Consider the following 72,089-nt stretch of genomic DNA (forward strand, 5'->3'; position numbering starts at 1 on the left):
TCACAACATATCTTTCTCCTTGCTTCCCTTAGAGGAGAATGAATATGGTAACATCCCAAGTGACGTTGTACTCCAGCATCCAGAGAAGAAAAGGAACCGCAGAGGCCATTATCTCACCAAGCCGGTCAGCGCCAAAGAGAAGAGCAATGTGTTGTTGGAAGAAGATCTTTCGGCTCCACATGACATGAACTAATATACATCTAGGGGTTTGAAGGGGCTGATTTGGCTGGATGGGTAAATTCCGGGGAAACATGGCACCTCCTTCATAGAAGCCTCTAGAAATGGCTCAAAATCATTCTACAAATTGCTAGAAAACACTGAGGTCTATAACTTCCACCAGAAAACTAATATCAAAAATTAAAGTATATACAGGGATGTGCCTTGAAGCAGCTTCGTACTGATATAAGTTTCATTAAAAACAGATAACCGGTTAAAGGGATATGGACAGTTTACTGAAAGGGGGTAAAACTGTCATGAAAACAGACTGTCAAACACAGAGACTGATAACTTTTTACAGTAGTATCTGATTCAAGATCTAATCACATAGAAACATGCATCTTGAAGAGAGCTTCGGGCTGATATAAGTTTTGTTGAAAATAGATAACCGGTTGAAGAGATATGGACAGTTTACTTAAAGATAGTTTGTCCAAACACAAAGACTCATAACTTTTCCCAGTAGTATCTGATTCAAGATTTAATCACATAGGAACATGTGCCTTAAAGACAACTTCGCGCTGATATAAGTTTCATCCAAATCAGATTACCGAGCAAAAAGTTATGAGCAAAACACTAATAGGGGTCAAACTGTCATAAAAACTGCCCTCCACCCATGCTAATTTCGCCTGAGCAAACTACTCCCTCAAGGCTCCACAATTATCAACGATCCAATACCCCTAGAATTTGCCTAGAAGAAGGAAGAAGCTTGCATGGTGGCTCAGGAAACGGATGGACCATGTGTGCACAGTGAGCGGCCGAACAAGAACTACTTTAGAGACTTGAATAGATAGAGAAAAAGACATAGGAATGGAGAAAAGAAATGGAGACTCAAGGAAAATGATAAGAAGTGACTTTCATTGCCATGAGAGTAAGACTCCACTCAAATACACTCAAAATACTACAAACACAAGGGAGAAGAAGAGGTTTCATACATACAAGAGGGAGCAAAAGCTCCAAGATTACTCATAGAGAGAGAGAATAAACTAGAGAGAGATGGACTCAAGTGTCTACATAAGAGAATATCTACAAGAGGGAGAAAAGGCTCATGGAAGAGGCTTGAGGAGACTGGGGCTACAGCAACATGTGGCCTAATGGTGGAAGACATGATGAACAAGGGAGAGGAGGGCTCCTTTTATAGAGATTTTGTCACCCTCCTTCACCCATTTACAATTGCTGTGCCTGTAGATTCCTTTCCCAATCAATCACATAAGCCCGTATGTCACCATCCATGTCCTTTTTGGCTACTCTTGCCATGTGTCCCATCAAAAGATTCTTAAAGTATTGAGAAAGTCAAGAGTCTCCCCACATGGAGCCCATAGGGACTCTCTCTTTTCCATATGTCCACATCCTCCTTATTCCACATGGGAATTGACTCTAGAGACATTTGGATGCACTACAGGTCTTTTGTGAGTCACATGATTTGAAGGTCAACCTTGGCAAGACCAAGGTTATGATCTTCAACACATCTCGAGCAGCCATGCACAGGGAGTAGTTCACATTTGACAGATCTCCCATATTTGAGCAGACCGAGATGGAGAGAGAGAAGCCACTATGATAGGTTGAACCATGAGAGGCTGGCAAAGTTTGCAAAGAATCACAAATTTTGGAGGGGAGGGGGGGGCAGTGGGATGGTTGTTTTCAGCATGGGGAATATATCAGCGCAAAAGGATACTATATTAGCTAGTGCTACAACACCATATTATACCTTCTTTCTAGACATCGCTGCATGAGGCTACCCTTCGCCTCCAATTCAAATTATTTCTATTAATATGAGATCGTCTCCTCATATACTTACTTGGCCCAATTTTCACGATGAGACTAGTGATGCAGGCCCGGCTAAGCAGGGATATGCTTCACTTGCTCGACTACTTTCACTCACACTTTCAGGATCCTCAGACCAAGGCTCTTCTCTTTGACTACTTGGTTCAACCAACTGGCATGTATGGTAGCCCTTGTTGGGGACCCGACCTCTCAGACATAGAGCGGGCACAAGTAGAGCGACTACATATTCTCTTGCTATCACGGATGATCCAAGGAAACCATCGGTGCCTTATCATATCATTCACACAGAGGTTGGCGCTTCTGCACTGCACCTAGATGTTGCATTACAAACCATTACCTATCTACACCGTGTCAGACGGTATGGAGATTGCACATCGGGGAGACGTAGGCTGCCATGGCTGGCAGGCTTCATCCATGAGTCTTGCAGATGGAGGGGATAGGAAAGGTTGGTATGCACAAACAAGTAGGTGGTTCCAGAGATTGGGGCTCCATGTGGATAGATTACCACCCTTCCAGTATAGCTTAGACGCTCCATATATCCCACTTGGGTACCATGAGAGCTAGGTCATTCGAGAGGATCTCTTACAGCTACACACGTTCATGAGCTGGTTGGAGCCGAGAGAGTTTCCAATGAAGCTCAGCTTCTATAGAGATCACTGCCTTTGCATCTCCGAGGAGGGCTTCATTGTCCTGCTAGAGTATACTCACATTCCCTTACTGCACTCATTGAGGATCTCCATTAGACAGTTTCGAGTATCATCACACCGACTCCATATCGAGAGCAGACGATCTAAGGGGATGCCCAGGGAGCATCCCGCCTATGTACGTTATGTGATCAGCAAGAGGTTGAGTCAAAAGAGCACTTCACACTCTAATGACCAGTGTACTACAAGATCCGTGGTCGCTATCATTGTCTCTTTAGAGATGGCTTTGGTCCCCTCTCCAAACTCCTTTCGTATCCAGACTAGGGATGCCTCGCTGCTTTCATTCATGAGGCAATTTGACATAGAGAGCACTTACTCAGGATACAAAGACAGGCCTCGGATACACCGTTCAACTCTTCTCAGAGCAGGATCATAGATTTCTCCCATTCTGATCATACGGGCCATACAGTCACTGATGGCAAACGTAGTAGGGATCCAGAGCCCGAGGCATGCCATACTTGACAGCGACAGACGGGCACACAGATCACATTGGGTGACGACCTATCCTTATTCTGACCTGGGACACAATCCACCAGTGTTACAGTAGCCTTGGTTCAGTTGAGAGCCACTACCAAGAGATTGAGACGAATAACACCCACAGACAACCGCCAGCGCTCTATGCATATGCACGACTTCAGCCCCTCACGAGCACCCCTTGAGATTTACACCTGTAAGGCCTCACTGTACTGGCTACTGCATGGATTGATTGACATGTGGATGAGGATTGTGATTATGATGATGATGCCATTACTGATGATATGACTATGTACTACTTAGGACTTAGCATTCAGCATGGGTGATGGTGCTCGTTTAGTAGCCCACCCTTTTTGCTTGTTGTATCGGCTCTTCTACCAGTCTCATAGACCCATTGCTCTGCCGTAGACTATATAACTCTCTCTCTCTCTCTCTCTCTCTCTCTCTCTCTCTCTCTCTCTCTCTCTCTCTCTTGCACTGAGGATTGCCGATGTGGGTTTCATCCCACCAGTTGAGGATCAAGGCGGGGAGAGTTGCAGGTATACCTAGAGAGCAAAGGATTTGCATGCTATGTATGCTTGGGGAGGTTGAGATAGAGGAGCATTTTCTTTCTACTTGCCCAACCTACTATGAGATCTGGGGACACTACCACTGTCTCTACTTGGAGGAGAGTGGCTTTGGTCCACTATCATGACTAATCCATTTCCATGACCAAGTTTGCATTGGGCTCTATCTAATGGACCAGAGGGATGCAGAGACCATGCGTGAGATAGAGAGCGCCCAAAGCACACTCTATCGAGGTCCGACCTATCACAACTTTCCTTAGGGGGGATCGACAGAGACGAGGGGTCACTCTATACATATCCTAGAGAGTCCAAAGATCGAGAAGACCGTGTCCACCGCCACAGGGCGAGAGCTCGATAGACGCTGATACGAGACATTTTCACAGCTCACTTGAGAGCCATCATTGTGCCGAACTTTGGTTTCTGAGCCCCAACTTCAAGATTGACTTGATTCAACTTGTACTTGGTTGATTGATTGATTATGATTTTGCTAGCATAAATTAGTACTCAGCAAGGGCCCTAGCACGCCCTTTGCTCTAGCCCACTGAGGCTTCTATGAGTCTACCTTTTTTGTGTGTACTTTGTCCCATAGGCCCACAAGGCCTCCAACGGACGTTAATCTCTCTCTCTCTCTCTCTCTCTCTCTCTCTCTCTCTCTCTCTCTCTCTCTCTCACACACACACTTAGGAGGGAAGGGATGGTGCAGGTAATGGCAGCAAGATAGGAAGGGAAATGGGAATCCTATAGAGATGCCAAAGTGCTCATCCGAGAGAGGGTAGATAGAGAAGAAAAGGAATAAGGGAAGTTGGACAGCACACGATAGTGTCTCATCCGCAAGATGAACACACAAAACAGGTTGAGTATGGCAGTGTGGAATTGTAATGGAGCCCCTTGGTCTGATGCAGGGGATTTCTCAGGGGATTTCTCAGGACTACACTACCAGAGACGTGATTTTCTACACTAAGACACATGAGAGCCTACAGAGGGGGCTGCCCACAGTGACAGGATACACCTGGGAGTCACCCCATAGGAGAGAGATGAGGAGAGCTAGCAGGATACAAGGGTCTGGAGGAATGGTAGTTCTCTTTAAATCACATCTGAGACCGCTTGTATCAGTGATGCATGAGGAGCATGCACACCACACCCCACTATTGGGTGGGGCCTTCTCACTAAGGGTAAGCCATCCATTCCCATCCCAAATCTAGGTGTCTGACACTCGTATGCGACCTCACTCTATGATGTCTCGATCCAAGCACCACCCGATGTGTCGTCTCTGCCTAGGCCCACCACATCCATCCTATTCATGGCACAGAATGTGTGAGCTGCACTACGTCGGCTCCACAACAAGAGATCCAGGACCACTAGGAATTGTACTTTGCACATGGGCATGAGATTTTGGCTCTGATCTTGGCAAATATGTTCAACCATGCATAATTCCATGGCTTCCCCCCTACTTGAAGTACCACTACCATTGTGCCAATACATAAAGTAGGGGACCCCATGGACATGGGAAACTACCACACCATTATGATTGCCACACACTAGCCAAGAACTATGGATCGATACTAGAGAGAGAGATCTGCCCCTACACAGAGGCACATGGACGGCGAGCCTTGGGACAGCAGGGTTGGGTTTCAGAGGCAACATTCCACTCTTGACCACATTTTTGCCCCACAAGCGGTCATCTTGAATAAAGTCCAATTATTCTGTTAGGGAATATACATTAGCAAGATCCATGTGAAGAAAGAAAGTTGTCAGTTCAAAGGGAAAAGTTCTCCCGCTCCTTTTACAAGGACATAAATACTTTGAGGGGGGGGGGGAGGTATGTTACATCCCTCGCTAACAATGGGTTGCAATGGCTAGCCCAAGGGTTAGGGGAGACCGTAGAGGGTGAGGTGATTAGCCTAGGCCAGGAGAGCCCTAAGGCTAAGTATAGGAAATTCCATCTCTAAAAGTCTAAAGTGGTAAAACCCATTCTTGATTTATTTAGCTATGACCTATATATTGGCATGAGTGCTTGGGCTATGCACATTATTTATCAATATCCGGATTGTTTATCTTGGCAATAGGCATGGCAAGTTGGCAAGCTAGTCTAATGCCTTATAGAGGACATCAGTGGCATGGGACACAAATGTCTACTGTAGTCTGTACTATGGCCAAGCCATAGACCTTAACCATGACCTTTACGTGCTCGGGGGATGGATGAGCTCTGTAGTTGGGTGGTGAGTTTCATATGGTAATTCATGTGGTTGGGTTCCTAGTATCTCCTTGGATGAAGACGTGTCACCATCATGTAAATATCCTAAGTCAAAGTATAGTTGACCATTTATTTGATCATAATTAAAGAGTTTTCATATGTATTAATTATGGTCAAAGAGTTCTTTTAATGGTCAGAGAATTGACTACGGTCAAAGATACTTGATTCTGGTCAAGTAAGCCTGACTTTCAGGAAGACTTGGTTTTTTACCAAGGGGGTTAACTACGGTTAACCAAAGAACTACACAGCTGACTACAGTCAGAGAGTGTTGGCTTTGGTCAACGAGACTTGGCATGCGCCAAGAGGGTTAACCACGGGTAACCAAGATGTGCCAACTTCAGTTGGAGAGTTGTGCCAACTTCGGTTGGAGAGACTTGGCTATAATTAAGGTGCCTCGACCCTTGGTCAAAGCCCCTTAATTATGATCAAGAGCATTGACTTCGATCAACGAGAGAATAAATATATATATGTTATGTGTGCACATGTATTCAGTGGACGCCCACCGTGACTAGAACTAGTCCACAATGTGTTGTTTGCATGCAAAGCACTAACAATTAATGGGTGCCATGGTAGTGCACTTTAATTAATTGTTGCAGGTACTAGGAAGACTTATTTTTCCTAAGCGCAATGGAGCCTAACAAGAGCCTAGGAGGCGGTTCGCGTGACCAAGTGCTTCGAAGACTCCAGAGTTGCCCTTAGTGGCATGTAATTAGGAAAGTAAAGTAGAAATTGACAAGTGGCTTGTTGCCAAGAAAGGGAGCCTTAGAGCTCATGTAATGATTCATTCACGTTGGAATTTGTGTGTGCAGCTTCTACGCTGAACTCTTGCACTTGATTTCTCTCAATGAATAAAAACCTTCGGGGGGTCCCAGCCCGACAATTGTCCTGGGCCCTAGTGTATCTGTTGAGAGAGGGAGAGAAATAAAAGTGTCTTTGTTGTATTTTACGTGGAAGGTTTTTTGGCTGTCCTCTTGGTATCAGAGCTAGACTCACGGCTTTCTCAAGCGGTGACGGTCCAAAGAACCACGCTCAAGCTTTGTCGCTATCTATCTCTGGACAAATACTCAGGGCGCCACGCCCGTGAGCCAAGGAGTTGTGATGGTGCTTGTCCCTGGGAATGCTCAAAGGAAGCCAGGCCATCGTGGAATTTGAAAGATAGAGAGTTTATGAGAATGTATTTGTTGTCTATTATGAACGAGGATACATTGCCCAGCGCAGACAACAGCACGAAGCCTTTGTCAAAGATTGACGACCTGATGAATGCAATCGATGACAAAATGGTGAAACACTGGGTAGCTCAGGTTTAGCGCAATCACTAAATATTTGTGTTGCATGATGATGTGTTTGATGAAGGCGAATCAATTGGAGTCCATGTGCGACAGAGATGCTTGAGCAGATAAATTGCTTGGCACCTTGGGCGGAGGGCTAGAAAGGATAACCAACGCCCTCACGCATTTTGACATGACACGCAAGCAGATCATGGCGTAGTTCCATTACTTGACGGTGGTCTGGCTGTGCTAACAGAAGCCCCGCGACAGAGGACTCTAGAAGGCGCAGGCGCGACGCGCGACGCTGCCTAGCCAACCAACCAGCTAGCCAACCTTAGGCATACTTGGCGTTTGGTGACGTGGCCAGGGTGCCAGCAAGGTAGATGACATGGCAATGACACGTAGGTGATGACATGGTAGGTCAACAGGTGATGTGGCATCCACACGTGCGATGATGATGTGGTAACGCATGTAGGTGGCTGACGTGGCCTTGACACGTGGTAGGTGCTAATGTGGCAGGGCTGACAAGAAGCTGATGTGGCACTGACACATGGTAGATAGGCCAACTGCTGATGTGGCAGCCAGTTGGACTACTAAGATGGCAAACCAATGGTTAAACTAACCCTCGTTAGCTGGACTCTGGTTAGACATTCAGTTAGTGGGCAAACCAAACCAAACTGGTTGGTGTAGTTTTGATCTACCTAACTGTATTTAGTTCATCTGGTTGGAGTTTAGTCACAGACTAACTAGTCTATTCATCTAACCAGACTAGAGCCAGTTAGTTTGGTTAGAGTAACTAGTTAGTTACTTCATCTGGTTACTTTTTTTTTTTAATAAACCAGTTGCAGAGACTATTTTTGCTAGTAGTTTTCACCTATCTGAGAAAGCATTTACTGTCAGAAAAAGCAGAAATCATAGATTTGCACTAGTAAAGGGATGCATGCCTTTGTGCTCAGGAAAAGGGAATCAAATGCATTTTGAGTGCTTTTTACAACAGCCAGAAAAGGGGCAATATAGTTGTTGATGCCTTGGCAACTTTGTGGGTATATGCCTTGAGTTGACAGCCCATTACTAGCATAGATTGTGAATGCAAGACACCTCTTGTTAAGGTAAATTTTCTCTTTGAAAAGCAAAGGCAGTGTGCATCAGTTGCATACATAGTGTGTGTGAGAAACTTGCAGATCTCAGACAAGTTGAAGGAAAATGGCTCAATCACCTATCCAGAGGGATTCACAAGATAGGGATGCACATCCAAGATAGAGAAGTGTGCAACAAACTCAGCAAGAGTTTGAGCAGATGGTACGCACACGTATGCATGAGATGGAAAATTTCAGAAGGGATCCAAGAGCTCAACATTTGTTTCAAGTAGAAAATATGCCTAATGCAACTTATGATGTGCCAATGCCAAAGGCACACTCTCATGTACAGCCAGAGAGAGAGAGATCTCATACGGTCTCATAGCAGGAAGAGATCGAGGCATCATCACCGATCTCCCAGTCCTTCACCGTCTCGAGCTCAACTTCTGTATCTTCTTCTTTATCAGATAAACCATCCAGGAAAAGAAGGAAACACAAGAAGTCTAGGAAGAGAAAGTCTTCTAGAGAGACCAAGGAATTCAAAGAGGGAGGTAAATCTGTCAAGTTTATGACCTATAATGGACAATATGGTCATATAGACAAAGCATTGCAGTTCATTAGGCAGTTTGATGCTACATTTCGTACAAAAAAGTTTTCAGAATCCTCCAAGTTAAGAATGGTTAGTTTACACTTGATAGCGACAGCTAGTCCATGGTGGAGTGCACACACCACAGATGGGTCAGCCCCAAAGAGGTGGAAGGACTTCAAGAAAGCCTTCTACCAACAGTTTATGCCTAAACAGTTTAGAGACCATGTTCTTCAAGATTGGGACAGTTTGCATATGGATGCAGGAGATACACTGGATGTGTACAACCAAAAGTTTTGGGATGCTTATTTGCAGGTTGCACCTTTCAAAAAGATCTTCAAAGGAACCCAAATGAGAAAGTATAGAGCAGGTTTCAGTCCAAGAATCCAGGCAGTAGTGAATGCTTTAGGGGCAAAGAACATTCAAGACCTTATGCATTCAGCTTCAGTAGCTAGTCTTGTGCTGTTACAAGATCCATCCACAGTACTATCCTTGCATGCACGACGTGCTGAAAGAAAGAAGGCTGATTTTTCAAAAAAGAGTATCCCAAGGTTGAAAAGAAAGGGGTTCAGCCTCAGAAGCCGAGGGGTACTCAATTTTCAACGACATATAAAGGCAAATCCCCATTCACTCCTGAACAGATAGCAGAATTCCGGAGACAGGAGGCCACCCTTAGCTGGCGAGAAAGAAACTGGAAACCATCGAGCATCTCAGAACCTCGACATGCTTCACAAATCGGCCCTTATATCTTGAGTGGTGGTCCAAAGATTTTTCTCGTGACTTTCCTAGATCAACTAAGATTCCTATATGGGTAGAGCTCCCAGACTTACCTCTGTACTTATGTAACCAACTTCCCTCCTTATGCTTTTTGTGTGGTCTGTCCACACATGTGGTCAAGAACTATCCTCTAAAGAGACCCAAAGCTAAGGAGCCAGAAGCCAATGCTACAAAGCAACATTCTCCTACTGAAAAGTGGGTCCCTAAAACTCAGAACCCTCCTTCTAAGGGCCAGTCTATTGGACAGGTTTCTAACAAGAGGAGTGAAAAAGACAACAAATAGACAGAAATAGTCAACAAAAATTTCTTTGATCCACTCAAGGAGCAAGAAGAAATTTTGGAGAAGGAAGTCGCTTTCAATCAAGAGGATAACATGGTCATAGAGGTTGGTTGGTCAAAAGAATTTAAAGACGATGTTAACAAGGAAGATGCCATGGAAGAGGCAGAAGCTAGTGAAGAAGACTCAGAGGATGATCTAGGAAAGGCCACTCGTGATACTAAACCTTCTTAGGAAGACACTACTCAAGGCAAAACCTTCATAGTAGTTCAACATAAGAGAAGACAATCCAAGGTAGCCTCAGTGCCAGTGAACAGCCCCAACCCCAGGGCTAAAAGGGGCAGAAGAAGAATGTTAGATAAATCATTAGCTTTTTTGACTCTCAATGTCAGAGGTTTAATGGATCTAGGTAGGAGTGAAGAATTAGCTTTTTGGCTAAGAGCTAACTCACTCTCACCTCTCTTTTTAGCATTGCAAGAAGTCAAAGCAAGTAGGTCTACTCTTGAAGATAGGTTACAAGTAATAGATAGTAGAAGGACTTGGTTTTTTACTTCTCATGAGGATGGCAAAGGATGGACAGCTCTAGGTTTTTGTCTCACTATAAGGATTGTATTTCTCAAGTCATTATAGATGCTCACAACAGATGGTTAATGCTCCAGTGTTGTGTGAAAGAAATTGACATTTTTGTCATTTTTGTCTATGCTCCCAATTCAGTTTCAGAGAGGAGGGAGTTATGGTAATCCCTGCAATACCCAGATGGCAATTGCATAATAATGGGGGATTTCAATATGGTAGAGAGCAAAGCAAACAGATGGAAGGGAATGGGCACATGCATCAGAGGATCTGAATTACTTGCTTGGGAAGATGTTCCTCCTTATTGCCCATCCCAACTCCTACTGCTGATGTGGAGGATCTATTTAGAACTCTAAACAGGAGATGGAAGTTGAATGATGATAGAACCAAATGGTACTACAGGTTCCACGGAATTTGGACTAAGAGTGTGCCTGAGAAAATGTCTTGTCTTGCATGGCTAATACTTCATAAATCTGTTTGGTCTAATTCAAGAGGACTCAGCATTGGCAAAGGGGATGGCAAGTGTATGAGATGCATAAACCTTGTTGAAGATGTCTTCCACCTATTTGTTGCCTATCCTCATGCCAGGAAAGTATGAAAATTTATCCAGATGGAATGTGGTGAACCTATTAATTGAAAAGCTATTCTATTAGGAGATGCTTGTAGGATAAGGCATGAGCCTTGGTTTATCATCAGGGCCTCTCTACTGCTCATGGTCATTCATCTAACACTACTTTTGCCCAGGGACACTCTTTAGTCACCTCGGCTGCTGGTACCTCAGATGCTTAGGTAGATACTTTCAACTTCTCATTTCATCCTTGAGATGTTTGCTATAGGAGTTTATACTTTTGTTGATCCTCAGGATGTAAGGGCTATGTTAGCCACAACAGACACTTCTGGTTCTATCTTTTTTGGATGTATGACATGATATAAATTAATAAATACACACTACTTTTTTCTGCCCAAAAAGAAAAAAGAAAAAAGAAAACAATAACATGTTTGCCCACTCATATATAACCCAAATAACCTTTTGTTTTAACAAAAATAAAGCAACAAATAGTATACATGTTTTCTACCCAAGGTAGCTCTCTAGCTCAAGCAGATCCAACAATAGTTGCGCGCTCTCCAGAGACCTCCACTCCGCAGGATCTGCATATTTCTAAAGTTAATGTTTCCAGAGACCTACGCTCTTGTTTCAGTGAGAAATGTAAACTGCCTAGACATCCTATCGCATTGCAAGAAAGAAATGTATGTGTCAATCTATATATACAGGAGGAAAAAATAGACTTTCTAAACCACAATTTCCAAAGAAAGTAGTCTATAGTATATTGCAAACCCATAAATGGAAAATAATTTTTCACAAAGTATACACAAAACTCCAAAAAGGCGGACATTGTTAAGGACAAAGTCATGAAATATTACATCTCACTCAATATTTGTATACATAGCTTGGATTCCCCAAGACATACAACAATTCTTGGAATGAATATTGAATGAACTAAACATAAGCTATACAAAGATTACATAAATGAAGATTTTCCACCCAAGAAATTCTTAGGAGGACTTGAAAGAACAATGGCATACTCCTAGGCTGTTGCTAGTGCCAGTTGCAAAATTTCCTTCAATACAATATTTGTGGTAGAAGTCTTTTTTGCATCCTCATCACCGACATCGGACACATTCTTTGGAATGAGCACCTTGACAACGTCATTTGATGCTTGGACACGCGAGAATGCCATGTATAGCTGCCCATGATTGAACACCAGCATTGCCAAGTACAATCCCAAAATAGACAATATTTCGCCCTATGCCTTGTTGATTGTCATGCCGAATGCTAATCGGTCTGGAAATTCCCTTCTCCTCATGTCGAATGGAAGTTTTAGGTTGGTCAGAAGGAACGTTATCCTTGGACCAGTAATGATCTCAACTTCCAACACTTTTGTGTGAAACTCTTTGCAAATCAACCACATCTGTGAAACTCTTTGCAAATCAACCACGTCCCATTGCGCAATCCCTGGCGAGCATTCCTTTTCAAAACCAATCGATGGGAGGGTATCCACCATCAATATCCAGACTGTTCAGGTACTCGACTGCATACAAAAAAGAGTCTCCTCCTAAGTTATCCCCACTGAGTATGCACTTAAATACTCCATTTCCTTCCTGGGCATTGCCTTCAATGAAGTAGCATTAATTGCATCAAACTCAAGGTTTCGAGGTGCAAGAATAGCGCACTCTCGAAAATATGGTGCAAAGTCTAGAATTGTTGCAAGCCCTCTATAAACTGATCCAATGAGGCCTTCCATGGACTTTTTCTCTAAAGGCATTTGCGATGGAATTACAACAGTATCTTCTTTTGTACATTTGTTTATCCCATTTCCAATGTCCAAAATCCATTGTGCGAACTCTTGCTCAATTGAGTTATCACCATTCCAGAGGACCCGCATATTTGCATTAGCAATACTGTAATGCAACCCCAAATCCTTGAGTGGCATAGTGTATCATTGACAATGTCCTCTCGTCTTGTCTTTGGAAGCATTGGCAAGATTTGCCTAAAATCCCCCCCCAACAACACCACCTTTCCATCCAAAAGCTGTTGATTTGACATAATATCTTGCATCATTCTATCTAGAGCTTCAAAAGCAAAACAATCATTAGGAAAAAAGGGAGCTCATTTTGGGGCCCTGTAAGAAATTCACTATTTTCTCTTTTCTCTCTCTACAAAAGCAAGAAAATATGGATACTTGCGTGAGAAATGTCAGTGTGAAAAGGAATAAATATATTCTTTCACATGCTTTACATTCAATGTTCATATAAGAGCAACACTTTTCTGTGCAGACTTTGGTGATTCTGACACCGCAGACGCGTCCGGAACGGCCCAAAACCCCAAGAACGGCACTGGAAACGCTGGAATCGGACATCCGGAGGCCCGGAAACGGCCAAAAAAGGCCGAAAAGTGGGATTTGCAGCAAAATGCGATCTGGCACCTTTTGAAATTTCAAAAGGTGCCAGATCGCATTTTGCTGCAAATCCCACTTTTCGGCCTTTTCAAAAGGTGCCAGATCGCATTTTGCTGCAAATCCCACTTTTCGGCCTTTTTTGGCCGTTTCCGGGCCTCCGGATGTCCGATTCCAGCGTTTCCAGTGCCGTTCTTGGGGTTTTGGGCCGTTCCGGACGCGTCTGTGCGGTGTCAGAATCACCAAATTCTGCACAGAAAATAAATTTTTTAAAGATTCAAATCAGATCACCTCATTAATGTGACATGCTTCTACGAACATATAGTACTATTTCTTTTTCTTATTTTCATCTTCTTTTGTTGAATTTTCAACGTTACGTTGGCCTACTCCTAATTGGTTGAGAGCCTATTTTCTCTCTCTTCTAAAAGGCCCCAAAATGAGCTCCCTTTTTTCCTAATGGGGTCATGGGGTGCCTCATCCCATATTATCAGCTTAGCCATCTTCAAAACATCTGCGAGGTGATTATTCACCTTAATATTGAAGCTTCTAGTACCATCCAGCTCTAATGGTATCTTGAATCGTGAGTGTGTTGTGCATCCATTGGCTAGTAGCAACGTTGCAATCCTAGAAGATGTGCATGCCAGAGCAATGTGCCCCTCCCCATGCAACCGAGAGAGTAAGCAATTGTAGAGGAAGGTCTTTCTAGATCCTCCTGGACCATCGAGAAAAAACACCTTACCACCATCTGCATAGACCCTTTCCAAAATTTGATTGAAGCAGCACGCTGACAAGGAGTCAAGGTCCTTTCCATCCGCTGGCCAGTTTGTGCTTCTTTTGCAGCATCAAACATTATTTCTTCCTGCAATAAGCCATTTGCAGCTTCTGACAAAGATGATCTGTCGACAAACATGCATTGCGTCAAACTCTGATAACCTTTGCCCATGCTATTGAAGAATGTGCTCCAAGTGCAGCACAACCTTCTTTCTTGTTGCCAAGGCACGATGACCAATTAAACTCCCCATACTTGACTCCAATGCATGGAAAAAATCATCTAAAAGCTCATCAAAAAATCTTTTCCACAAAGCACCAGGAGACATTGGCTCACAAAAAACCAAAATTGTGACGAACAGGTGTCTCAACTGGGCATTATTTTGATAGAACACGGCCTCTTGCATACACACAAACCATTTGTCATCACTTTCTAACAAACCCCTAGCAATGCATGCTACCTTGAAAGTAGGATAGACTTGCCTATCAAAAGTATGAAGATCATCAAAAGACTTGTAACCCCTGCACACATTAAGCAACATACGCATGAAGTAGAGCTCACCAACTGATGGAGAAATATTTTATATTCGTCCAATGGTATTGTCCCTCTTTCTTCTAGTCCACCGCTTATTGCTTTTGTTCCAGACCAACTCACATGGCAAGTCACTGTATAGCAAGCTACTTGCATGATGTTGCAATTGATTCTAAGTGAGCCATTTTGTGAGAGTAGACTTCCAACTTTGTTTCCAATCCACTACATTCTACAAGTCATCATCATCTCAAAATATGATGTTATTGCACATTGAAAGATGGACCTGCAACCTTTGCATGTCTGGCTTTTCGTCATGCATGGCATACTCATAAATCTGCCAACATGCTTCTGATGCTGACACGTAATGTGCATCCAAGTAACTACTGATCTCATCAATGCCAACATTGATTGGGTCATGCACCTACCCTTGCCCTTCCACATGATTTAGCTGCATCTTGATGATTGCCCTATCATGACCCTTGTATACATAGTTGTATAAATACTTAACTGTAGGAATAATGGAGAAAATTTCCACATTGATGTGTGCCTTGTACTTCATGGAGAGGAAAGGATTAAATGGCACAAACCAGTGATTATCTATTGCACCCCCTTTTACCTGTATCTTTCTACCATCATCCCGGCACATGTAAACAGGGTACCCATTATTGTAACCACAGTAGACTGAGAGAATGCACATGGATAGCGACGAATGCATTTACCTTCAACCATGCAAGCTGGAGAGACATTCATTGCACCACATGGACCATGGACATTGCATTGTCCAATAATCTCATGCAACTCTTGGAACAATGTTTTATCCCAGTAACTTTGTACATACCATTCAATCATAGTGACTAATCTCCATAGGTTTGAAGGCACCTTCTAAAATTAACAGTATATGTGAGTGCGGCAAACCTCTCTTTTGAAACTCAATTACACATACGTATCCAACTACCTTTCCAAACAAATTATCTTTTGTAATCGATTGCATCATATCCTTATGCTTTTCATAAAATACGTGGGTCGTCAAATCTGGTCGATCTTGTGCAATTTGTTCTGGCAACAACCCTTCAGATATTTTTGGCCATTTTGGATTGCAGGTGAATGTGATAAATAGATATAGTTTGCTCTTTTTCCTCACAATTGCCATTGCATCCTGGTAGAGTTGACACGTATATCGATGCCCTCCCGTAAAAGACGATGGTAGCACAACTCTACGCCCTGTAGCATTTTTCAGTGAACATACATGAGTGGCATGTATGATCGATGCAAATTAGATATTCTAGTTACGACCCCATCATGACTTGAAATTTGAATGTCTCGGTGCTTGACATCGAAGTCATCCCCCCATCTGGGCATGATAGTGGCAACCTCGCTGGCCATGGGAGCCAAGTATTTCCTTGAGGTTGAGCGGCTCTCATAGATAACCATCCTCAAGTTTGCATGTGGATTTGTTCTCAGCACTTGCCCCACAGCTATCGACACACCAGCATATGGATTGCACTTATGCATCATTCTTTGCAGCAACTCCAAAATTTTTGCATCCAAACCAAGCATCCCATTCAGATGGTATTGTAGTTCATGATCTACATCCTATACATACAATTGTGCAAAACGTGGCATCTCTTGCATTGCCTCATCAGGCAACAAATTCCCAACCCCATGGTACACACTACCATGGACACGAAAGTTTGGTATACCCCCATTCATAGAGAACATGTGATCAATCTATTCGTTAAAAGTTTCCTCTTCAACATTTGGAACATTGATAGAATTCATCTCTGCAACTGCATCCAAAACAAAATACAAATCCCCTTTCAGGTATGTATTGACCCAATTGTCTAATTGGATTAGACTCAAGGATTTAGAAATTGGGACAACTCAACTATGACATTGTTTGGAAACTCTAGAGAGAGAGGTTGGGTGGCCTCGTTCCCTTCAAAAAATAGAACTACTCTTGTTGTGTACTTTTGGTTCCATGACTTCATTCTAGAAACAGCGCGTAATTTTCCACTTTACTCCCCCAACATGCCCCTGCTTCCACGACTCCAAAACACACAATTGGCTAATACTATTGAAGCTATTCTCTTGTAGTCAAAGAACAAAGATCCAAAAAGATAGTTTATTACTCCAACTTCCATGAAGAGTTCTACCAAGAAAACTCGAGTGTTCTGAGGTGCAGAAGACTTTGGCGAGATTCAAAGACTTTAGATTTCAATACGGATGGTGATCAAGTAAGATTCATTACCAAAAAAGCCAATGCTTTGTCAGTACTTAATAAACATAATAAAAAAACAAAAAGGTTTATTGATATTTTGTTTGTCAATAAACTTTTTGATTTCATTATACCAGAAAAAGTTTTTTTGGAATTATTTGATAAATTCGAGATTAAGACAACCTTTTCCATGTTTAATATCAGCTTTGGTTGGAAATATCCCAAAAATATTATAGCAACTTTCTACAAACCCTTGGATACGTTTTGTAAATTTTCAACAGATTCCTTATCTTGCATTTGTGCTACTTCTAAAAGATTTAAACCTTTTTTACAAAACTTGGATGACTTTAGGGCTCATGTTTTAGTAATAGACCCACAGCTTTTTAGACGCTCTATTCTTCAAGACTTTTTGAAAAAGGGTCTTAAACATATTCCCTCTCTCCCAGTGAATCCTTATCCACTAATCAAGGAATTATGTTTGGCATGGTCCAAACTTAGTAATTGGATGTGCCTCAACGCCACTGTAAACCACGAGAATTTCATCAAGGAAATTGTCCTTAGAGACTTCAAATCACACTTTGGGTAGATGCCTATGAATATGTCAAAAGCTGTAGTGTATGCCAACGGACTACTAAACCACAATATAAGAACTTTAATTCCCTAACAACAGTTATTGCACAAAAACCATTTGAAAAATGAATGATTTTATCGGTCCCATCCATCCAACAGCAAAGAAAACACAAGCATCCTACCAAATGGGATGAAGCTAAAGCAATCAAAAAGACAGATACCACAAGCACAAGAAGGTCCTTATAGGAGAATGTGGTCACCTTATTCGGATGTCCCATTGAAATTGTATTAGATGGAGGCACATATTTTGTCAATGAGGTTATCCAAGAACTCTTATGTAGCTTTCTGATAATCCATAGAAAAAGCATACTCTATTATCCCCAAGGAAATGGACAGAGCGAATACCTTAGGGTGGACACCTTTCCTAATAAGTATTATGTGTACTGCCACTTATGGTGAAATTCCCTTCATTTCCTTGTATGACCATACTAGGCAATCTCGATATTCCGTTAGGAGTGCTTTGGGCTTTATTTCATCTTTCTCTGTAAGTTGTTTCCCAATGAATACCAATTACTCTTCCTTCCCTTCAAGGGCGAGGTTTATCGTGCGAGTTTTAGCCAGACGCTCATAAATTGGAGTCTCTCCAATGTTATCAGTTTCTTGCACATAAGATTCTCTTATCGACCTTGGCATTGCTATGGAGACACTACCATTAGTATAGTTCTCAAAGTAATCAAGCACTTCTCGAAGATCAACCTCTGATGGTGTTAAACTAGCCTTACATGAACTATGGACACTAGATGGCACCAATTTTTGAGACTCTTATGGACTTTCGTATTATCAAGCTTCATCCGCATATGTGGCTTAAACTTTCAAAACTTCTTACGTTAGAAACTGTGGGGTTTCTTTTCCACTGGCAAGATATTCCCTCGTAAGGATTCATTTGCTATGCATACTCCTTCAAGTCTCTCAAGGGACCATTCAAGAGGAGGTGGCTCAAATTTTGAGGGAGCTAGCTTGGTAAGATACAACTTGACGATCCTACTTTGGACTCGTTCAAACTCATTGAGAGAGTGAAAAAACATCCTAAAAATTAGTATCTTAAAAACATAATAAATCTCTCTTATATTAAATATATTAACTTTAAAAATATTAAAAATGCATTGAAAGATTGAATGTGGAGCGAGAGAGAGAGAATGTGGAGAGAGAGAGAGAATGAAACAATTCGAGCGATGGGGAGATCCATCACAGCTAGAGATCTGTCAATGGAGGGGACAAGATGTCGAGGCATGATGGAGTCATCATGAGCTGGCGGAGTCATCAGGAGTTGGAGTCGTCAAGTTATCGCGAAGCCTGATGGCGGGGAGCCAGCTAGCCAGAGGGAGTCGTCAGAGGGAGGTAGTGGGAGCCCGAGTCAACGGCGAGATGGACGGATACATCGAGGCAGGAAGTACCCGAATATCTACTAAAAAGAGAAGCTACTACAGAGCTCAAAGAAGGCTGGGTGAACATTGGTTTGGGGGTCTATCCTGTGCATCGGTGCAACAGCCTGGCTGCAGATCGCACAGCCAATTGAGCCATTTAAGCTCCTTCTCTATCAACTGTAGCAACCTGGGTGGGGAATCTCTGACCTTTGTTCATTGACAAATGTGCACAGTAGCCTGAACAACAAAAGTGCAACCACCCTCTCTCCCTTGCACACATATGGCAGTACAGTGCACAAGCTTGGGAACAGCCTGGGAAAGCTGAGAGCAGCAACACAAGCTCTTCCAACATCTATAGCCATGCAAATGCTCAAATTCCAAGTTTGCGCTTGGTGTATCACCTGCAATAAATATTGTTCACCAAGAGGAAAGAGAGAATGGACTGAGGGGAGAGAATAGATGAGGGAGAGAAGAACGTGAGGGGTTGCAGAGAGTCATGATAGTGATAGAAGCATTCATTTCGTGTAGTTATAGCCTGTTCACATGCTACAAATCAGACAATGATCACAAACAACATTCACATGCACTTGCAATGACATCACAACCATAGACAATATCACAATCGGAATAAATATGAGGGCATAATGCATGTGGCTTTCATATCAATGACCTTGTAGATGTCTGCCTTTTGGAAAGATCCTGCAGTTAGTAAACCACTCTCCCTGAGGCAAACTTACTGGCCAAGAAAGTACAAAGAATGTCTAACTCTTCCAGTTACCCATATGAGATTGATTGCTGTCTACTTGGCCTCCCAGTAAAATATAAAGCTTTCTCATGCCGGCAGTGGAGGAGTGTTAGCAAACTTGTATGTATTCTTGTAGTGGGAATCAGGATATCTCAGGCCTGCAATTTCATCTGCAGGTACTGCTGCAGCAACATCTTCGAGATCTTTCTTTGACAGCTTCACATTGAGAGAACCTAAATTCTCATCAAGATTCTTGACCTTTGATGTGCCTGCCAGAGCAACAGCATGTCAATGTCAATCTTCACAATAAGTAAAATTTAATATGGCATCTTCCTTCCCAGACTTCTGATTGATTCTACTTCTATCTTCTACTGCTGAAAGAGCTGTGGGCACCATTTTTACCTGGAATTGGTAGAACATCATCCCCCTGATGTAAAACCCATGCCAAGGCAAGCTGCCCAGGTGTACATCCATGATTCTCTGCCAGTTTTGCAATGCGCTCATAAAAAATTTTATTTTTCTGTAGATTTTCAGCCTGAAATCTAGGATGTCGCTCCTGAGTGGATAAAATAAGAGAGGAATATTAGACTAGTACAGAACCATGCATATAAATGGTCAAAATGAGAGCTCTGTATTGATGGTATTGTCAAGCCTACCCCCTCCCCCCCCCCCCTCCTTTCTTGCTGCCCCCTCTCTCACTTCCAAAGGAAAAAGAAAGATTCATGACAAGAACAAAAGCATATCTGCGATACCAGTCGACTGTCTGTTTTTGATAAACTCTCAGCTGTAGCTTTTCCAGAAAAAAAACCCCGGCCAAGAGGACTGTACACCACAATTCCTATACCCAGACTCCTGCAGGTAATCACAGGATCAAAACAGATTCGGTTACCTCTTTTCTCACCTTGGTATTGCCAGAATTGTTTTTCACAAGCCTTGCATTTATATCCCAAGTGTGTAATTAATAGTAGGAAAATAATCATGTCCCTAGAATTACATCACATCTCCACACACAACAATTTATTAATAAGAAGTATGAGTCTTGTGAAAAGCCTTAGGAAGGAGGAAGGTCAATTAAACTCTGTACTGTGGCTTCAAAAAAGAATGCGGAAACAACAAGAACTTTTGTATAAGTTTGCAATTATTATATGATGACTATAATGGGATCATCTGAACTCTGCAGATAAGAGAAAGAGAAACTTTTTAGGCGATGCATCTAGACACGAAGAGAAATATGGTCAATAGAAAATTAAATCTTTCTATCACCTGCATAATGGTATAACATCCTCCTCAACATCCCTTGTCCACAAAGACCATTCTAGCTGCACAGCACTGATTGGATGAACAGCATGCGCGCGCTGAATCGTGTCTGGACTGGCCTCAGACAAACCTATGTACTTTACTTTTCCTTCTTCCACAAGCTTTTTGAGCTCCCCCATCTGTTTACAATCCCAAATATCAAACTATGGGAAAGAGCCCTCCGTCTCAAACTCTATTGATGCCAATCAAGCATAGGACAATCCACAAAATTACAAACAGCAGGACATTTTGAGCAAAATAATATAAAGTGCAGACAACTACTATTCCTCGAAAACGTTTCACTCTTACTATTATTGCACAGAAGTTGATCAAATTCCTTCAAAATCCACAAGCTAAGATCCCAAGGAATCACGGATATTTACAATTAAGCGAGTAATATGTGCAGACAGAACTTGCAACGAGTTCACTTGATCAAATTTTCCAATATTAGGGGCATTAATTGAGAGCCTTCCTTCAAAATCCACAAGCTAAGATCCCAAGGAATCACGGATATTTACAATTAAGTGAGTAATATGTGCAGACAGAACTTGCAATGAGTTCACTCCAGCAGAATCAGCAAAGTTATCAAGAGATCTTCAAATACATGCGCCAACCGTGGGAACATCTATACATTACATCGAACCCCCAATAGATCTATTCACATATCTATTTTATGTGGATACGGCATATCAAACACATACATACATCCATACACACATATGTATTGTGTATACGTATACGTATGTATGTGCACATACATACATTCGTCCATACATACATACATACACCTGTACATACATAAAACATACAAATAAAGAGAGACTCAAGAGACACATATAGGTAGATAGATATGTGTATATGTGCAAATAGACATATGTGTGTGACGGTATAAACATAGATAAGTACAAACATACACACATACATGAGAAAGAAAGTCTATTAATGTCCACGGGGGACGAACAGGTCTATGGGACAGCAAAAAACCAGCTAATATATCTGTTAAGGGAGGTCATACGGCAGCCCCCAAGGAGTGCATAAAGCGACTCCAAGTTATTAAAAGGTATATATATCGTACTCTGAAAATAAGATAATAAATAGCCATACATCAGTTTAAGACTGAAGGTCTTTTGGTTTTGATTTAAACTCCTTAATGAGGGCCACGCCCTCACAATATACTCCCATTTTCCATCTTTCCTAGCCGCCTTGACCTTGACTAACTCTGTTGCCTTTTGGCTCAGCTGAGCTCATGTGAGTTCTTTGGCTATCCATACTATGACCCCTTTCAGCTTGTTAGGATTGGCGAAGAAGTTTGATTTGTCTATCCCATGTGCTGAGTGTAATTACGACATGCCCTCTAGAGTGGCAAATATTAGTTGTGGAATCTATTCCCTCTTTGTCTTCTTCTAGCCATTCAATGCTAGGGGGGCCCTGAATCGATCTATGCTGCCATCAGATTTCCTTTTTAATTTGTAGCCCCAACGCGTTCCAATGGCATGCTTGCCAGGTGGGAGATCTACTAATTCCCAAGTGTCATTTTTTGCAATAGATTGTAACTCAGCTTTCATTGCATCCATCCACTCTTTGCTGTCAAAAGCATCTGTATGGCACAAAGGCTCTTCATTGCAAGCTGTAGCAAGGAGTGCAAACTCAAGAAAGTGACCATGCTGTCTATTCCCTGATCTTGTCCGGGCAGCAAAAGGCTGATCTTGTTTGCTGTCCCTCAATGTGTCAAGAAGCCATCTGGGAACTTGCCTTTGCTGTCTATTGACAGCTCTTTCTTCAATGACTGCATCATGAGTAGTGGGATCATTTTGTGCCGGAAGAGAAACCTGCAAATCAGCATGAGGTGGTGGCTGATTATTGCTTAGTGGAGGGCCTGCATGAGGCTCATGTTGCTGCTCAAAATCCTCTTCTGATGATGGTAGAGGTAACCAAGATTCAAAGGCATCAAACATGTCAATATCTGGCTTTGCTTTGCAGTCCACAAGAGGAGAAGCTGAATGTTCAGCAAAGATCACATCTCTACTGACAATAATCTTCCTAGTATTTGGTTGATATAACCGATACCCTCTGCTCTCCTGGCTGTAACCAATGAATATACATTTGATTGCCTTGTCATCAAGCTTATGTCTCAGCTGAGATGGTACATGAACATATGCAAGAGACCCAAAAACTTTCATGTGTGAAAGTGAAGGCTTCCTGCCTTTCCATGCTTCATAAGGTGTAATAGTCTTTAATGCCCGTGTAGGTGATCTATTCAGCACATAGTTGGCACACATTACTGCATCAAGCCAAAATTTATTGAGCAAAGACTCGGCCTTAAGCATGCATCTGGCCATCTCCATTGTGGACCTGTTTTTCCTTTCAGAAACATGCCCCGTGAGGATAGAAATGCATCAAACTCCTTTGACATATACTCACCCCCCCTATCTGTGTTGAGGGTGACAAGCTTGCATCCTGATTCATTCTCAACCATATGCAACCATCTCTGAAAGCATAAGAAAACTTCAGATTTGGCCTTTAAAGGATATACCCAGCAATACCTTGTGAAATCATCAATGAGAGTCATGAAATACTTGTATCCTCCAATGGCATTTGTCCTCATTGGGCCACAGACATCACTGTGTACTAGCTGCGATTTCCTTTGAGAGAGTTTTGGACAATTCTTTTGAAAAGGAAATCGATGCATCTTACCCAAAAGACAACTCTCACACACATGTTTAGAAACTGTGTGAGTCTGAGGTACATCATTTGCCATCTGCTGTGAATGTAGCTTTGCAAGAGCTCTATAATTGAGATGGCCCATTCTCTCATGCCAAAGATGAGTTTCAGCAAGCTGTGAATCTGAAATAGCCAATGCTTCAATAGAAAGTGCAGCTAAATGATGATCAAGGTGATAAAGCCCTTTTTGCAAAGTGCCAGTGAGAACTATGGCATTGTCATCACGAAGATCATATACTAGGCATCTGTAGCCATCAAAAATTACACTGAAACCTGAAGTAGCAATTGCTGAAATTGAAATCAAGTTGACTTCAATTCCAGGCACAAAAAGAACATTTGTTAGAGTGACAAGATGGCTGGAAATGGATGTGAGCTGCACATATCCAACTCCTTTTACAGCATATGAAGCATTATTGGCACATGTAACAGTCCCCCCTCGAGGTGCATCAGCTAGAGAATGAAACAACTGTCTGCAAGATGTGACATGCTTGGAAGCACCACTATCAAAGTACCAGGACTGAGCATCATTAGCAGTAAAAAGTGCATCAGCTTTGGAGGGATCAAATGAGCAATGGACAGCCCATGCCCAATCATCCTGAAGAGCATGTGCATGTGAAGCATCTGCTGGCTCATGGGATTCAATGGCATGTGAGGCATTAACTGTCAATCATGCTTTCTTTTTCTCCGAAGCACTGCGCTTCCGGCATTCTGAAAAGTCATGTCCAAGCTTGCGACAATAGTTGCATCTTTTCTTCTTTCCCTTATCTGCTGTATTTTAAGATGCATGGGAGGAATTGCAGCTGCTATGCGTAGAGGAAATGCAGCTGCTGTGCGCAGATTTTGGCTTGCCCATAGGCTTGGAAGCCTTGCCTCTTCTTGTCTGCTCTGAAGCAAATGCATGATCAGGAATAATGGCTTGTCTGTTAGCTCTACTTTGCTCTTCCTGCAAAAGCAAAGTAACTAGCTGATCAAAAGAATAGTGGTCTCGCTTACCCATGGCCACTAATCGAAGGGTTGTAGCAAACCCTTGATATGTATCTGGTAGTCCATTCAATGTAGTACTGACAAGCTGTGAATTTGGCACCACCTCATCAATGTTGGCAAGCTGTTCCATGAGGTCCTTGACCTTTGTCAAATATGCATCCATTGACTCACCTTCATTCATATTCACTTCCTGTAATTGCCTTCTCAAATATGCAACCCAAGCTTCATTGCGAATCTGATATAGAGAAGCCAATTTATCCCAAGCATCCTTTGCTGTCTTGCAAGACCGGATGTGTGGAATAATGATTCTCTTGCATGATAAAGCAATGCATGAATGTGCATTTGCATCTCTTGCATCCCATCTAGACTGTTCTTGAGTTGGAAGAGCAGTAGCAGGAGTGCTAGAGGAAGAGGCATCAGGAGGAGTACCACCTGCAGAAGGTGCAGCAATAGAACCAACCACTGTAGCATTGGCTGGCCTCAGATCAGCCCCAGAAACAATATTCCACAAATGCTTTGCAACAAGAATATGTTTCATGAGATAAGACCACATCGGATAGTTGGTGCCATCCAACTTATCATCTTCACGAAGAACTCCAAATAAATCTTGATTGTTCCCAGCCATAGCAATTGTGATAACCTGTAAAAGACCTTAAAACCCAAAAGCCTCAAGGCTATCACTGCAAAAAGCTGGCTGTCCCAAAAATGACAGCAAATATCTGCAAATTTCTGACCCAAATCAAAGGGCAAATGCAGATCTGACCCAAATGTGACTATGACAGGCAATGTTCACTGCAAAAACAGCAAATTTGGCAAAAGCCCCAAATTTATTGAGGGCAAATAGGCCAAAAAGAGGGCAAATTCAGAAAAGCCCCAAATTTTTGCTGAAATTTTGCAAATGTGACCCAATGTATGCAAATCTGACTCAATGTCCTGCAAATGTAACTGAATGTCCTGCAATCTGACCCAATGTACTGCAATCTAAACAAGAAATTGCAGAACAAATCCCAAAACTCCAATTTCTTGCAAGAAATTGCAATTAAAGGAGGTGAAAGGAAATGAAAACCCAAAATTTTCCAATGTCCTGCAAAAGCCCCAAACCTGCAAATGTCTGTAGATGACTGCAGTGAGACCAAGGACCTGATTCCAGCCAATGCTAAAACAGGTACAAAACCTGTGGTGAATCTGTACGGAATACCCAGATGACGCTGTACAGATTACCACTGAAGGTACATAGTACGGGAAGCTGGTACAAACTCCTGACGACTGAAGGTACGTACGGTGAAAGTACCTTGTACTCCTATGCAAGTACAATCGTACGGCGTATGTACCTTGTACGACGAAGGTACGAAATGGCGTACGGTACGAAAGTACGACGGATCTATCACTGCACCGTACGTACGGCGAACTGTAGGTACGGGTGTACGATTTCAATACAACGTACGACGATGCACGATTTCAGTACAGCAATGCAACGGCTACGTGTAGTACAAACAGCGACGGCGCAGGTACCACTGAAGGTACGACGAAGTGTATTGCGATGCACAACTTCAGTACGGTTACCCTCGATGCGCAGGTACCACTGTAGGTACGGATCGCTGATACCAAGCCTTTTGTACAACTGTACGGAAGAGAATGCAGATACACTTGTTACTTGGGGAGCTAGACGCCTGCTCTAATACCACTGAAGGTACGGGTCAAAGAGAGAGAGAGAGTGCAGGTACAAGACGAGTCGAAAAGAGAAGTCACGTCAAACTTAGATTGATAGATAAGGTTGCAAAACACAAGTACAAAGTACTTGTATCTAGGCCTAGGACTAAGTGTCCTAGGTGTCACATAGGACTAAGTGTCCTATGTGGCATAGAATAGGACTAAGTGTCCTATGTGGCATAGAAGGCACTAACACTATAAGTGCCTACACTTATGCCTACAAGGCACATACCATGGCCTATAGGGCATCACTAGAACCACCAAAAGATGGCCTACAAGAGCAATCTACGGCCTACAACAAACAACAAATGCAACCTGAAGGGATGACCTACGACCTGCAAGGGCAACGAGACACCCTACAATGGGACATGTATGTACACATACGCACATCTCTGTGTGTGTGTGTGTGTGTGTGTGTGTGTGTGTGTGTGTGTGTGTGTGAGTGAGAGAGAGGAGCTCTAGCCATGGCGCCGATTCCAGCCCTCACCTGGCTCTGTTGGTGATCTTGACCTGCCCCTACTGAGCCTATGGTCCGCTGTTATCAGCCGCCTCTCTATCGCTCCATCTTGTTTCTTTTCCGCCTCGTCTTCAGCCTCCTGCAGCTCCTCGTCTTTTGTGTGTGTGTTGTGGTGCGATCTCTGTTTTTCTGGCCGTACAGATTTCGTACATCTGTACGGTCGCCGTACAGATTCCGTACGTTGACCTCCGGTCTGCTTTCCGTACAGCCCCGTACGCTGTTTGCCATACAGTTTTTTTCTCGTACGCTGCTGTCCTACCTGTCGTACAGTTTCCGTACAACTATACGATCGCTATCCAGTTTCTCCGTACAGTCCCCTCTGAATTTCCGTACAATCTTGTCCACAGGTCCGTACATCTGCTGTTCCTGTACTTCCCCGTACAATCCCGTGTCTGCTAGCTCCTTTCTTCCTTCTTGTCTTGCCACAGTTCCCTTATGGCTTCAGATTCGAAAGTTTGTACATATGCTCAAAAAGAAAGACCTGCAGATGCTAAGCGTCACCTTTCAGAGCCTGCATCGCAAGATGATGAATTTACTGTGGAAGCTCAATACATGTTTGACACCCTTAAGGATGACTTTCAGCAGTCACGACAGGAATGGGACAAACCGGTTCCACAGGTCACGTACAATTTGAAATTGCCGTCCCTTGTCAATCCTCTCCGGAAGTTGTCTCAAACTACTGTCATAATTTTCTTTCCAGGAAGAATCCCAGAGGCTAGTGATGTTGCACAGTGGATTAAGTCCATCCTTGGAGGATGCTTTGTAGAGGGAGTGTATTTTGCTTCCAGAGGCTTCTATGAAGTGCATTTATCTGATGCTTCGTGCAAGCATAGGCTACTTGAGTTCTCTCCCCTGTTTTATGGGAAGCAGATGGTACATGCTATGCCCTGGTCCCCAAACAAGGATTACCAAAGTCTTATACGACATCATTGTCCTGTATGGGTTGAGGTTGTTAACTTCCCGGATTATATGCGTGAAGAGTTGCCTGGCCTGGCTGCTTCTTTGGGACAGGTCATTTGCCCTCCACGTCCCATGGGAAACCGTAACAGGTTCAGGTTCTGCATTCTCTGGGACACTGACACACCTACCCCTCCTTCTATTGCAGTTGAAGTTGAGGGAGTACAATTGGGGAAAAAGTATTTTGAATTAAAGTGGGATGTGTTTGCAGGAGCTTGTTTTGCCTGCCACAAGTTTGGGCATCTAGCCTCTGAATGCCCAATGGTTCTGCATCAGCCCCCTCCCAATGCTTTGCCACCCCAAACACGGGAAAAAAATGAGAATTTGTAGGCTAAGACAACAAATAGAAATGGAGCAAAGAATGCCAAACCAATCAATCAGGTGCAACCACTTGCTGGAAAAGGAAAAGATAAAGGAAAAGAGAAGATGAAAGACTCTGCAGGGATTGATCAGGATGGTTTTCAACAACCTAAGAAGGTGGTTGTATTGAAGCAACGTCCCCTTCAATCTCGTCAATGGGATGCTTCTTCTCCCTCACCCGGACAGGCTTCTACTTCAGCTCCTATCCTTCAAAATTGGGTGGGGGTACTGAAGAAGGGCATCCCTATATGTGATTCAGAAGAAGGAGAAAATGATGTGTCTTTCATGGATCATGAAGGAATGCAGCCCATGCAGGCAGAGGCTTTGCCTGTCTAATGTCTTGTTTTATTTTGATACTTTCCTGTATATACCTCTCTCATGCTCCAAACACTAAAGTGCTTTACATATAATGTACAGAGCCTCTGCAATGTCTCCAAGTAGAGGCTTTTTTGGAATTATGTACATAGAATGCAGCCAGATATTGTTTGTTTGCAAGAACATAATCAACACTCCAAGGTTGGTCATCATGATTATTTTGGCGGTTATGATATATATTATGCTGGTACCACTACCTACTCAGCTGTATGCATACTGGTTAGACATGAGCTGGAACCCCAGTTGGCCTTCAATGACAGCAGTGGCAGATGGATGGTCATACAATGTAATGTTAATGGTGATATTCTTGAGTTTGCATCAGTTTATGCTTCCCAAACCTCTGCCATGAGGGCTTCATTATGGGATTCTTTATGCAGATATCCATGGAGATCCAATGCATTCATCTGTGGAGATTTCAATAATTCCCCCCTACCAAGAGATAACACCACTTCAAGATCTCGTATGCTATCATTGGAAAGGCAGAAATGGGATAGCATGCTTGTTTCCGTGCAGGCTGAAGATTTATGGCTACTACTCCAAGGGTCAGTGCCTGGATATACTTTTCATCATAATGCACTTACAACATACTGGGCAAGGCTTGACAGATGGTATTTGTTTTGCCCACAACAATTTGGAGATTTTAGCCCTCATCTCTTTATAGATTTCTCATTGGGCTTATCAGATCATGCCCCATTGTGGATGAATTTGCAGCTTGGCATGCCTCTAGATGATTTGCCACCTCTTCCCAGTAAATTATTGAATGTCAATCAGGCTTATCTCCGACATCACTATTTCCAGCAAATGATCAGACTTGCAATTCATCCATCCCTTGCCTTTGCATGCCCAGGAGGACATGAATTATGCTTGGGACAGTTTTGTCTCTCGTATGCAGAATGTCATTAGGGAGTATGGCAAATGGCACATGACTGAATGGAGGAATGAGGTTAAATGGGCAAAAAGGACAGCACAACAATTGACTGAATTTTCTCAGTTGCGGCCTCTCTCTGATTCAGAAAATGATACCCTATCACATGCTCAGATTAAATTGACTGCTAATGATCAGAGGAAATTGCATAAATGGCAAATCAGGGCAAGAATGAAACCCCTCATGGATAAGGGCTGCTCATCAAAAGCTTTTTTCCAGGGCTTACATGCTACTCGAAAGAAAAACTCATGTCTAAGGGTAAGGAAGCTTGATGGCTCTTGGACACACTCTTTCTCTGATCTCCAAGATGAAGGCCAAAATTACTTCCACAAATTGTTCTCTGCTCTGTTGGGGTAAAGGCACATTGCCACCCTTTAAATGTTACGACCGCTATGACTGTCTTAAGACAGTCATAGGGTGAATACCTAATCCTAATAAAACCTTTGAGTTTGTGGTGTGGCTCAACACATTTCTTACACACCCACACTCCCTAGTGTCGACTGTCTCCTACCGTTCCACCCCCCTCTTTCCCTCACAAGTGGTATCAGAGCCAGCTTCTCCCTCTCACTCCGGTCTACCCCTCCCTCTCCCCTCGGGCCTCGTGCCCCCTGTCAGCAGGCAGCACGCGGTGTGCTTCAGGGCGGCAGCAGCAAGCAGGGCGAGCTCTTTCAGCTCGCAATCGTTGCTCAAAGCAGCAGCAGCCGTGCGCAGCAGGTGCGCGAGCAGCCATAGCTGCAGCAACAGCTAGCTGCTGCTAGCTGCTACCAGCAACCGGCGGCCGCAGCCTACCAGGCAGCCGCAGCCAGTGGCTGCAGCCAGCCGACCGGCTGCAAGGCAGCAGCCGACCAGCCAGTCGCGACCGCGACCAGCCGCGACAGGCAGCCGGCCGTACAGCTATTAGCTACCGGGTCGTGTGAGCAGCCGGCTGCACACAGGCAGCCGACCTCCATCAGCGGACACGTGCACGTACAGGTACAACCGTACCGGCTATACCCTCAGCCAAGGGAATTTCGACTTTTTTTTTTTGGATCCGTGCCCTCGTAGGTACAAAAGGTACAGCTGCACAGGCACAAACAGACTTTGTTTGGGGAAGAAGGAAAAAGTGAGAGCACTCTGCTCTTTTGCATGGTACTTGCAAGTACACGCAGGTACAAAAGTACAACGAGGTTTTTTCTTGATGCATTCCCGGAATTTTTCAGTTCTAAAACTGTGTTTGAGGTACAGCAAGTACACTCGTGTCCCTCGTGCTTGAGGTAACTAGTGCCACAGTGTGTGGTGGTTGCACAGTTATTTTTCGGGAAGGTCAGATGTCTTGATTTGCAGAGGGCTTTTATGCTTACACTGAGTGCAAATCTCAATTTTCGGGTGACTATTACAAAGGGCTTTTGCCTGGAAGTGTATGCAGTGTATGCCTTGAGGCAGTGTGGAGCCAGGGTGCCCACATTGGTCTTGTTTCCGCAGTGTACTCAGTGACATTTCTTGCAGGTCACATTCTGTGTACGACACTTTGAAAATCTCAGTTGAGCCACGCTTGGCCAGGGCGCATCGAGTTTACTCGGTCCCTAACTGTCCATCGTTGACAGTGCTCAAAAGACTTTCTTTTCGGTGTTTGTACGTTGGGATCTATGTTGCTACTGTGCACACAGGCAGTTTATGCATTACATTGTCAGGTGAAAGTGCCAGGAGAGCGCTGAATTTTGTATGCTACCTCATTGTTGAGGGTGTTTCACTTGGTACAGGTGTCAAATCAAGGGGCTTTTGCCCAGATTTTGCTTGTGAGCACTTGAGTTACTGTTTGAGAACTTCAGATGCCTTTTATCCCCTTGGCAGAAGGGTGATTGGTTGGGATTTGTCCCATGATTTGTTGCAGGTTTGTGACAAGCTGAGGTGTTTGGAGCTTTTTTTAGTGGACAAAACAGTGTATGCCAAGTGGTTTATGCATATAAAATCAGTGCAATACCTCATCTGAGGTGGGAGAAGTGTTCAGGACATCAGTGTTTTGTGTTTCGTCAGATGATGATGCACTTGTAAAGCACTTGTGGAACAGCTGCAGCATTCTGTAGTTACTGTTTTATGCCTATTTGAGCACGGTACAGTGTGTCAGAAGGTACAGTGACTGGAGGGAAAATTTTCTGTTTTGCTGCAGGTTTTTTGACAGTAAAATACAGCACTATTGTGAGTGCTCCTGGCTCTTGATAGAGCAGGTTTTCTGAGAAATCAGAATTTTATTTAGTCATTTTTTGACTTACAGGGAGTCAGGCACTTTCCTTGTCTGATATGGCATCAGGGGGAAGTGAATCCTCAATACTGAACATAAAGAAATTGGAAGGGGCACACAATTATGCATTATGGGCAGAACAGTGTTTGAATGTACTTCTGCTAAAGAAGATTTCTAAGCCCATAAGGTTGAAGGGTGTCAAGCCATCTGGGATGGCAGATGATGAGTGGGAGGAGCTTGATTTGTCCGCAAGGGCGGCTATCATGCTTACTCTCACTGATTCTCTTGTGTTCAATGTTCAGGCAGAAAAGACCTCTTATGGCCTATGGCAGAGGCTAGAAGAGTTGTATGCCCAAAAGAGTTCAGCCAGTAAGGTTTATTGGTTGAAGAAGCTTGCCGACCTTCACATGAAGGAAGGTACAGCTATGACCTCACACTTGAGTGAGTTCAATGCCATCTTTACTCAGCTTATTGCACAGGGTTTGAACTTGGACGAGGAGTTCAAGGCTGCATTTTTGCTGTGTACCCTCCCTGAGAGTTGGGACACTTTTAAGACAACCTTGTCTAATTCAAATGTCACTCTTATGTATGCTGATGTGGAGAGCTCTCTTCTCATGGAGGAGATGAGCAAGAAGAATAATGCGGGCAGCAAGTCTTCCAATGCTTTGCAGGTACAGGAAAGAGGTAGGACTCAGCAGAAGGGGAGATCTGCTGGCAAGTCCAAATCCCGCAGTCATTCCCGTGGCAAAAAGGATATTGAATGCTTTTACTGTGGCAAGAAGGGACACGTGAAGTCTAAGTGCTTCAAGTTTATACGGGATCAGAAAACCAAGAAGGCTGAGGCAAAGGATGCAGGCAGTGGAAGCAAAGGCAAAGGCAAGGCCAAGGGAGATGACACTGATGCAATGAATGTTGCAGCAGAGGACAGTGACAGTGACAGACATGATGTATTATGTTCTTCTGCTGTAATTGCACATACATTGCTTGTTTATGGCCATGACATGCACACCTGGCTCTTGGATTCAGGTGCTTCTTTTCATGTTACGCCTCATAGGGAGTGGTTTACTTCCTACACAGGTACTCATGGAGTTGTTCACCTTGGGAACAACTATGCATGTCAGATTGCAGGGATTGGCAGTATACAGATAGTATTCCCTGACGGACGCATATTTATGCTTGATGGTGTTCGCCATGTGCCGCAAATCAAGAAAAATCTGATTAGCACTGGCTTGTTGAATGACAGTGGTTACCACACCACATTTGGGGATTCCAAATGGGTGATTACTGATGGCCAGGTTGTAGTGGCTGAGGGTTATAAGAGTGATACCTTGTACCCTCTTTATGTTTCCAGTGTAGGTAATCATGTTGTTGCCATAACCGAGCTGCCGAAGGTTTCATTGTGGCATAGCCGGTTGGGACACATGTCCGTTAAAGGAATGCAAGAATTGTCACGTTTGGGTTATCTGCCGTCTCTTTCATTTTCAGATTTGCCTACTTGTGATCATTGCATTTTTGGAAGGCATTCTATGACTCCTCATAAGAGGAGAACTCCCCAGAATAGAGCACCGCTTGATCTAGTGCACACTGATTTGTGTGAGATGCCACAGCTATCACTAGGGGGTGCAAAGTATTTCATTACTTTTATTGATGATGCCACACACAAAGTGTGGGTCTATTTCTTGAAACATAAGAGCGATGCCTTAGATGCTTTCAAGAAGTTTGTCGCTCAGGTTGAGAATCGGACAGGATGCAGGCTGAAATGCCTCAGATCCGATAATGGGGGTGAGTATGTGTCACATGCTTTTGTACAGTTATGCGAAGCTAAGGGCATTAAACAGGAACTCACAGCCCCTCATAATCCATCTCAAAATGGTGTGAGTGAGCAGATGAATCGAACTATTCAGGAGAAAGTTCGATGTATGTTGTCTTATGCTGCATTGCGCCATGGCTTTTGGGCAGAAGCCGTGCAAACAGCAGTTCACTTAATTAACAGGTCGCCGAACAAGGCTTTGGAGCTCAAAGTGCCAGAGGAGGTGTGGTCTGGCAAGCCACCTTCATACAAGCACTTACGTGTGTTTGGCTGCGAGTGCTTTGCTCATATACGCAAAGAACTGCGCACCAAACTAGAGCCAAAGTCTTTCAGATGCATCTTCATGGGTTACGGTGACGAAGGTGAAATGGGGTACAGGTTATGGGATCCTGTCAAACGGAAGATTATACGCAGCAATGACATCATCTTTAAAGAGGATAGTGTACACAAAGAACCCATGCAACCTGTGGAATACAGGAGGGTTGTTTATGATGATGTCGGACAGCAAAGAATGCCCATTAATATGCAGCAGCAGGCTGCTGTAAATAACCCTGTTCAAGAGGGTATACAGGCTGAAAATCAGCCAGACAATTTTGCCAATGATGCACCACTGGATATGCCAGCAAATGGCACCACTGGATATGCCAGCAAATGGCGCTGTAGGACAGCCAAATATGGTGGTACAGCCACCCGTCATGCATGACGAACAGGCTAGACAGCAGCCTAATACGGAGCATTTTGTTAGGAGGAGCACCCGTGTACAACGGCCTCCTGACAGGTTTGTTCCAGAAGCCAATAATGTGGCTGATTTTATCATGCTGACAGATTGTGGTGAGCCTTCCAGCTTCAGGGAAGCTATGGGAAGAACAGAGAAAAGGAAGTAGGAGAAAGCCATGCAGTCAGAAATGGACTCCTTACTTCATAATGATACATGGGACTTGGTGCAGCTACCTGCAGGCAGAAAGGTTTTGCCATGCAAGTGGGTTTACAAAGTCAAAGTGGATTCAAATGCTTTACCGAGGTATAAGGCCAGATTGGTTGCCAAGGGATTTAAGCAGGAGAAGGGCATTGACTTTAATGAGATCTTTTCCCCTGTAGTCAAGATGACTACTTTGAGAGCAGTGTTAGCTCTTGTTGCTCATGAGGACATGGATTTATGTCAGATGGATGTGAAGACTGCTTTTCTTCACGGAGATCTCCATGATGAGATCTACATGAGTCAGCCAGAGGGATATGCTGTTAAAGGGAAAGAGCAGCTTGTGTGTAAGCTCAAGAGGAGCTTGTATGGACTCAAGCAGGCGCCAAGAGAATGGTACAAGAAGTTTGATGCCTTCATGCAGTCCCAAGGGTATCATAGGTGTGAGACCGATCACTGCTTGTACACCAAACGGGCAAAGGATGGCAGTTTGATGCTACTCATTCTATATGTGGATGACATGCTGATTGCCAGCAAATCTCAGCAGGAGATTATTGCTTTGAAGAAGCAACTACATAAGTCTTTTGACATGAAAGACTTGGGTGATGCAAATCACATACTAGGTATGCGGATTACTCGTGACAGGTCTAAGGGACTTTTGTTTCTGTCACAGGAAGAGTACATTGGCAAGGTACTGCAGAGGTTTAAAATGGAGGGGGGGAAGTCTATTAGTACCCCGTTGCCTCCACATTTAAAACTCAGCAGTAAGGACAGCCCCAGATCAGTTGATGATAAGGCTGAGATGGCTAAGGTTCCGTATGCATCTGCAGTTGGTTCTTTGATGTATGCCATGGTTGCCACTCGTCCGGATATTGCTTTTGCGGTGGGAGTCATCAGCAGGTATATGGCAAATCCAGGCAAGCGGCACTGGGAAGCAGTGAAAGGCGTCTTGAGGTATCTCAAGGGTACCAAAGACTTGTGCATATGCTATGGTAGGCAGGATGCATTGGTGCATGGTTTTACAGATTCAGACTATGCAGGGAATGCAGATAACCGGAAGTCTACTACCGGTTATATTTTCACATTTGCAGGAGGTCCTATATCATGGGTGTCTCGGTTGCAGAAATGCATTGCAATGTCAACCACTGAAGCTGAATATATTGCAGCCACTGAGGCTTGCAAGGAAGCAATATGGCTTACTCGGCTGGTGGGAGATTTGGGCATTACAGGAGATATGCCAGTTTTGCATTGTGATAGTCAGAGTGCTATCATGTTGGCAAAGAATCCGGTCTTTCATCAGAAGACCAAGCACATAGATGTGAAATACCATTTCATCAGGGAGGTACTGGAAGACAAGCGGCTTGAGCTTGTGAAGGTGCATACTGATGATAATCCTAAAGATTTGCTCACTAAGAGCTTGCCTACAGAGCGGTTTGCACATTGTCGCCGCATCATGGGATTAGGATGAGACCATTCTTATTTTATGGTCTTGTATACAGTAACTGTATATTGCTGTAATTTTTTATTCTTTTCTCCCCTTTAGGCACATTGGCCTTTAGGTGGGAGGTTGTTGGGGTAAAGGCACATTGCCACCCTTTAAATGTTACGACCGCTATGACTGTCTTAAGACAGTCATAGGGTGCATACCTAATCCTAATAAAACCTTTGAGTTTGTGGTGTGGCTCAACACATTTCTTACACACCCACACTCCCTAGTGTCGACTGTCTCCTACCGTTCCACCCCCCTCTTTCCCTCACATGCTCCTGGTTCCCCATCCAATCAAATGACTGATGCTAGGACTGAATTCCTCCAATATGTTTTTGAAATAGTGGAAATGGATGATGCTCTTATCTTGGAAAGACCTTTTACTGACACAGAACTTGATAATGCATTGTTCCACCTCAGTAAATACAAGTCCCCTGGCTAGGATGGCCTTACAGTGGAATTTTATATTTCCTTTTGGGATGATTTGAAAGACATCCTCTTGCAAATGATCAATGTTGCCTGGCAAGAAAATCAGTTGCCGCACTCTTGGAAGCATGGCATAGTCAAACTTGTGTCCCAAAAACATATGTGTGACCATATTTCAGATTGGAGGCCTATTACTTTGATGCCTGTAGTTTACAAACTCATTGCCAAAATGCTTGTGTATAGGCTTCACGGGCTATTGAATGCGGGACTTCATCCTCATCAATATGGGTTTGTGCCGCACAGACAAATCCATGATAATATCTCCAATGCCTTGACTACAATTGAATATGCTAAGCATTCACATCAAGATGTGCTCATATTGCACGTAGATATTGCTAAGGCATTTGACACTATTCAATGGGATTTTATCTCTCAAATCATGACAAAGATGGGCTTTGGTTCCAAGATAGCAAATGCAGTTTGCTGGCTTTATTCTGGCTCTACTTCTCAGTGCATTCTTGGGGGTCATCTATCTCGATCATGGACATTGGGCAGATCAGTTAGACAGGGCTGCCCTCTTAGTGCTCTCTTTTATGCCATTGCGACCCATCCCCTCTTAATGTATCTTGATCATCTTACAAACACAGGACAGATGCCTGGTCTTAAAATCCCTGGGGCTGCATCTTTTTTGGCACAAGCATATGCTGATGATTCCTTCTTTATGCCACAAAATTCTCCCCGGGAAGTTCACATGCTCATGAGCACCCTATCATTGTATGGTTTGGCAGCGGGATTGCATGTCAATTTTGACAAATCTAAATTGCTTCCCCTGAAACAATGTGACTGGCATTCTATTCTCTGGCCAGGTCAGGTGGTGCATTCCAATGGCATATCACCAAGAAGCAGCAATTAAAATGGATCTTCCAAAGACTTCAACATAAACTAGACTACTGGAAAATTTCTACTTGGCCTCTTCATGTCAGGCTCAGAATAGTACAGTCCATTTTAATGTCCTATGTCTAGTTCTTTTTGCCTTTACTGCATTGGTCCTCCAGAGATATTTCAGCTTTTGTCTCAAGCAATGGAGATGTTATGGAGGACAAAAACTGCTGTGAAAGCATTGAGACTGATGAAGATGGAAATGGTGTGCTCTCCTAGGATGCATGGTGGACTCAATGTCCTCAATATAAGATATCATGTACTTGCCAGGAAGGCGACTATGCTCCATACTTTTTTCCGCCAACAACAGCCATGGACTTGTATGATAGCATCCATGTGTGTCAACATGAGGACTTGTGCTTATGGTCATTGGACTACTGATCATTGGGAGGTTGTCAATGGGAGATTTATAGGGAAGATACCTGGCTGTCCTTTCTCTACTGCTCTGATACTTGACTGGAAGCAAGTACTTTCTAAGGTCAAATGGGCTCCTGATAATTGCTCGGGGACAAATTCAATGAGGAAAGAAAGTATTCATTGGAGTGCCATCTTTGACATTCCACTCGCTTTACAGGAACCTGTTCGGGCATACAATCTCATGAAATTGGGAATTAGATACATAAATGATGTGGTAAATAATCAGGGCTATGTCTTATCTTTTCCCCAGGCCACTGCTTCCTATGCATTGGGAATGCACCATAGGTCCATATGGAAGAAAATTGCTGATCTATTACTTTCTTTTCTACCTGTTCCTCCTGTGGCTGACACAGACAGGCTTATGGATTGGCAATTGCAACCCTCTGCTACATGCACGCATCATGTTCCTCCTGCCTTGACCTCCATTAAAGTCTACAGGCTTCTTCAGCCTGCTCCATGGATTCAGCAATATGCTAATACTCTGTGGCATATAAGGAAGCCCCTCTCATGGTGGCGGAAGAATCTCCGGAGTGTAAAATGCCATTGAAACAAAGACCTTTTCTTTGGAGATGCATGACAAGCACATTGTCAGTGGGAGTCACGCTTGCCAAACGTCGCATTGCACCATCCACATGTTTAAGATGTCAGGCTCCTTTAGAGACTGTCCCTCATTTGCTTTGGCACTGCCCGTGTTCTAGGAACCTCCTCGGGAAAATTTCAGATCATCTTCGGCTCCGTTTCCCGAGTCACATTTTTGGGAAACATTTCTGGCTCTTTGGCAGATTTATGAGGTCTTTGTCTCAATACTCACTATTTCTCTCTTGGGTGAGATATTGGGCTCTTTGGACAATCTGGAGTGAGCATAATTTGGCATACTTAGGTCGGCAGATTCACAAGTCATATGAATCTTTCCAAGCCTCATTGCGGCAATCCTTATATGATGCATGCCATGAGGGTGATATGGATACTTCTTGCATAGAGCTTTTCTTTTTATGTTTCTGATCTTTGGGATCCTCTCCATTTCGGAGACTTCCCATCTTGTAAATTTATGAACATCTAAATATACTGCACTGGATATTACCCAAAAAAAAAAGTGTGCGTGTGTGTGCACGTGCGCGCAAGCATTTGTATGTATGTGTTAAAACATACTCAAGCATCTCTATTTATATGTATGTTTATGTATATGTGTATGTATGTATGTATGTATACAAACATACACATCTATCTATGCGTGTCTCTCTCTACAAGCATGTGTGTGAATGTATGTATGTATGCACATGCATTTGTATGTACGTGTTAAAACATACTCATGCGTCTCTATCTATATGTATGTTAATGTATGTGTACGTACACGTCTATCTAGGCGTCTCTCTCTACAAGCGTGTGTGTGTGTGTGTGTGTGTGTGTGTGTGTGTGAGTGTGAGAGAGAGAGAGAGATCATGCTTTTAGTTGTCACTATTTTGTTTTGAGTAGTAGCTGTCCCACTCTGGGACAGCTATGAATGTAAATGCTTTCTTAATGAAAATTTTCTTTTACCCAAAAAAAAGTGTCAAATTATGCTCCTCTTTCATTACAGCTGTCTTTTTATGATACCCAGTAGGACATATTGCCAGATAAAAGGCTGCTTTGATAAACAATAGTTACTTGCAGCATGAGGCATTCAATGCTAGGGGGGCCCTGACTATAGACACCAGTTTGGGGGTAGGAGGAGAGGCCTTGCAAGTCTACGTCACCTCTACAATAGCTTGCTTCCTAGGCCCTTCAAGGTCCTGGATTAGGGCTCCCAAAGCTGTCACCTGTAGCCTTAGTTCTCAAACTTCTTGCAGATAGAAAATCTGTTCTAGAGGGCCAACCATGGGCAAATTAAGGGCCCACCACTAGTATGTCTTTGCATAGGGAGAAGGTGTCAAGGCAGCAACTACAGAGTCAAAGATTTTTCTGCCGTCAGGGGTCAAGGCTGCAGAAGAGTTTGAGAAGCTTGGTTGCTCCATCTTGGCCATGGTGTCTATTTGCACCCCCGAGCTGAAGCTAACCCCTACGGTTGGGCTGGGGATTCACCCCAACTCGGGATGGGAGAGAGGAAGGAAGGTAGATAGAGCAACCTGCGACCTACAACAAACAACAAATGCAATGAATGACCTACAGTGGACAACAAACGACCCACGAACAACATACAAACATGATAGACAACAGGTATGGGCATATAACCTACAACCTACAAAAGAGAGAGAGAGAGAGAGAGAGAGAGAGAGAGAGATGACCTACAATGTATAAGGATGATAGGACAATTAGACTGAAGGGATGACCTACGACCTGCAACGACAACGAGACGCCCTACAATGGGACATGTATGTACACATATACACACATCTCTCTCTCTCTATATATATATATGTGTGTGTGTGTGTGCGCGCGCGCGCACGTGCGCACATGCATTTGTATGTATGTGTTAAAACATACTCAAGCATCTCTATCTATATGTATGTTTATGTATATGTGTATGTATGTACATACATGGATGTATGTATGTATGTATACAAACATACACATCTATCTATGCGTGTCTCTCTCCACAAGCATGTGTGTGAATGTATGTATGTATGCACATGCATTTGTATGTATGTGTTAAAACATACTCATGCGTCTCTATCTATATGTATGTTAATGTATGTGTACGTACACGTCTATCTAGGCGTCTCTCTCTACAAGCATGTGTGTGTGTGTGTGTGTGTGTGTGTGTGTGTGTGAGAGTGAGATCATGCTTTTAGTTGTCACTATTTTGTTGTGAGTAGTAGCTGTCCCACTCTGGGACAGCTATGAATGTAAATGCTTTCTTAATGAAAATTTTCTTTTACCCAAAAAAAAGTGTCAAATTATGCTCCTCTTTCATTACAGCTGTCTTTTTATGATACCCAGTAGGACATATTGCCAGATAAAAGGCTGCTTTGATAAACAATAGTTACTTGCAGCATGAGGTATACAAAAATACGGTGCGGGATGCTATTGCTTCTGTTTAAAACTGTAAATTCCATCAGGTATAGCAAGGACTTGCTAGTATGACATCCCCACTGACTTCATCAACGCCAAACAGAGGGTGTAGACCATAGTATAAGCATATGCTCTCACATATACATATCCGCACACCCTTTATAGAACCTAAGATTATGTGTTCTAGACTCTAGGTTCATCGCAACTTGGAAAATGTCTTCAATTAGAATTATCATAAACTGTGAATGGCAGCCAGATAGAGCGCTGTCCATGAAAGATCATTGATAAATTTGCATCAGCATGCCATGCTAGTGCATGTTCGCTTCATGCATATAAATTTCTGACTACAAACGATTTTATGCGAGTAATACTATCATGTGCTTTTTGTCTTCACGTCGCTGGACCAGCGTGCTCTTATAATGTTGGAACTCCGCGTGAAAGCCACAACAGCATGCAAGTAACTCTATAGATACTGCACATATTTGACGCATGACAGGCAGACAATGCAAATATAGATCAGGCTAACTTATTAAATAAACTATTGCAGCCGCCACACAACCCGCTAGTTACGTTAGTTGGTATATATACTTCAAGATTCAAGCGTCGTACAAATAATTTGCTGTAGAACACTGATTTGATATCAAAATGCAAGGGAACAATTTAATACGGACCGTTTCTTCAATGGGCACGGATGTGTCGACTCGATGCTGATAGTAAAGATCAATGTAATCAACATCCAGCCTTTTCAGACTAGCCTCACAAGCTTGTCGCACATATTCTCGACTTCCTTTCACCACTAACGTACCATTTTCGAAAACATTCCCAAACTTTGTTGCGAGCTGAATTTTCTCTCGAGGGAAATGCTTCAGAGCCTGTTGCAAGAGAAGGTCTTTATTGTCTGCTTGAAACTTACATCCCTTTGCTAATGCAGAGGCGTGAAGGATACAAGATATCACATGTAGCTAGGAGGACGATCCCGACAGCACCTTGCCAACCAAGATCTCGTTGGTGAAAGGGCCGTACATATCAGCAGTGTCAAAAAATGTAACTCCTCGTTCATACGCATGCTTTATGAGCGCAATGCTTTCTTCCTCCGATGGGAATGGCTGGTATCCAAATGAAAGTCCCATGCATCCTAAGCCGATAGCAGGAACCTGAGACGGGCCACAAGGAAAGCAAGTAATGTGACGATTTGCAAATCAATATATACATGCCGTTTTCCGTAACAGCTGGATTCCGAAGGTTGAGCCAAGAGAAAAGCGAATTAACCTGGAGGCCGTGAGCACCGAGTCGACGCAGGGGGAGGGACATGATGCAGAAAGAGCTGATGCAAGCTGGAGGTACAAGAAGGAATGAGTGAGGAAATGGTGGGAAAAAAGGCGAGAGATGAGAAGCGAAAAAACAAAGAGAGAAAAAAGAAGGAGGGGGGGGAAGGAGAAGAATGAAAGGGAAAGAGAGGTACCTGGAGACAGGGTTGGGAAGCGGAGCAGGAGCAGGAAGAAGACGGCAATGGTGGCGAAGAGACAAAGAAGAAGAGTTGAGGAATCGTCATGGCTTGCATCACGAAACAAAAGTGTTTGAAAATTGACTCCCAAGCACTGTTCACAGCCAAAGTATATACAACGAGAAACTTGACCCGTCTCCAAATTGAGATCATCATCTACAATCTAAGGTTTCATTTCTAAATCTCAAAATTGGAGAAATAACATATACATAACAAACCACTAAATCTTAAGATATAAATAATGTCTTAAAAACACTCTCTCTCTCTCTCTCTCTCTCTCTCTCTCTTCTAGTTCTATCTTTCTCTCTCTACATGGCCACATGTCCTCCGCCACGTGCGTTGATTTGTCGCGCTCCCCAGTCTACTGGACTCACAGTCCCACGCGTAGCCTTCACCATGTGGCAACCTAGCAGAGGTGTGGGAGATGCGCCACACGGCCCGTTGGTGTGGCAGTCTGTCTTTGAATCAAAGTTCAAACATTTATGTAGTTTTACTATGAAAAACACCAATATGCTTTTAGTGCTTCAGTGAAAAGCTTAGTGTGATCAAACCAAATCGAGGGCCTAAGATCAAACCAAATCAATGGCCTATATCCATGACACGTGGCTCAAGGATGTGTGATAAAACCCAAACATCTCCCTAGGCTTCCTGCCGTAAATAGGATGTAGCAAACTCAGACGTGGGAATGCTCTCTAATGTCCCTTTTATCTTCCTTCAAAGCATCTCACACACTAGGCAATATTACCTGTCACATCCCACCGATCGTTTATGGTTGGAGGAAAGGGGCGGAGACAAGCCTGGGAAGTGGTGAGCGGCTGGTATAGTGTAAGCCGCGTCTTCTAAGAGCTTCCCAATTGGGAAAGAGCAACCAAGGCCCTTTTTCAACCATCGAGGGCCAACAAGAGGGGGTTAACATGATAAAAGAGATGGCGGCGCAATAGTTATTCACATTTGGCAACGTGAGTAAGGTAAATGGGAGCGACGACGACAACAATGGGTACACGTGGCAAGCATATGATGTGGCAACATGCAAGGGCGCATGTGTGGATTTGATGGTGCCATGTGGCAAGGCATATCAGAGTCATTGACAATGCACAATGCTAATTGATTGGTGAGTTTCTATGCAGGCAAACTATTCTGTGCAGGTAGAGTCCCTCTACAAATTGTTCTACATGGTGGATTCCATTGAGTACTTGGCAATATGCTTTCTTGACCAAGCAGTCTGCTTTGGTATACGACTCTGTTTGCCCCAGTGCTAACTATCCCATCGGTGCGTGTGACATGTGGCAAATGACGATTAAGAAGCCAACAATGCAAAAATCATGATGTGTCACATTTAAATCTCATCTGCTATATCATTTTCAAGTTCGTGAATCGTGGTTTGTCCTTTCACTTTACCTTAAATGGTGAAAAGGTAGGAAAGCGTGCAGAGAAGCTCGTGCATAGTGCCACTTTTATCCCTCCTGCAATATTGAAGATTGTAAACAATGTGGGGTGGAACAATTGTGGATTTTGACATTTTCCAATTAATAGTGGTGCAATTAATTTTGATGTTTTGAATGGTTTTGTTTCATGTCAATGTCAAGTTTTTCCCAAAAATTTTATAATTCTTTTTATTTTTTATATTTAGAACATTTGGGTATATATAGATTATAAAGTTACTTTAGTTTCAAAGTTTCACTATCATAGCCATAGTTCTCCTAGCTACCAAACTACCATGGACTCTGCTAGGTCTGCCTTCCACGATTTCATCTCTCGTACTCCATTAATTGATAGAGAGGAGGAGTTATTTCCTGTCTTTGATAAGAGCATAGATGTCCTAGGCACCTACTTGGGAGCCCGAGACAATTTTGAAGACCTCATCAAGTACATGCAAGACTACATCGCGAGTTTTGCATATCAACTTGATGAGTCTACAAAAAGATGGGTCCCAATTGATTATTTGAAGTACTTGTTCAATCAAGAACCCAGGTTCATGAAGCGTTTAGATTGCTTTCGAGCCCAGCTCACATCCCTAGGGTTTAGGGAGGTGGACACTGATGACCTCCTAGCATGTGGAGTCATCGAAAACACAAGAAATAGGTCCTATCCTGGGAAATGACCGTTATTTTCCTTCTCCAGGAGGGACAAATGGAAGAGGAGGCCTCGACCTCAAGCCCTGACCCTACCCCTGCCCTTTTCGATCCTCTTATTTCTGTAGATGAGCCCAACATCTACAATGAAGAGCCCATAGATGAAGAAGTTGAGGAGTGGGAAGCTGCATTGGCCTTGGAAGTGCTCCACCGACCTCCTGAACCCCATTCTGCTTCTCAAATTCCATCCACCTTGGGCACCACCTCTGTTGAACCCGCAACAATGATATGGTTTCTTGCTCGCCTTCTTGTCAATGGAGAACAATACCTCTTTCTCCATGACATAGAGGTTATGTTTGGTCTCCAAGAGGATGAAGCTCTTGGTGTCCTATGTGGATATGAGGTGGACATGACTATGCAAGAACCTGGGTTTTTGGGAGCAGATGATTCAATAGAAGAGGTTCTTGCTTTAACACTGGCCCAAATCAAAGATGCAGAGACATCAATCTACTCTGACCTACCTGATGTTCCAAAAGAAGCCTCCACATCTCACTCCAGATAGCAGGAGGCCTCTAGATCCATCCTCATTGACAAAGAGGAAGGGATTGAGCATGATGACTCCAAAGTGGTAAGAAACTATGAGCTTTGAATTTCTTCTCTCTTGGTATACTTTTGCTTTAATGGAATTCTAATGTAATGTTGGACTGTTGCAGGAGGCATTTGAGGTCGACCTATTCTCATCTCAGCAATGCCTTGTTCGCAGTAGCTTTGGCCAAGATCACTCACTGGCACATTACTTTGGCCAAGCAAAAGGGCGTTTTGTGGTTATCCACAAAAAGTTTTCTCCACATGGCACTGATGACCTCCTGAAGTGCAAGGCCTTGTCAAGAGTGATTGGTCATGCTGACATCAATCGCAATGCTGACAAGGTCATTTTGGTGAACCGCATGGCTGCCCTCAATGCCTTTGGAACCAATTTTCAAGGTATGGCATTGACGGCAGTAGCCATGTCCCTAGCCAGCAACGCCAATAGCGTTGACTCTCTATCGACTAGGTTTAGAGCTAAGAGTGTATTTGGGATTTCAAAGCCCGATGTTCTCAATGTTTCAGAGAAGAGAGAAAGGCTCTGAAGCCTTATTGTATAGAAATTTTATTTTATATGAATACAGATATACTTTTCATACAGTGCCCCATTTGTGTTCTTTTACAAAATTTATTTTATACTGTCATTGTATTTTGTAACTTTAATTGTTGTTGGCATTAATATTTTCATTCACTATTATGTTCAAAAGCATGCTATCAGATAAATATTTGAGCTATAATGGTCATTTCTGAGCAATCCAGTAAGAATCTCACCGCGGTGCAAAAGGCAAATGTGTTCGGCATCGCGCGGGGAGCCCAAAAATGCTAAAACCCACTATGGCACGTATTGGTTTCCAAAGCCTACACAATCAATTAGGTAGAACATATAATCTTGATAATGGGATCTTTGTCAACGCTATGGCATCAATTGATCAAAAGTTCCTTATGGCATCTATTGATCCACTATTTTTTTGCACGTGTACTTCTTCTATTAAAGTCTATGGTGTTTTAAATTGTTTGATTTGTATATCCCTCATTTTTCTACTTCATCCATGCTTGTGTAGTGCTCATTTGTTGGGCATCTAAAGTGCTCAAAGAGGAGTTTTCCCATCTACACTCCCTTGCTACCATCTTTATTACATGGGTTACATTGCCATAGCAATCTAGAGCCCCTTTGCTTCTAAAATGTGTCAAAATTTCTTACAAGGAAAATATCTACCTCAACTTCTTATCTCATGCCTTTGCTCATGCTTTTTCCTTTTCAAGGGCCTAGGAATATGAAGGAACAAAATTTTTTTTTGGGCCTAGCATCCTACTACGTGAAACACATTGAAGGGAACTATACTTTTTACTCGTTTGCCTTTTGCTTAGGGAAGAATTCTAAATGACCTCCAAAGCTAGGTCATTTTTGACATACTAGTCTCTACAACCATGGTCAAGTAGCTAGGCCATTTTTGACACACTAGTCTCTACAATCATAGCTAGGAAGCTAGGTCATGAGTGTGAACCTTGAGAAAAAGAGGAAGGTGTCAACTAGAAAGAAAGAAATCAAGAGCTAGCCCTTAAAACACAAAGAAAATTATTGATAGGAAGGTGCATTCATTAGGGACAAGTAGTGCACCCACTTAAATGATGTTGCCTACACTTGCACCCTCTCTCATCTCAAAGACACAATTACCTTCAAGGGCTCTCATGGCAAATATTCCTACTTTTCCAATTTGCTAATAGTCATGCCCATCCTTCCAAGGGATTCAATTTTCCCATTCCATGACTTTGTGGTGTCGATGGGACAAATATTGAGAAATCCATTTGAGGACAAGGAGTACTTATGCATATGCATAGCCTTGTTTGTAGTAGAAGAGATGCACAAGATGATGTAGCCGGCTTGGGGTCTTAGCCAAAGCTAGCATGGGTCGTTGAGGCTTGAGATCAATGTAATAATCTAGAATCTTTTTTCACAATGGTATTCACAATGGCCCAAATGAGCACTTCAAATACTACCCATATAGAGTGATAGAGCTACGATCAAAGCAAGGGCAAGATAACGCTTAAAAATCCCTAGAATAGTTGATTCGTTTATCCATGGACTAAGATGATAGATTTAGTTGTTTTTCCATCAAGAGATCCCAAGTACTTCAAAGTGGCTATTACCAAAGAAATGGCATCACAGCCTTACCATGGTGGTGGAGTGGTGATAAGAGAGATTGAGGGATTTTAAGTGACCACTATAACAACTCTTCAACTCACAAACACGATAAGAGCATCACAGATGAACCCATAAACTGTATCTTTCATCAACCTCTCAATTGCCTACAACATCCCACACTCTCTAGACTACACTATGCTGGAATCATAATATTCACAAGATTGGTTGTATCTCCATGGATGTATCCCACAATGGGTGAACCACATATATCGGTGTCTCTCTCTCTTCCATTTTGTGTGCTTTTGGTATTATGTATTCTGGGTGTGATTTTTTGTGAGCTTTTTGTCGTGAGCTTTTTTCTCAATTTTCATGAATTTTGTGAACTTTCATTCACTTGATGGGGGAGAGAGAGAGAACATGGAGTGGGGTTGGTTGGAAGTTTGGGTTGTGGTTAGGAGGAGAGAGAGGGGGGAGGGGAAGGAAATGAAGGAAAGGGGGAGGGGCAGGCGCATGGGTAAGGTGGAGATGAAGGAAAGGGGAAGATAAAGTGAACAGGGGAGGAACAGGGAGGGATGGGCGCATGGGTAAGGTGGCATGGAGAAGGTTGGGGGGGTGGAATGTTTACTCATTATCATAGTGGAGAATGGAGAGGGAGAATATGTAAGGTATGAAAAGAGGAGTGCAAGGAGGAGGAAGAGGGTGAGGAATATGAAAGCTATGTTCACTTTCCAAATGCAAAGGGAAGGGAGAGAATGTGGGAAATATTTTCTTTTTCAAATTGTATAGTTCCCAACATAGACTCAAAATAGGTCCAAAACAGGCCAAAACTAAGTTCATAAAAAAACACCATTTTTTCAAATTTTATCGGAATATGATCATCTTGGTACTCAAAATGACTGAAATTGACAAGGAGTCCAAGTATGAGGTCAAAACTTTCAAACTATCATATCTCCCATAGTTCCTCCCTTCTACTTTGAATATGTACATACCTTCCACATTTATTCCCTCTAACCCATATTCACTCTTCCTTCCTTCCCCGCCCCCTACCCCCATGCCCCCCTTTGTACATAGTATCCACACTTCCATCTCTCTCACATGCTATGAAAATGAAATGAGCATATCCTCTATCCCCCATCCCCCCCCCCCTCCGCCTTCTAACCTCCCCATCTTTTTTATTAAAAAAACACTTTTGGATTTTTCAACAAAGCTCACAAAAACAAAATGGTAAAAAAGCTCGCCAAAAGATTCCCCCCATGTATTCTATGCATTTCACTTCTCACATTGTTCCTAACAACTGGTATCAAAGTGTTTGTTTGAGCAACGCCCATTTGACTCGTTTGGAACAAGGTTCCTAGTTCAAGTGGGAGCAATGATGGAAGAAGGCAAGTTCAAAATTGAGAAGTTCAATGGCAAGAACTACCAGCATTGGAAGATGCAGATTGAGGATTATATATACTAGAAGGACCTTTTCTTGCCATTAGGCGAGATTGCAAAGAAGTCTGTAAGAATGTCACTTTTGTAGATTGGGAGGTTTTGACAAAAAGGCACTAGGAACGATACGACTGTGTTTGGCAGTGTCAACTGGCTTTCAACGTTCTTGAACAAAAGACAACAAAGGACTTGATGACCACGATGTATACATTGTATGAAAAACAATTAGCTTCTAACAAGGCATTTCTTACGAAGTGTCTATTCAACCTGAAGATGTAGGAACGTGGGTCTATAGCTGATCATTTGAATCAATTCAATATGAATACAAGCCCACTGTTGTCTGTAGGAGTAAACTTTGATGATGAGGTTAGAGCTCTCCAGATTTTGTACTCATTGTGCCAAAAAGTTGGGATGGCTTGGTCATGGCAATGAGTAACTCTATTTCTAGGTTGAACACTTTTATTAGCACAATGCTTTCTTCCTCCAATGTGAATGGCAAATGAAAGTCACATGCATCCTAATCCGATGATAGGAACCTGATATGGGGCACAAGTACAGCAATGATTTGCAAAATGGCCTGTTTTTCATAATAGATAAGGGAGAAAACTTGTTGAGTTGGGAAGAACATGTCATATAAACTAGACCCCAAAGATTGAACCAAGAACAAAGCAAACTGACCTGGAGGCTATGCGCCCCGAGTCGACATAGTGGGACGGACATAATGCAGAACCAAAAATGGCATAGCTGATGCAAGCTAGATTTACAAGCAAAAATCAATGCGAAAATGGTGGAAAAAAGTCCAAAAATGAAACACGAAACAACAAATAGAGACATAAGAAGGAGGGAATTGATCGAAAGGAGAAAAATGAAAGGGAACGAAGGAGGATGAAAGGATCGAGGTACCTGGAGATAAGGTTGTGATGCGAAGTAGGAGCAGAAAGATCGCGATGGTGAGGAGAAAAATAAGAGTGAAAGGAGGAAGAGAGGGAATCGTCATGGCTTGCATCACAAAAGCTTTTGAAAATTAACTCCCTACCCCACCTGGCAACATTGCCCTGGGCCCACCTCGCAACTTAACACAAACCTTTGGATTTCCTCTGCGTCCCCCCTTGCTGGAATAGGGAACCCCCGTTGCCCCGAGAAAACCCCGTAGTCTAAGGGCCGATTTCCAACTCCTGATGTTTACTCGGCACAAATTCCCAACCGTCAACCATAGGAGGAAGCTAACCGAGGGCAATGGAAGCTGACCCAAGAGCGTGAATTTGCCATCTAGGTCATACAATCAAAAGGTTAATCCAATAGGTGGTGAGAAGCGCCTCAACCCCCATAAGAGAGCATTGCCACATGCATACAGAGGTAAATCATGAAATTGTGGATTAGAATTAGGGGAAGAGCGAGGGAACATTCTACAAAATTTGCATCTGTATTTCTCTACTATAAAGTCGTTGTTGTGAGGCAATATTATGGTCCAAAAAACCATTAGCATTGGCTGAAGGAGTTCCATGATGAGCGAAAGCTGATTTTTCAGCTTAACATTGAGGAAATCCCCGATGTTAGTGGGTGCTCCTCTACATCTAAGGAGCAAGGCAGATTTCTAGGACAATGGCTTTTTTCCACCTCAGCATAGAAATAGGATGTAACAAACCCAGATGTAGGAATGCTCTCTAATGTCCAACTTGTCACATCCCATCGACTGCTTATGGTTTGAGGAAAAGAGTGGAGGGAAGCCTCGAGAAGCGGTGAGCAGCTTGTACAGTGTAAGTTGTGTCTTCCAAGGGCTTCCCGATTGGGAAAGAGCAACCAAGGCCCTTTTTTGACCATCGAGGGCCGACAGGAGGGGGTTAACATGATAAAAGAGACGGCTGGTGCAATAGTTACTCACATTTGGCAACGCCAGTAGGGTAAATGGGACGACGGCAATAGCAACGATGGGTACACGTGGAGAGCATATGATGTGGCAACATGCAAGGGAACGGGTGTGGATTTGATGGTGCCATGTGGTAAGGGGATATCAGAGTCATTGACGATGCACAACACTAATTGATTGGCAAACTTCTGTGCAGATAAATTGTTCCACACTCACTATTCTGCATAGGGAGAGTCCCTCGACAGACTGTTCTACATTGGTAGAGTCCCAACTTGTGGCTAGGTGAGTCTGTCTTTGCTCCTTGTGGTCAGTGCAGTCATGGGGCGATCTTCCTAGAGGATAGTATATGCGCCGAGCACTCAGTAATATGCTTTCTTGACCAAGCACTTTGCTCTGGTCTACAACTATGCCTGCCCCAGTGCTAACTATCCCATCAATGCATATGACATGTAGCGAACCGATTAAGAAGCTGACGATGAAAATCATGATGTGTCACATTGAAATCTCTCTACTATCATTTTTGAGTTTGTGAATCGTGGGGGGTTGTCATTTCAAGGTTTGTAGAATGCAATGTGTTCATGATTGAATTGATTTAAAATCTGGATTTACTTTCCCTATAGGGCTTTTACCATAGATTTGAGTTAGAAAGAGCTATGATTGGATGATGGAGATTTCATTTCCACCGATCAAGGATGTTCACAAGTAGGGGAGGGCCTAGGTCAGAGCCAAAATCTATGTAGATTCTGATAAAGATGGCTAGCACATGGCACTTCTTGGTCGTCTAGATAACTGCTTTTCTTGAGTTGGAGTGTTTCAGTGAAAAGCTCTATATTTGACTGGTGATGTGTAAGTACGTGGTTCATCGATGGGGCTCCACCATTTTTATAAGGGGCAGTTTCTTGGATTTAGGGTCTCTTGATCAAATGGTTCAGATTAGATCCAAGTTAAAAAGCAATAAGAGAACCATTTCTTAGTTTATTATATATAAATACCTCCCTTTTGTGGACCTTATGATATTGACAATGCCACATCTCTACACACGGAGGCTATTTCGTCCATCAAGAGATGAAACAGGGAGAAAGAGAGGGGTAGCTAAAGAGCCTTGGCTACTTGTAGAAGACCCATGTTATAGATTCAATAACCTGCTTCGTATCAACCTACCCTTTAAGAAAAACATTTCACTTCTCTCAAGTTGTACCATGGACCACCCATCTACTTACATCCATACTTCAACCAAAAGAGTTAGATCCATTCAATAGGCTCAAGATAATTTGCTCTAATGCCTTATGGAACTAGCTAGAGTTTGGGTTGCCCACAATTCATATTGACCCATGTTAACATATGCAATTTCCATTGATTTAAGATCAACATAAATCATGGAACATGCTTCATGAAGTAGAATAACATAATTTCATGAGCCCTAAGCAATACAAGTGACAGTGCACATAGATCACACAGCATCACATCACGAGAAGTTCTCCCGTAGTAGTGCCTTCAATAATGGGCAATGAGGATGCAATACTAATAAAGAGAGCTTAGATTGACAACTATATGGAAGGGCACTCTTGCAACATCTGGGGTGCATGGAAGAGGGTGGATTGGTGTTGGAATTTTTGACATGTGGCGTCTCATATGGTGGAGCCGTGCAATGAGGGTGCCCCAATCCCTCAACCACCTAGCCACTCCAAGGACCTCAACCCCTTAAAATGGATCCAGGAAATTAAAGGTCCTTTCACTTCTACCACATGCACTATGAGCACTTTGTTTTTGCCTAGCTCTTCTACCACACTAACACATGGCAAGGTGTTAACATGCACCATGAGCACTCTGTTTTTGTCTAGCTCTCTACCACACTATGAGCAGTTTGTTTTTGCCTAGCTCTTCTACCACATCAACACATGGCAAGGTGTTAACAGGCACCATTGCTCATAGGCAATCAGAGGCTCTTGTAGCTCTAATACCATATTGAGATTTTGACATGTGGCATTACATGGTAGTGGAGCTATGTATTGAGGGTGTACCAACCTAGCCACTCCAAGGATCTCAACCCCTTAAAAAGGTCAAAGGTATTGGAGGTTCCTATTACCAAGGCTTTGTATACCTTGGTATTTGGGCACCCACTTTTGTACATCGAAATATTCCCTTGACACATTTACCACCTGTCATCTCTAGGTGGGGCTCCATCCTCTCCCCTCTTACTCCTCGTGCCCATGAGGCATACATATTTCAAGGCAAACTTTATTATTTCATCTTTAGTAGATCTTGGACTGTGTCTGAGAGTCATTTTTTCAAAGGGTTTACCCTAATCCATGGTTGGTATTTAGTTTAGAACTTTGATCTCTAACAAGTTCCATTGCAAGTGCACTCTTACCCTCCAAATAATGGTTACAAAAGCAATATTATCTTAGTACAACCTTGTGACTCCTTAAGATATCTTCCATTGGAATCTCCATTTCATCTGCATATTGATTAAACATCTAAAATTCTAATTGAGATATTTTTTTCTTTTTATTTTGAAGTTCTTCTCTTTATATTGGTCATATAATGATTTATATGCCTCTTTTAAAATCTTGGTTTGCTACATAGTGCCCTACCGGTGCTAGATCTATTATTTGACGCTTGTATCTAACATTTGTAGCATTATGTGTATGTGTCTCTTCCAATTTGGCATTTTTTATAATGATTCTACTAATGTGTCATAGGCATAGGAGGGAGCGGGGGAGAAGGTACGAGCACATGTGAGGAAGTGGTTGCGCGGGGGAGTGAGAGAGCAAGGCAGGAGGGATGAGCGTGGGTGAGGGAGATGGGATGAGTAGAAGGGGAGTAGATGAGGAAGGGGGAGGGCAGGAGTGGAGTGGAGAGGGGCTGAGCTGGCGAGGAGTGGAGTGGAGTGGAGTGGAGTGGGGGGGGATGTAAACTTTCACAAGGGCCTAAGGAGGCCAAAATCAAAAGATCAAATGCAAGCCTCCCAAAATCACCTCAGAAAGAAAGGATGCATATCTAAAAATGGCAGGGAGGACGAGTAGCTAGTGGCAAGGGTGGGGATTAGTAGTTGAGGGAAGCAAGGAGTGAGGCTGGTGGCGGGAATTATTTGTTTTAAAATTTAGTGTGAAAGAGAGGGGGGGGAAGAGAGAGAGAGAGAGAGAGAGAGAAGCAATTTTGTGGAAAGATTGTTTTTTAAATTGAGGGCTCACAATATATAAAGAGAGAGATTGAGTTTGTGTCAGTCAGTCAGCTTACAAGGACTATCATTGGGAAGGCTTCCAACTTCTAGCATGATTCCAGAAAAAACTCCAAAATCAAAATGAACGTAGATGGAACATATGGCGTATGCCATATCTCCTTTTTTTTGGAACATGTCCCTCATTTAGATAAAAAATGCAAAATTAAGCGTAATGATTGAGTGTACATTAATTGATTAGATGAATCAATCTAATTAGATCTAGTCCTGGTTACCTGTATACTAGGATTGTTGGGGCCAGGGTTGTGCTATCCTCATATTATAGAAACAGGTATTTACATCATGCCATGCAACATTGCAAATAGGACACAATAACCCTGGGGCTAAGCCACTTTTGGAGGATTTAGTATGTTCCTCAGGATTGGGCATTCATTGGCTGTATGGTTGGCCATATAGTGTGGGCACCAAACATTTTCTCTCTGTGGGTACTGTGGTGGCTAAGAGATGCGCAGCTTTTGCTCGATGGCCTGCATCATCTTTTACTCTTAGAACCATGGCTTCCACTCTATCCTCGGTGATGCGATTTTTATTGGAAGTGCTTTCCTTCTTCGAAGATTTCTTGTCGCGATGACTTGATTTACAGTCATCACTATCGTTGTCAGAATCGGTCATGATGTCCTCAATGTCAATTATAGCTTCATGAGCGTCACTGAAATATACATAGCCGCTAACCTTTTTCATGACCTTATAAATGGATTTTTTCCGTCCAGAGATGAAACATTCTATGAGGTACTTGTTGTCTGGACAGGGAACACACTTTGCTATTAATCTTTTCATTCTTCCTAAGTGTGTTTTGACGTTTTCTTTCTTGCGCATTGCTATATTTCCTAGTTGTAATGCGGGGTCATCTTGCAGCCTTTCCGTTTGGAACCTTCTTATGAACTTCTCAGATAGCAATGTCCATGTGGCTCTTTCTTCTACGAGAAGGTCGAGGTACCATTCCAAGGCCTCATCGATTAGGGCCATCAGAAACCAGGTGGCTTTGGTTTCATTTGATTGATCACCTCTAGCATGACATGTTGTGTCGAAGAGTTGAAGGACGTAACGGGTTCCCCTCATCCATTGTACTTTGGCATTTCCAATTTGCCAACGTGTCTTCTGCCACTGCTGTTGTTGCTGTTGCATTGTTGACCAAAGTAATCCACAGGATGCAAATCATTGTTATCTATTTCTTCCTCAACCCTTAGGTCCTTCATGCTGCTTGTCGAGGGTGAGAGGTTGAATTCTTGGAGAGCGTCGAGGGCAGAAGAAAGTTTACGAAAGTATGTAGCATTTGACTTTGAAATTTGCAATTGATTTCGACCCTTATAGCTCGAAAATGGCAAAAAATATACAGTAGACAAGTCAAAATCAGTGCCTATGTAATGGCGACTACCGAGACTAAAAACGATGGTAAAAAGACTTGAAAGTTATCGTTTTATATTGGACTTTTGTGCATGAATCTTGGCTTCATATTAGGTACGATTTGGCCTTCAAAGAAAGGGTAAAAATGTTAGGGGGGTAAGAGATGTGTTAGTGTAGTAGAGACCATTGTGTTAAGAATGTGCCTAGGATTGTCCCACGTGGGTGTGGAAATGTGTCGGTGCAGACGGATTGTCGAACGAGGTCACGATGGAAACTTATGAGCGAATTAGTATGAAAAGGGATCCTCACGGCGATGCAAAATGACGTGTTAAGGATGCCCGTGTGGGGGGAGGGGGGGAGGGGTACATGGAGAGTAAAGAGGGAGGGTTTTAGGAGGGATAGAGGGACAGGTAAGGAGAGGCCTCCACGGGCAACCTGTGTCACCCACAAAATAAATGGAAGACCATGTGGTAGGGGCTTACGATATAAATACCCAATGGTGTAAACACCTCGATGTGGGAGGGGCCTACGATACAAATGCCCATAGGTGGAAGCATGTCGTGGGGTAGGGATGTATAATACTGGAGCTAATCTCAATGCCACATTATTCCAATGATGAAGGTAAGACCTCATTCTTGCTCATGGCTACATCAGTAGAAATGCCAAATTTTGCCAGTGCCATATAGGTTGCCACCAACCGCCTGCCCAAATGCCAAGGGCCATTTGCCAAATGGGGAATTGCATCGCCCTACTAGAGATGGGAAAAACTAGTCTCTATCTAGGCATTTTGGGGCTACAAAGACTAAAGACCTTCCTAGCCTGTGGATTTTAATTTCTTTGCCGTAAGGGAGTAGCTCCTGTACCTGTTTGACACCAATAAATGTGGGAGCTAGCTATATACAAAACCACCCTTCACGTTCATTCCCACCCTTGTGAAGATATGTATGAGCTCTTTTTTGCATTGCAACTCCTTCTCAATGTCTCGTAGTTTTGCTTTGAACTAATTTCTCCTACATTAACAATCCCAATGTGTAGAAAGTGTGTATGTGAAATGGTCTAACTGAGAGTTTTTGGTCCAATGTCATCCTCATTGCTTCTTCTTCCGTGTCCATAGTTCTTGCATTTGTCTCCCTTTAGGTAATTCTTGTAATGTATTATCTTTCCCCACATCATGCTCTTTCAATTTTTGATGTATCATGCCAATGCTTCTACTTACCATTTATTCACCTTTGATTCCAAAGGATGCTTTGTTGCCTTACTTAGACCATCCAACTCTAAGAATCATGCTATTATGATTCCATCATATGGAGTATTCTCCTTCAATGCATTAGAGAAGTGGCTTTGACATTTGCATTTCGTACTATTCTGCTTTAGCAAATGTTACATTGTCATGATGCATTTGGATTACGGGATCATGTTTTGTTTGTATAACTTGAGGTTCAATTGATAGACTATGGATTTGAATTAAGTTATCATTGTTAAGTGTTGATAGACTACCTTCATTGCCAGAAATGCTTCGAGTCTACTCGAATGGATAGACATATTCGTATGGTCAAACATTTCAATTTTGGATTCGTTGAGATATTATAGTTAGGTCTTTGTCTTTTATAATCTCAATCTATATCGGCCATCATTTCATTGGCATTTCTTTGGGGGTGTAATGCAATGTACGATACCGATAGTCTTACATTTCAAACAAAAAATATCAAGCATGGAATATTGCCTTCAATTTAATAATCGTTTCTTTTGCTTGTGCCTTTGGACCTGCTACGTTTTATATACATAGCATCAAAGTATTGCTCACCCTAAGAGTATCAATACATTTGTGCACAAGTACATCCAATCATAACTAGTTTCCTAGTAAAATTTTTCAAGATCCATCACTCCATAGCAAAAGAGCTTTATGACCCAAATCCTTTCAAAATTCATTTCTCTTACTAGAAGCAAGATAATATCTCCCCCTTAGTATGAACTACAAATAAAAGAGGATATCATGAATCTATAATACACCCTCATCTCAACCCTTATTCTTCTAATCTATGAAGGAGACTAGCTCTCCACTCCTCAACCTTGGACGACTCCTAAACCTTACCCCCTCTTAACCTTAGAACTCTTAGATAGCTCTCTCAACCTTGTCTCCTTTTCAAACCCTAAAATCCCCTTCTAGAGTCTTAAACTCTCATGGAGACGAGATCCTCCATCAATCGTTATGATCAAGCTCTCTCACCCATGCACGCATGAGATCTGCTTTCCACGCTTTAGCCTATACCTCCCACCAAAAAAAGACCCAAAAACATATGCTACACTTATGAACACTTATGTTACAGCGATACAATTGTATGTGACCAACATTCTCGAAACCTGCACTTGAAAGAAATAATGACTATTTTAACACCATTGCCAAGGAGGTTAGCGCTTGAAGCAAATGCAGAGCACATGTTTAAATGTGTGAAAAAAAGAGCCTTCCACAAGTACTTCAGCACATACCATCCTCTACATCTTTTCATTACATATTCACCCTATATGAATACCAATTCCAATAGTAAAGGTCAACAGAATGAAATCTAGCATGCGTGGAATTGTGCTACATGTGGAATTTCATGAAGTGTTGTGCTATAGGTGGAACTTCCCCGATCTCAAAGTAGGTGGAGAGTTGTACTCCAAAGGAATATTGATTGGACACCTCACTCCAAGGAAGCGTCTCTATTTAAATTTAAAAATACCTGGACACTTCTTTTAACAACCCTTTGACCTGTTGATCGCAACGTGACTAGGCACAATGACATTTCCTTGTGAAGAAAATCGATGCAAATTCATTTCGAGTGATGTGAAGTAAGAAACAACCATAGACTTCCGAAGGTATTGTGTGGGCAAGAAACAACCATAGACTTTCGAAGGTATTGTGCTGTGCCCACACCATATCTATTTCCTACCCATGAAATCGAGTCATCCGCGAGGCTAATTCCAACTTTGCAACATCTTGAGCATACTCTTAGTAGAGGCCATCCTGAAACGACAACTTCACTTATATTAAGCATCTTTCGTTATACCAAAACATAAAGCATCTTTCAACGATATTCAAGCTATATAAACACACTTGATCTCTTGAGCTCCATAGTGCACATACAATTCAATGCCTAGCTATACATCTTCAACACTTGCATTTTTTTACACATAATGAAAATGTAGTTTCCCAGCGTCCTTTAAGCAATACCCAAGCATACCATGCTAGTTTTTCTATATAAGAGCTCTGCACATAGTCACACCCCTAAAGGCCTCTATCTATCCCACCCAATAAACTTGTAGATCATCTTGTTTACAAAGTGGACACCTCTAGCAACGATTCAACACACGATTTAAAAATACAAGGAAAACAAAAACTCTCCCCAAAAAACCAAACTATCGTTCACTTTCTCCTCTCCAACAATTCAACTTATTTTCCGCTTCACTAGCTCAAGTAGGGCGCTTCATTTGTATTGCATAAATCCATCTACCCTCTTGCCAAGATGCATACCTCTAAAACTAAATTATGCATATAAAGGATGAAACGTTCCACTTAAAAATATATTAATGCTCCGCTGCACTATCCAATGAATGCCACATGACACTCAAGAGTATTAAACTTTCCACTTAAAGCCCATTTGAAAACTAAATTTAATCCCACTATACCTTTCAATAGCTCTCAAGAGCATTCTAAACTTTCCACTTAATGTTCCAATTAAACAATCCATTTGATAACTAAACTATACACTTAATCTCACTAAATTTTTCAATACCTCCCACCATCTTCCCATCAACTTATATTGATGGGTGAACTTCTCTTTGTAGGTGCCTACTTGATTATGTTTTGGTCCAAGCCACAAAAATTCTTATCTTTAACTTGAAAAAGTATATAATCGAGCTTTCTTTCTCCATGCCATCAAGAAATAAGATTTTGGGCGAAGACCTTACAACATATTAAGATTTTTTTCTCTAATGCACTTACTACCATTTTAATAACAAATATCACTAAGATAATTTCCCACTATAGGGATAGTGGGACTAGACTACCATATGCACCATTGTGGCAAAACTAAGATAATTTCCCACTCAAGGGATAGTGGGACTAGACTACCTACAATTGCAACCATTTTAGAATTCAATAGAATTGAGGCTCACTTCTTGAGGGCTACCTTTGTTATCCAATGCCCTCTCTCAAATATAGTTTTGAGGCAGATTTGATCCCCTCTAATCGTTTGACATCAAAGATCTAATTTTTCCAATAAACATTTTTAACTTGGAAAAACTTTTCAAAGATTTTTTTTAAAGAGATAAGTGACCTTTTATGCTCTAAAATATCATTACCTCTTCCAAAGAGGTAAAAATGGCACTAAATGTGCAACTATCTATTGATTTTCAGCTTCCAAGTTAAAATTCATTATTGAGGTACATAGAGTAGCTGTTTGTTGAGAAGGAAGCTTGGGAAGTGCAAATGGATTAGTGAGAATTATATTCTTCTGTGAGATGGTTCCCTACGTCATTTACAAATGGTGTTTCCAAGTGATCAAGCACCTCTTTAACACAACCCCAGTCTTGCAAAGCACTTTATTAAAATGAGAATGCATTTTAATAAAAATGATAGGCTAAGTCTAGAGGCGATAAAAAAATGGATTCAATCTATCAAATAGAGAGCAGTTTTGTCAGAAGTTGAAATTTGACCAGGCTTACACACCAACACTATTCTTAGATGACAAACAGACTTGAAGGGGGTGTGTGATCAGCATTGGGGATACTTCGCTAAGTTTACTCTGGACGACTTTGCTGTAATCTGCGCAAGTGACATTCCAGCGCAAGCAGGAGAATGTTAGCCTGTTTTGATTCTTGATTAGTTCAGGCTTTGAGTTCAAAGAGAAACGCACAATCTAACAATCTTAACGCTCATATGGGGGCTGACTTCTACAATCTTAAAAGTTAAAATGCTCTACAGATCTCTGACTTAGTTTCACGGTGAAAATGGTTTGGTAACTTGGCACGCTGGTAAACATCATTATTTCTAGTTTCCCAAAACTGTTGTATGAACACACGCGGGCGACGCAAGTGTAATCTCAAAGAAAACCTTGAATTTGATGCCAGAAAATAAACATCTCCACAGATAATATTTGAGAACCTCAAGAAAGACTCAACTTCTCGGACAGCGAGAGCTAGTTTTCGAACCAACGAGGGCAGCAAGAAGCGAAAGAATCGCCACATGTTCTTTACGTTTCCGCTTGCCTAGTAAACTTACGTATAAAGACACCATAATTCACATCGCACTTGCTTAAGGCAAGCACAAGACATAAACTTACCAATCTCGGAGGTACTGCGAAATCCTGCACCTTTCTTTCTTCGCAACTATTTGCATTGCTCAGAAAAACTATCATTGACAAGTACTTCAATATTCCCGCTAATGATTGTACATCATCCTTACCTGCAGCTATTTGCACATCAAGCAGGGTTGTTGATAGTTTTTGATCGAAATCTTTGCTCGTTGCTGGGAAGTTCGTACAAACAGCTACAGAGAGAGATGATGTACAACATGTCACTCATTAGCTACAGATAGGCACGAGAACCCAAATCTAGCATGATAACAATATGTCACTCATTAACTACAGATAGGCACAAGAACCCAAATCTAGCATGATAACAGACGAAACTCCCGAGTAAAGACGGCATAAGAAAGCTTAAGAAAAAAATGGCAATAAAAGTGGGAAATCGAAACATTAGCGAGAAGAAAGCGCGAAGACGAGGAAGGGGACAGAAAGGAGAGATGAAATGAAAAAAGGAGGACGATCCTTCGAGAGTTCTTGAGGGGATCAGAGGAGGATATGATGCCATGTAGTCGTAACAAGGGAGGGGCTGGCATCTCTCCCACACAGTGTGAGATTGCACCTCTCATCATGTTCTCAAGAACTGAGAAGGATCAGAATTCCCCTTTCCTTGCCCCTCCCATTTTGTAGACTCTCCATCTAGATTTAGGGTTAGGGCTTTTTATTTTTTGGGTTCTTTTAGCGTTTGGTATGCTATTTGCACACTACTACTGCCACGGTTTTGGATTCTTTGGGTTGTCCTAGGTTTGTTTAGGGTTTGGGGTCCTACATCACGACTCAAGAGGAGACGTTTTAGGCTGTTTACACACCACCAAAGGGTGCCCAACATGTGGCACCCAAAAAGACTCTTGGGCAGTCTTGAATGGGCACACCACATTACACACTAGCTATCCATCGTGGGTTTTAAAATTTTTGAGTGCCACCCATGGGCACCCCCTTTACACACCGCCCAACGATGGTTTCGGGACCCTGAACACACAGGTGATTGGCTGATTTAAAGGGTCCCCATCATTGGCCAACCAAGCTTTTGGTCATGGGCGGTGTGTGTGTAACGAGATGCCTGCCCATCGTTAAAAAACTTGCCTCCTATTGGTTTTGTGTTTGGGTTGGCCTCCTTCACGAGTCAGGGTTGCTTTCCAATCAACCATAGAGGTCTTATATGAATTGTAATTTTTATGGCTCATCGTTGACCTAATCCATGATTAGGGTTTTGGGCTTTTGATTGGTTTTGGATTTTATGTCGACCGCCGTCACAACTTAGGGGTTGCAGATTACTTTCCACAAGTCTAGTCATTGATAAACATTGTCTTACATTGGATCATGATTATCAAAAGACTTAGAGGTCTTAAGGAATCACAGTGGTGAGATTACACCTCTCATCAAGTCCTCAAGAATAGAGAAAGGATCCAATTTCTTTTCCCTTACCCCTTCCTTTTTGTACACTATGAGTGTAGGCATTAAGGTCAGGGCTTAAGTTTAGGGCTTCCCCTTAGAGTATAGGGTTTTGGGTTGGCCTCCTTCATGACTTGGACCTAGTCTAAGACTACTTTGAACAAACATTTCTTTTCCACAATCTTAAGTTAGACCATGCTTGTCAAAAAACTTTGAAGTCTTACGGAATGTAGAAAGACATAGGACACTTTATGGCAATGGGTGAGACACGTCTTCTGCAAAGAATCTGAATAGGTCAATAGGAAAGTACCTATGAAAGACTTTAGATAGATCAATAAAAAACTAGTCTATGAAAGGTATCCTAAAATTGACAATTAGGTCCCATTATTGCAAACCCACCCTTAGGGTTCTTCCTACTAAATGATAATAGAACCTCTAGAAGAGGAAGGATCAATTTGCATCTCTCCTACCCCTTATGTTTTGTAGGTTTGAATGTCGAGGGCTATCACTCAAGTTTAATGTTCAAGGTTTATCGTTAGAAACTACATGTCTTCTTCCCAATCTAGGATTCTAGCCAGTTTATGTTTTGCATCATCCTCTATTTCCGTGGTTAATCATTGTAATCCTATGGTAATTGCAACTTGGCCTAGTATTTTCAACATTAAACTTTGCCCACAATATCAAGGTAATGACTTAGTTATTATCCCATGGGTCAGTGAATCAGAACCAACTCTCCTTTCAGGTCACATGGTGCATCCCATACCACTTGCCCCTTCTCCTAGGCTATTGATGGGTATATATTCCTAGGAAACTTATCCCCTAATCCTCATGATATTGAGCCTTTGGCTTGTATGTATAAGCTTGGTGTTGCTATCTTTAGCATTTGGCCTGAAGTTTTAGAAGCCATGCATAGCCTAGAAGCCTAGCTTTTCTTGAATTAGCATCTTGGATTAGCTTCATCCATAAGGTTGAGACCTTGTTTGCTCCACCTAAATGGCCACCTACATGGTCACACACATGAGACTCTAAAATACCCAACAAACCCAACATGTAAAGAAAGTGCCTACCTTCTAACTCTATCATATGCTGCAAGGGATTGATCTAGTCAAGCACACCTCCTACACACACACACACGCGCGCGCACGCGCGCACGCACGCACACACACACGCACACACACATAAAAGTGACTTTGAAATACCCATCAAAGTTGTATTTTATTTTGTGGAATATCCTAACAATGCTTGCAAGGGACATGTCATCCACAAGATGCACTAGTATATGCTCTTGGATATTGAAAAATTCATTTGGCAATTCTTTGTCGATCAAACCCAAATCTTTTTGGAAACTCAAATGGAATTAATTCTTTTGAAACCAAACACTTTAAAAAAGCATATGCTTGAGGATTAGTCAAAATAATATATCAATGTGAGTATAAAATAACACAATGTATACACATGCTTGCTTCCCTCACAATTTCTCCTAGTTGAATAATGAGTTCATGAAAACTTTCATTCAAGCAATCTTGGATGACCAATGTCACAAGATATGTTGCCATACACAATTAAGTAAGAATTAGGTAAGATAAAATTATTATGAGGTGATCAACTAATATTCACATGATTCATATATTATAACACCATCTTGAGATAGATTATGCCAATCATGGTTCTTTAAACCAGAGAAGTTGTCATCATTACTAAATAACTCTCTAAAGGATGCTCCATGTCTAGTAGGCATTCTTATGGCTACCATTTTTTCTTTCACTAGTTTATATTCATTCTTAAATAAGATCCATGGAGCCACCTCATATGTGACCTATTCATCGTGACTATTTTGTTTTGGCCATAGGTGAGGTTTTGTATTAGCTATTTGAAGGTTGTCTCTTGGATTTGTCATATCCTTCTTGCCCATTACATGTTTCCATAATGCTTACCCTATGTTCTTGAACATATGCAGGGATACAAAATATGTACAATCTTTAAGACCTCCAATGTACAATCTTTAAGACCTCCAACGAAACAAGCTATAAAAAATAGCTATCTTAGGTTTCATACCCTTCAGGTTTTATATCTAGGTTTTTTTCTCCCTCCCTTTCAAAAAAATCCCAGTTCTCATATCAGTACTCTAAATTTCTACTGGGGTGGCATTGCTTTGTTTCTCTAGTATCATCAAAATGCTACTTATCCCTCGTGCAAAAGGGATGGTTCATTGGTACACAAATTTTGTAATTTGGATACCCTAGCTTCCTCAAGTCCTTACTATCTATTGATCTTAATTCATTGCCACATGTCAGACATGCATGATGCCATTTTGTTGAGAGACGTGCAAATTTTGTTCAATCAATGTTGAAAAGTATGCTTTTCAACAATAAGTCAATAAGATATTAGCTTAACAAAATGCTAATGACATAATAGATGAAAAAAATGAGACTAGGATAACCATGACTCTTTCATGTTACTATGGCATGTAGTATGAGCCGTTAAGGTAATGGAAGATCTAGAAATTTCAACACCATTCCATAGAAGCCTCAATTCTTCCATTACTGGCTCCAAGTACACATCCATGTTCTCCACTTGCTTTTTTCTTTAGAGCATACATATAACATATATGTATAGGCATTAAAATACTCATCATATATATATATATATATATTATGAGTGTTACTCATAACACACACACACACACACGTGTTATAAATCTTAAATTTTATTGATTATAATAGTTCACATTTTGTTAAGTTTAGTATTATGCTCCTTGATTTTATAGCCATTGCGGTGCCTAACTTGGGCCACATGGCTAAAAAGGAGCTAATATAGGCTAATGATTTGCCTTGAGAGGGATCGTATATCACGTAATCATGTGACATTTTATTAACATTCATGACTAATGCTTCCACAAAATCATGCAAGCAATGATGACAAATTTTGCCGGTCTTAAAAATGGGAAATCGGCTATTTACCACCAATACTTTGTCATTTACCACCATTACTTTCTAAAATTATCATTGACAATATGAGTTTACCACTTGTATAATTACTAGTAGCGCCGGCAAAAGACATAGTTATGGCAGTATATTTGGGTGCGATTTTTACCAGCAATAGTAGTCATGATACCGCTAGTTTCATGCCTTTTATTGTCAGCAAAGGATCATTTATTGATAGTAGTAGGCCTTTAGCTAGTGGTAATAGTTTTTTAACCAATAGATTTAATACCATCATGATAATAAAAGGACTTCGACACTTGTTTTTTTATCACTTTTGATTTGAGAAGTAATTTCCCTCTCCTATATGTGCTCACAAGGCATGAGAGCTAGATGGGACCATGCTTCGGGTGCATGTGCTTGGGCTCTCTCAAAGAGGGAGGTGGAATTTTGACATTTTTTTATTTGTAGATAGCATGTCATTTTTTCTTTTGGAATAGAAAACCATACATATTGCATGCATGTCGTTTTTTATTTGTAGATAGCATGTCGTTTTTTCTTTTGGAATGCAATATCATACATATTGCATGCATGTAATCCAAGTATAAAAAGAAAGCATGCATGTGCTATGTATCATATTACATGCTTGTATTGCAATCAATATTGCATGATCCATCATGTATCGTGCTTCATGCATGCATTCAACACCATGTTACATGCATTGAATGTTACATGGAGGTGTTAAAATTTTCTCTTATCTTATGCACATCCATAGAATTGTATTGTTAAAATTTTCATGAATTTGTGCATGTAGAATACCTCAAAATACCTGGCATGCACCCATCTTTTCTTATAACCTTCACACAACATTGTTGGAAATGTTAGGAGATGAGCCACCTCGTGGTGACATTGACTTACAATTTGATGTAACAAAAGCAATCATCTGAAACCATCAAGGTATAGTAAGAGTGATTGGGCACATGCTTAAATATCACTAGATCTACTTCTAGGTAGATATTACTTCAACATTGGAAATGTACTAATACTCATCTATAGAAGCTGAATTAAAAGAAGAAATAAATGAAACATCTAAAGCAAATTGGTCAAGGAGTATCTTCGGTCACAAGAAAAGTGCCCCCTAATTCGTCATCTCTCATACCAATTCATCCCATCCCACCTATTCTATCGATTGGCCAAGAGATCCCTACCATGCAACTTCGCCTAGGGGAGACTCCTCCAAATTTATGCTCGACTGCTCCCAAGGGAATTCTATGGGACTAGCCATGTTTCCATCCTCAAGTACTCTACAATGCTAGGTGCAAATGAACTCTTCTTTTTTAATGAGTGTGGTGTAAGTGCGGACCAGTACTTGTGCCAGCCTCAAGCAACATTTGTGCTTTGTTCCTTCAGCTCTATGTTGAGCTTCGTGTCTTCTCAAAGTCTATGATGGGGCTTTTTCTCAAAACTCTCCCATAGGGGCAAACCAAACTGCCCTCTTTATGAGCCCCCATACTCTAGTGGCAAAAAGCTCTACATGTCACATTTCTTTCCCTTCTCATTAATCTCCTTGTGTTCCATGAGCATATGCCCTCCCCCTTGCACTCACTAGACCACTCCTTGCATTTAACTCCTCATGGAATCTGGTGGTCCAAGGTCCCAATTAATTTTTGCATCCCTTATTTTTCAAAATTAAAATGCTCTAATGGTCCAATACAAAGGGTATCCAAGGGTACACTGTCCCAATTGGGCACTTAATTCAAAATAGCCCTTATGTTATGTACATTAGTGTTCTTGTAGGTGTGGTGATGCAGTTCAACTACATATAGTCCCCACACCATTCATCAATTAGTCATTAAGTCTTGTAGTTTCAGCTCTTAGATAAAAATATACCATTTAGATCCAACCCCAAAGCCATGCTCACAAGCCTCCAAATAGAAACAACTGATAGAAACCTCCTAAGACTACAAAGGTGCCCAATAGGAGGGGAGGTGTGTGTGTGCAAGTGTGTGCGTGTGCACATGCGCAACCAAAGGGTGGATTAGGGATTGGGTATGCCCTAATCCACCCTTCTAAAAATTTCCCAGAAACTAAATTGTCATGTGACAATGTCCGTAAAAGTGACACGTCCACAAATAACAATGCTAACTTCTAGGGTTGTATATCAACACTTTCTCTAGCATATTATTTTGACACTAATCCAAAATGAGGAAAAAATTAGAAGTCATTAATGTCAAAAAAGGGTGAATTGTAGTAGTGTATCACTATGAAACTCATTCTATCCATGTCTTTCTCATTTTGAACATTGCTCTTTAATGGAGTACTATGTAGCTCTTGGTTGGGTGTGTAGGCACCAATGCTTGCTCTTCACAACCTACCTTTCATTGCTTACTAGCATTTCATGTACCTTTGATTGAGATTAGTAGTCCCTTTGAGGCTTCTAATGTAGTTTCAAGTCTCATCTTACGTAACTCTTCATTCATTTAGATTTGCATGTGTGTAATGAAATCAAGTTACTTGATTTATAGCTTCAAAAATTATCATTGTAGGTCCACATTGCTCTACTGCTAATATTTTGTTGCTTGTGATCTTTTGTTCTCTTTATGTAGTTTTTTCTAATTTGCACTTCTTTTAACCTCCTTACCAACTTTGTCACTCGTAAGACTTGTACAGATCTCCTTTGTTTGCTGTATTGCTAGCTTTTTCTTTCTCTACTAGGACCTTCTTCTTATAAGTTATACCTTCTTCCTTTGCAAGATGTAGATGAGTTTGTTGTAGATGCAACCTATGGCTCATCATGCTATCTTTCTCTAGCAGGAATTTCTTCTTACAAGTTATACCTTCTTCCTTTGCAAGATATAGATGATTTTACTATGGATGTGAGCTATGGCTCATAATGCTCTTCTTTATTGGGGGAAGTAGAGGATCTGCTCTTAATCTAAGGTGATCTATTCTTTATTGGGGGAAGTAGAAGATATCCTCTTAGTCTAAGGTGATCTCTCTAGGGATTCCAATACCCTAGCATGCTCTTTTTGCTCTAGAAGATTACCCAATGAAGGGGCTACATAGGTCACTCCAATATCATGATGAAGCTTAAAGGGCTATCGAATGCTTGGGTACCACATGCCAATAGGCCATGTGCCAGGGGGTCCCGAATCTAGCCACCCATGATAGACCCCTATTGCCAAAAAACATCAATTTTGAGGAGCGAGGACCTTTCATAAGTGGCTAGGGGTTGAGACCCCTTTGCACGTGAGCTTGTGGACATGTGGCACCCATGTATAGGATGTCCACTCTAGGTTTCATCATCATGTGAGGGTGAGGGGCATATTAGCCCTCCCAATAAGTTTTGCAAAAGACACATATTTGTCTCCCCACAAGTTCCAACGAAGGATGCATATCCAATGAACACTCTTATCATCTTTTTAGATGACAAGTGTATCACCTAAAACTTTATATGCATTGTTGAAGATGAATGATAAGGATTTCTTTGATTCTTCAAGCATGTGTAACTTAAGAGATCTTACTCCTATAATAGCACATCAATTGTCCCTGTGCTTCATATCTTTAACAAATTTTCCTCCACCTTGATTGTTATTAAGGCTTTCTTGACCTTTCTACAATGCACCCAACTTAAATGATCACATTCAAAACATCACAAGTAGAGGCTCCCTTATTTTCTATCATGGTATTAAAGCCAACAAAAGCATTTCCATTATCACCATGATGAAGCCAGGTGGCTACCATATACATAGTTGACATGTGTCCATAGGGACCTGTGCCATGGCATCCCTGAACCCCTAGCTACTTAGAGCAAAGAGGCCTTACATATCCCTATCCATGTTCTAGGGAGTAACAGTCCGAGATAGGCAACTCGGGGGATCCCCTAGCATGTGACCTTGTGGACATGGCCACTCCAAGTTCAAGGGTGAGGAACCTGCTAGCCCTCCCTATAAGTTCCAATGTCTTTTCGAGGCATGTATTCTAGGGTTATTTTTTAAATGTTACAGTAAGGAGGAGGCAAATCTCTAGATGTCAAAGCACATGTATACTAGACCTTCTTAACAAACATTGAACTTATGTCCTACTATAATTCTCCTAAAGGGCACTCTTGTGTCTTGAATAGCCTTCTAATTTGTAATTCCTTCTAATATATGTTTTAGATAGATTTATATCTAAAGTTCCATTCAATGGACTTAATGGGCATGGTAATTCAAATTAACATAGCTGTACTGTTGCGGAATGGGAGACAAATGAAGTAGGTTGTTGGGAATCTCACACACATAGAATGATAGCAACTCAATTTTAGTGAATAATATGTTTTAGTAATTTGCATTACAGTTTCATTTTTTCTTTATTCTATAAAGCTCTTTCACAAACTTGGGATGGCCTACTATTGTTCCTAGATTATGTCTATTTAAGTATTCTAAGTCAAAATCCTATGTAGATCCATTTTATCAACTAGTCCTTCCACCATTTCATCCCTCTTTTGGTCCCTTAACTGACCATTGCCAATGGCAATTCAATGTTGGAATGGTAGTTGGGGTGCAATGTTTACCGTGGCTAGATTGAGATTTCAAAACGTTTTCCTTTCTTGAGTTAAAGTATTTTAAGGCAAACTATAACCAGTTAGGGTGAGTCTAATGCCACAATGATAGACATTGAATAGCTAGCATGAAAGGTTGAATTAGGCATGATTTGAGTTTATGCGAATGAGAGAATTTATTCTAATGCCAACAATAGTGACATAATACAATCCCTTACCAAATATGGGAAACCTAGGTTAAAAGGTGCCAATAAACAGAGGAGTGCAAAAAATAAACCTCCCCCTCAAATCCCTCATGCTAACACCACCCTTCCTTGAATGTTGCTATTTTTGTAAGATTGCTTGTATGCGAGGATGCTACTTTACAAATTAAACTTCAAAGTTTGTATTTGGAATGACATATTGGAATCATTAAACAACAATTAAAAATTTGGAGTTGTTTTAGGCCCTTTTAGGAAGCGGTTGCCCCTTAAAACTAGATTATCTTTAGACATTGAAACATGGGAATCGTTAAAAAGGATATCAACTATTAGGGCTATCTTTGCCCCTCTTCAAAGGAGGGGCTGCTAGTTCTTCACTCATGAGATGACTACCATTATAAAAAATAAAAAATGTTCAAGATACATAGCGCTAAGGCTGCTTTTATGAGGAAATGTCAAATATAGCTCATAAATGCAAGTGCGAAGATATGGTGACAAACAAAGTCCATTTTTCCATTCAGGGGGGGTATACTTGCACTGGAGCCCATAGTTAATGTAAGTAAAGAGGGGTTCAACCACTAATGGCATGGCACTGCGACACCTCTAGGTCTTTGACCTCTTGCAGTTACATGCATGGCCGTGTACTATGATGAGTAGCTCCCTCTACATTCCATAGTTTGCAAAGTGACAAGAGCACATCATAACGCTTTGAGGAAGCAGCTGCATTTGGATCAATAAGGTGGCTACAAACGAGGTGCAAAGAATATATATGGGTGGTGTCTACCATTGTTCTTACTGAACTCCCTTTATGTGCATTTGAATTGTATATCCCCATATCATATCCCTCACAAAATTCTAAAAAAGTAAATGGTCTGATTCATAGATGCATGAAGAACATCATATAATTAAAGCTAAGGAGAATGGTAATTGAAAAGGCCTTCATTTTTTAGAACCTTAATTAGTTTCTTAGGTGAAAAGTTGGAGTACCCCAATTAGGCTAAGGACAAAGGGATATCTTTAAATTTCATACGAAGAGGGGACTTGAGCTCAAAATATTCAGAACACATAACCTCATTACAGCTGAACAAGTCATAGATTATGAAAGAGAGATAAGATAAGTGGCTCCTTGTGTGAGAACAACAAACCATTTGGATTGTTTAAAGACAAGCACAATGAAGAGTTAAATTTCCCCATGCTTTTCTTTAGCTTGGAAAGCCAAACCTAAACTAACATATCAAGATAGCGCAAAGTGGCAGTTGACACATGCATCCCTTAAGTTCTCACAAAATATACCAAACCTTTTCTTCAAATCAATGAAGGTTCTGGTTATCCATTTGGGTGTGCTTATGCAAAGGTGCACTGCAAAATAAAACAGTATATGCAAAAGATGTTGTAAATGGCACCAACATTGAAGCCATTTTAAAGTCAAGAATTGGATGTAGGGACTTTGAGAATCTACGCACTTCTTTAGACCACAAAGAGAAATTCAGGAAAGATGCACTTGCAATGATGAGACAATTAGGACCTCCAACATTCTTTGTGACATTATCATCTGCAGAGAGACTATGGGAACCTTTGACAAATGTTTACATGCCAAATATTCAAGAAAATAAGAGAAATCACATGGTAAAAGAAAACATGAGCACTGAAATAAGAGAATTAATAAGAGATAATCCAACAATTTGTGCACAATATTACACTCACAAACTTCAACGATTCCTTACTCTAATAATGAAGGAGGAGAATTATTGAAAATGTACTCGACTACTTCTTCATGATAGAATTCCAAAGTAGAGAAAGCAAACATGAACATGGCATCATGTGGATACAAAATGCACCTATATATGGTGTCCATGAAGCTGATGAGATTACATCTTTTGTTGACAAGTACATAACATGTGACAAGAACCTATTGAAACTGATGAGATTACATATTTTGTTGACAAGTACATAACATGCAACAAGAACCTATTGATAAAAAATATTAAGGACATCCAAACACACAAACACACATCCACATGCAATAAAAAAAAAGAACAACCTCTGTAGATTCCACTACCCCAAACCTCCACTACATCAAACCATGATACTAATACCCCCGCAAGATAATCAAATGCTTATTTACAAACAAATATACACAGCCATTGCTACACATATAGACTCCATAGAACTTGAAACAAGTATGACATTTGCCACATGGATCAACAATATTGGAGTAGACATATCAACATACATTTTAGCACTATAGTCACAAATACCAAAACCAACCCTATTCTTGAAAAGAGAACCAAAAGATATTTTCACAAATGCTTTAAATCCAAAGATGAGCTTCTTGTGGCAATCAAACATGGACATACAATACATTATGGACCCGTACTCAAACACAACATGCAAGACTATCATAAACAAATACACAAGAAGAAAAGATATGGATAATGTTTTTCTCACAACATTTGTAGCATAATATAAATACAATGATGGAAAAATTAAAAAGAGAAAAATACCAAGAATCATAAGATTTATAAAGTTCAACATGGCAAAAGACCCAGATATCATGAACATATATTGCTTTTGTACCCCTTCAAAGATGATGAGAACATGAATTATCAATACATGGATCTTGGTAAGAGCTTCTAATTCTCGACATGAAACTACTCTACAAAATAGATCTTTGTATATGCAGGATCACAACAAC

The 72,089-nt window shown here is 41.8% G+C and overlaps 1 protein-coding gene across 1 annotated transcript; it reads right to left on the reverse strand.

Moving 5' to 3' along the window:
• Positions 1-19,650: 19,650 nt before the first annotated feature.
• Positions 19,651-42,345, reverse strand: LOC147880631 (putative aldo-keto reductase 1). Its single transcript, XM_087370341.1, has 8 exons — positions 42,269-42,345; positions 42,076-42,140; positions 41,793-41,960; positions 41,478-41,678; positions 21,025-21,197; positions 20,514-20,613; positions 20,164-20,317; positions 19,651-20,030 (listed from the first exon to the last, which is right to left on the reverse strand). Exons 2-8 carry the CDS (start codon positions 42,115-42,117, stop codon positions 19,849-19,851), a joined length of 1,020 nt encoding a protein of 339 aa, XP_087226467.1. The 5' UTR covers positions 42,118-42,140; positions 42,269-42,345; the 3' UTR covers positions 19,651-19,848.
• Positions 42,346-72,089: the final 29,744 nt, after the last annotated feature.

Source organism: Dipteris shenzhenensis, chromosome 32 (assembly GCF_047967505.1).
Source record: "Dipteris shenzhenensis isolate YYH24624 ecotype China chromosome 32, Dip_SZ_1.0, whole genome shotgun sequence".
NCBI lineage: Eukaryota > Viridiplantae > Streptophyta > Polypodiopsida > Gleicheniales > Dipteridaceae > Dipteris > Dipteris shenzhenensis.

Bases quoted from the DNA above. Each gene is read 5' to 3' on its own strand.
- LOC147880631 (XM_087370341.1), bottom strand. From the start codon at position 42,117: ATGTCCCTCCCCCTGCGTCGACTCGGTGCTCACGGCCTCCAG. The intron at 41,961-42,075 runs GTTAATTCGCTT...GGCCCGTCTCAG, and splicing joins TCGGTGCTCACGGCCTCCAG to GTTCCTGCTATCGGCTTAGG. The intron at 20,318-20,513 runs GTATCGCAGATA...TTATCCACTCAG, and splicing joins CAAAAACAGACAGTCGACTG to GAGCGACATCCTAGATTTCA.